The sequence below is a fragment of the Adiantum capillus-veneris genome, chromosome 26 (assembly GCF_014529385.1).
Source record: "Adiantum capillus-veneris isolate H3 chromosome 26, ASM1452938v2, whole genome shotgun sequence".
Taxonomy (NCBI): Eukaryota; Viridiplantae; Streptophyta; class Polypodiopsida; order Polypodiales; family Pteridaceae; genus Adiantum; species Adiantum capillus-veneris.
Genome location: NC_140956.1, coordinates 59,879,616 through 59,951,704, shown reverse-complemented (window position 1 = coordinate 59,951,704; position 72,089 = coordinate 59,879,616). Strand labels below are relative to the sequence as shown.

The following is a 72,089-nucleotide window of genomic DNA, read 5'->3' as shown; positions in this document are numbered from 1 at the left end:
GTGAGAAGAGGAGGGAAAGGCAAGGAAAAGGGGGGGGGGGGGGGGGGGGGGGGGGGGGGGGGGCGGGCGGAGAAGAAGAGCTTGGAGAGGAGAGCTCTCATGCTCTCAGAAATCAAATCTAGGAAGGGATTCAAGGGTTACAATCAAACTCAGTAGCTCTACTTAGACCTCTCACCGTCATGCTCGAAGGATGATAGCCATCTTTATCTCTCTCTTATTTGGGTAATAACACTGGATTGAGAAGGATAAAGAAGGGCTCGACCAAATCTTGCTCATGAAGAACGGCGTGAGAAGTAAAAAGAAGGATAAGCAGTTTGGGCCAAGCAAGTGTTTAAGGAAAAACTCTCTCTCTCTCGTGCTCCCACTCAGAATCTCATCATGGATAGCTCTCCCTCAGCCTTGGCAAAGCAAGAGAGCTGCAAGTCACTCATTGAAAGACAAAAAGGGCAGGAGAAGGATGATGTAGGGAAAAAGGTATTTTTCTCTTGGGAATCTTGGGGATTCAAGAGCAGAAGAATCATACAGGGTGGGATTTATGCTTGGCAAGCATATTGCTTCCATCGGGTTGGGGATTTCTAGTTAGGGGTTTCAGATCGAGGTGCATACCGATGATGGATTATGCGATCGAGTTGTATCAAGGTTATCAAAGAATAAATGTGGAAGCTTTTGCTATTTGCAAGCATCAAAATCTGAGTCATGTTCTTATTTTCTATTGCTATTATCTATAAATTTGACTTTAAGCCTCAGTTTTCTCTCGTAATCAATCACTAATCTTCAATATACACTATTATTAACACTAAAATCACCCTTAATTGCACTCATTTCACTTGGTTTGAGCCTATGCGGATTTCCCTCTACAGCCAGAACCCCGGCGCTTTCCTGGTCGACCCTAGAGAGCCACGCACTCTTACAACGCTTTTGGTAAAAAATGCCTAATTGACTTGCAAAGTCCACAATTCAAGTCCAAATTTTAAATTTGAAAAGACCAATCATCTCCTTGCGACTAGCTCTAGCTATGGTGTAAGTTTGGTCTCAATCTGTGACAAAAGAACATGGATCGCTATCCATGTACCTTTGTGTCAAAATGTAATGAAACTTGGTACAAAGCTTCCCCTTGGTATACTGATCCTAGCTAGGTTTTTGGTCTTAAAGTGCTTTTGTCTCCTTTTGACCCACTTTTTGGACTTTTTTGGTCACCTTGCTTTTGGAAGTATTGTTTACAATGTCCTCTGCTACAAGCTGGTATGGTCTCTGTCCAAAAAATCAAAAAGACACATGGATCGCGAGCCATGTTCCATCATATCTGGACTCTAAACTTGGCCTGCTAGAAAATTAAGGTGCCAATAGTCTACTCCCAATACTTTTTTTGATTCGAACAACTTTTTGCCAGTCAAAAGTAATATTTGTGTCTGTTTTGTAGTTTTTGCTTAGTTTCTGAAGTTTTGCTATTTTTACCAACTTTTTTATAATTTTTTTGCGATTGTGTCTTTTGGGAAAGTTGTTTCAAATGGTATCAGCTACCTACTTCTCAATTCTTAGCCCCAAATGATGAAAAGTTACATGGAACGTGGTCCATGTTTAACAACATTTTGGTATGAAATTTGATCAATTGTTTGTTTATACCCTGTAGAGTCAATTCCCAACCTTTTTTGAATTTGGATCACTAAAAGTTAGAAAGTTTTGGTCAATCTCTTAAGCTTTTTCAAGTTTTATCCAATTTTTTTATTTTGATTGTGTTTTTGGTGTCAATTGCACTTCAAAGTTGTGGATCATGTTGCTTAGAAGAACTCTAAACCCAGTGGTATTAGTTTTTGGTCGAACTATCACAGAGTACATGGATCGTGATCCATGTTCCTTCACCAACACAATGAAATTTTCCAGTTTACTTCTTGTGGGTTTGGTAATCCAGTTTTGCACCATTTTTTTGGGTTTTGATCAGCTTTCAAGCTCTAACCATCAAGTTTTTGGGTTTTGGTCAGCTTTCAAGCTCAAACCATCAAATTTTTCAGTTTTCAAAGTTATGGTCTCTTTTGCCAAAATATGGTTTTCGAAAGTTTTTGTGCTAGCTTTCAAGCCAATTTTGATGATAGTAGTTGCTAGTTACCCTACTCCTAGGTACTGAAATGAATCTATGAACAAAAATCTATGAAAGTGAAATGAATTGTAGAACCATACTTTCAAAGCGTCGAGAAAAATGTAGAATGAAATACCTTTTGTATCTCACCCACGACTCTCTTTGCCTATCAAGAGTACACCTAGCAAGTCCTCGACTTCTAGCCTCTACAAAGCACTAAATCACATGTTTAGTTGCTTCACTGCTAAGGTGAAAACAAAATGGGTAACAAAATCTTTGAAAAAAAAGGGTACGAATACGACTAGGTCACACATCACCTAGGGATCATTTCCCCGGCAACAACGCCAATGTTAGCAAGTCATCGCGATCGAACGTCTACAACATAGTTGTCTGGCGCTAATATAATGTCAATACTCAGAGAAGCGAATTGGATGGGGCACGTAGACTCTTTGAGGGTGTCAACCTCAAGAAGTAAACATATGGAACTAAGCTATCATCATCACTAGCAAAGCTATCACTCTCTAATCTGAAAAATCTGCCTAAGTCTTGTCTCATCACACTTGGTCATCATGTCATTTCATCGACCAAACGAACTCGAAATGCAACGAAACTTTGGGAGAGGTTATAATAGGCTTAAGGACACTATTCTACAAATTCTAGCGGTCATCCATGACAAGGTATCAAATACTCGATCCATCATTATCTAGTACCTGAAAACTACAAACTATCCACAAAGGTCGCCCTATGGTCTAGGATCACTCTCCTATGATCAAAACGCCAAAAAGCAACCATTTTTTCACTCAAAATTATAGATTTAGCTCACAGATAGGTAGTCACAAACCACAAAAAAACTGAGAATATTTTAACTTAAACGAAAGAGCAAGAGACAAGGAACACAATACACTTTTTGGAATTGAATTCTGATTACCAGAGAACGAGAAAAACTGGCTACATTGTGTTGCTAAGCTGCTCCTCTTAATCGCACGTACAGAACTCTTCAAAAATTTTAGATAAGGTTACAATGGTATGTTCAAACTAGAGATTTTGAACTTAATACCTAGGGCTTCTCATTTGGCCAGTGGCCAACTTACAAGGCTTTTGGGTTTAGGACAAAAGAACTACAACTCAGAGTGTACAAAATGCGGCTCAACAATCATGACTTCTCTTTTATACAAAGCTTTTCAAAAAAATAATATGAGTACATCAAAAATTGTGGGCATAGAGGAGGTGTGGTCAATGAGGAGGATGCCCATTAAGTGTTTCCGCCAAACAATAAGTTGGGTAGTCTAGCAGAGAGGGAGAGAGACACAAATCAAAAGATAAGTAACTAATCCTGCTTACGCATCTTAAACAAGAAGCTTCTAGGATTAAGAGAATTCATCTCCTTCGTTGTGCCACAATAGATTATTGAATAAATAGTGATAAGAACAGAGAAGAGAAGAAGAACCGGCTCGAGAAGAACTTTTCGATAAGCTTAAGCACTCTCCATGGCTCTCTGCAGGCTCTTCACACACACACTCACACACTTGGTCACAGCATCTGACCATGATAGCTAGTTCTAACTCAACCTAGTGGTAATGCTACCCAAACTATGTATATAGCTCTTGCTTTACCCAACACACTTCTTGCAGTTAAATAATTATTTTGCTGCATGATTACAAGTAGCCTACTCTTAGCATAAGGTTCTCCACCTTAAGTTTGAAATTACTAAATTGAGATCCTTGTTGTTGGCTCACTATGTTGTCTTGGTGAGCATGGTTGAATGAGTACCTCTTATAAGCTCCTCCTGGCATAAACCAATGCAAGGTTTTTTATTCAATATTTGTTGCCACACTTATAATTACCTCATAAGGTGATTTTAATTAGGTCCTTGATGCCGATTATTACTTATATTGCTATCTTGGCTAGCTTGGTTTAATATGGACCAAAAACTTTTTTATGGGCTCAATGGGAGCAATCCCTTAAAAAATCTTTTAACCCATAAAGGAAATAAAAGTTTAGGTTTCCCTCCCTTATGGCATAAAGGCATTACACTGTGGTTAAAAAAAACTTTGTTGAGATGGGACTCTCCCCCTGCATTCATGATGCTTCACGGTCTCGCTCAATAGTGGGTGGCTTGGCATGGATTTTTTGCCTCCATCCCTTGATATGATTCTTAGCAGAAAAACTAGCTTCAAGTTCAAGGCTAGGCTGTTGCGGCACATCCATAGAGAAGGTCCTATGCTAGGAGCTTGCAGGGTGTGGCCTTACCTGGCATACTCTTTTGGGTGTCGACCGCCGCTGACATGTTGACACATACCCATCCTCTACCCCTATATTAGGGTGAGGGGATCTTCTCCCTTCACTTAGACTTGGGTTTCTTTCTGTCGTTTGCCTTTTACCATACAGGATAAGCTAATATGCTTTAGGTTTTCAGCTTTGAGTTTTTTACATTGTTCCTTGCAACATTATAGACAACTTGCTAATGTCGACTTGGTTGTATTGAGTTTAAAAAAAAAGTGGGAAGAGAGTAAGATGATAATGGTATTGTACTTGGCTTTTTCCTGGCACTTTGGAGATTATTATGGGAATACTTATGCTCACAAGTTCTATATTTTACTCAAAATCTTAGTTTTTTTATAATCTATTGCTTTGTTGGGTGATTATGACAAGTTTTTCTTGCCTTAGATTATTAAAAGATATATTTTCTGTCCCTTGATGAATACAAAGAAAAAAATACAGGTTCTTATCTGAGTTTGGAAATTACAGGTTCTAATTGGGTTATGTAACATACATTTTGTAGATAATACCTTGGTTATCTAGCTCTCTACTGAGGTGGGGGTGCTTGTTTGCTTTGATTTACCTACAGCTTTTCTGCTAATTACTGGTTGGCTTTTTTTGGTCTTGGATATTTGGCTTAGTCCTGAATTTTTTTTCTACAACGGCTAACTCACACTGGTTTGTATTCTGGTCACAAAAATCCTCAGGTCAAATCTGACCTACAGCCTGTTGCTTGGATGGCTGGCTTAGATCTGGTTTTTATTAACCATATTCATACATATTCCACTACATCTAGTTCTTGGTGGTGATGTTGCCATAAAATATATATACACATTCTGGCTTTGTTACCGATCTGGTTTTGATACTGATTTGGTTTTGATACTTGGTACTGATCTAGTTTTTTTTAGTGCTTTACTACCTGGTTTTGGTGCACTTAGGAGTTGAATTTTTACTTGAAATTTTTGAGAAAATCTCTTTTATGATCTAGGCAGGTCTTCTCACTTGGTCTCTATGGTTTAGCAAAAATAAAATATTAAATAACTAAAATTTAACTTCAACACAAAACAGGTTGGAATTTTCCTAGCTAAATATGCATGATTCTGGATAGTTGTACTTTTGGCCTGCTCACTGAGCTTGAAACTTGAAAATGTACTATTCATAAACTTTGGTTGTTATCTCAATAATACCTTATTGATGGATCATTCTGGCACTGATTAAGAGGTGACTTGAGTGTATTTTTACCATAAAAAACTAGCTCCGATTTTTGTGGCTCTGACTGATCCCTCCCTAGGTAGATAATCCAACTGCTATTTTGATACCAAAGAAAATCTCTTAATGGTACTTAATGTGTGCCGATAGGTGAATAGGCCTGTTGCAAATTAGAAGATTACTCGTTAAACTCAATTTCAAACGTGTTTCCATGGGAGTGGCAATAGGTTTGCAATCCTCAAGTCCAAACTTACATAGCAATGTCTCTATGTAACTTTTCTGACACAAGGCAATACCACCATCACATTGCTTAAAATGTATACCCAAGGAATGATGCAACAGCCCCAAATCTTTCATCTTGAAAGTAGCATTCAAATCAGCCTTTAATTCAGCAATATGTCTCTCCTTTGGTCCAATGATCAGCAAATCATCTACATAAAGAACCACAATGAGAAGTACATCACCCTCACGCTTTACATACAATGTGCTTTCTGTTGGACTGTTACGAAAGCCTCGTTTGACCAAACGAGTGTCAGGTTTCTCATACCAAGCACGAGGAGATTTCTTCAACCCATACAAAGCCTTCTTACATCTGCACACTTTATCCTCTTGTCCTTTTATGACAAAACCGCGAGGCTGCGTTACATAGACTTCCTCAAATATGTCACCATTCAAGAAAGCAGTAACAATGTCTGATTGATGTACATCCCAACCAAAATGAGCTGCCAATGCACATAGAAAACGCACAATAGTCATACGACAAGTGGGAGAAAAAGTCTCTTCATAATCTATGCCTTTTGCTGTGCATAACCTTTTGCAACAAGTCAAGCCTTATGGCGATCAATCTCACCATTCGGCTTGCGTTTCAACTTGTAAACCCACTTCATACCAATGGCCTTTTTGCCAAGAGGCAAATCACATAAAGTCCATGTGTCATTTTCTATAAGTGCATCATATTCTGATTGCAATGGCAGCCACCCAATTTTTTGAATTCTGTGCTTCATCAAAAGACAGAGGCTCCTCAACATCATGTAAGCTAGACACAGCCAAAGCATAACAATCTAATGCATAAGATGCATGGCGAGAGCCTAAATGAGTACGGCTAGACAAAGGTGCATCCAATTTACTGTCACGCAAAGTATGCACCAGCCATTTTGGCATACCTCTAGCCTGCTCATTTTCAGCCCTTTCCTCATCAAGTACATCATGTACATCTGCATCAGTAATAGGCTGATCTATAACATTTTCAGAAACCCCCATAGGCTGTATATTTGCCTCGTTGGAACTTACATTTGTATTTCCACCACTGAAAAGAGGCAACAAAGTGTCATAAATGTCCTATGAGCTTACATTATTGTCTCTAGTACATGACAGCAAGGGCTGAACAGAATCTTCCACAAACACTACATCTCGTGAAACCAGAATACGTTTTGTTTGTGGATTATACAACGTGTAACCTTTGCTTTCAGCACTATAACCAACAAAAATACATTTGACAATCTTATCATTCAATTTTCTACATTGTGTTTGTGGCACTAAAGCATATGCCAAACAGCCAAAAACACGCATGTGCTCAATAGAAGGCTTTCTATCATGCCATGCTTCATATGGAGTAATAGACTGCAAAGCTTTCGTAGGACACATGTTAAGTACATAAGTGGCACACATGATGGCGTCAAGCCAAAAAGAATGCGGCAAAGCTTGACTTTTGACCATACATCATGCCATTTCTGTCAGTGACTTGTTTTTCCTCTCAGCAACACCATTTTGTTGAGGTGTATAAGGCATTGTACATTGGTGTTTTATCCCACGATTAGCCAAAAATGCATTAAATTCATGAAACATATACTCCCTCCCTCGATCGGAACGGAGGGTGCCCATAGTACATTTCGAGACATTTTCAGCCATAGCCAGAAATTGTTTGAAGCACATAAAAACTTCGGACTTCGCTTTAAGCGGAAATACCCATGCATGCTTGGAGTAATCATCAATGAAAGTCACGAAGTACAAGTAATTGCCCAAGGACGGAGTTTGCATGGGCCCACAAACATCACTATGCACAAGCTGCAACCTACATGTGGCCCAAACTGAACCATCCTTTGGAAACTTAGAACACTGCATCTTACCCAAAATACAGCCTTCACAAACATGTTTGACAGGTGTTTCAAGAGGCGGCAAAGAAGCAACCATATTAGATTTCTGCAAACGCGGCAAACTGGCAAAATTCAGATGATCTAAACGTGCATGCCAAAGTTTTGCATCTGAAATAGCCCTTGAATCTGCAAGAGCATTTGTAAAAAATTTTCCACACTTGTCATACAAAGTGAGCTTATACAGCCCACGGCACAAGAGGTCAGATGCAACAATTTCATCACCAAAATTGAGATCATGAACTGTACATCTCTCATCCACAAATTTGACTACAAGTCCAAGTCTAGCAAGTGCGGATACAGACAAGAGATTCTTCTTGATCCCAGGTACATAAAGTGCATCAACAAGTGTGAAAGAACTGCCATTTGCAGCAATAAGCACAATCTTTCCAACTCCCTGAATCGGAGAAGAGGCATTGTTGGCACAAGTGATTGAATTCCCATGAGGGACAGACTCAAGAGAGGTAAACAATTCACGATGTGAGGTAATGTGCTTTGTAGCATCACTGTTGAAATACCACACATGTGAATCTGCAGCAACTGACAAGCATGCATCATGGACAACAGGATTGTAAGTGCACTCTGCGCTAAAAGCCCATTCTGCATCAACATCAACATTACAGTCTCCTTTTACAGAAGACTCAACAATGGCTACATTTGTAGTGGAACCAGCATTTGCAATGGAACCACCCTCTTTCTTCTTAACCTCTTTGGCCTTCAACTTAGGACACGACTTGATCAAGTGATCATTAGCTTTACATGGCAACGCATCTTCTTTTTGCCCTTATCACCAGAATTGCCATACGAAGTGCTGCCAGCAGAGGCATTAGGAACAGAAGTTTTGCCACTCGCAGCAAAACCATAAGAAGTGGTTGCATTGCTGTTACCACCCTCTTTTTGAGAAGCAATAATAGCATGTTCAACAGCACGCTGCCTAGTCCTGTTTTTTCTAGAAAGTGACTCTTGCAACAGCAATGTGCATAATGCATCAAACTTGACAACTTCTGGATTTCCTTGGGTCATAAGTCTCCAAGTACTAGCAAAAGTCTGGTAAGAATCTGGAAAGGCATCAAGAACAGTCTGCACAAGGAAACTGTCTGAAATGACTTCACCTGCAGAAATAAGTTGCTCATTGATATCCTTGACACTAGCAAGGAAAGTGTCCATATCATCTTCCTCATGCATAATCTTCAACTCCAGCTCTTTACGTAGCAAAGCAATTTTAGCCTCATTGCGACTTGCATAAAGACCAGCCAAAATATCCCAAGCCTGTTTTACAGATTTTGCTGAACGGATGTGAGGAACAATGGTGCGCTTCACAGACAACGCAATCAATGCATGAGCCTGCGCATCCTTAACATCCCAACGAGCTTGTTCTGACGTAGGCAAAACAACTCTAACAACAGCAATCCTTGCAACAAGACCTGCAACATCCTCAACATCGCAAACATCCTCAGAACCAGGACGTACATCAATGCCCTGCACAATATTCCAGACGCCCTTTGACACAAGAACGTGTTGCATCAGATAAGCCCACATAGGGTAATTGTCCCCATCCAACCTGTCCTCAACAGCAAACGTCTTGAACACATTTGTGTTGTTGTTGTCAGCCATGGTAAATGTTGCACCTGATGTGAAAATTGTCCGAAAATAGGAGAAACAAAGCGGGAACAACACGTGCTATATAGCACAAACCGTAGAAGATTGTAAGGCACCTGTTATGAAGAAAACGTCACTGACAAAAATTCTACATAAAATGACAAAATTGCATGTGCAGACCTGCTTGTAGTGGAAACAAAGGCCAAGATGAGCCCGAATCAAAAATCTGAGCAGACCAAGCTCTACGAGCCTTCGTCGACCTGCAAACGCTCGCCAAACCTCACTGTAATCGGAGAAAGTGAGCAGGCATGTGCTGGAGCAGCTGGAGACTAAGCCCAGGAGGACGCAACCTGCTCTGATACCAATTGTTGGAATTAGGGTTGCAGAGAGACACACACAGCTTGGAGAAGACGAAGGAAGCTCAAGGCACACAATAGAGAGCGTATTACTTAGTGTGCAATGGAAAGATAGATAGCCCTAGAGTGATGGTGTATATACAATGCTCGGGGGAAAAAATGCCCCGACGGTCCTAGTGTGTTCACACACATCACTACCACATGTATATGGTAACAACACTCCCAAAGAAAGAGAGGGCGTCCTGAAAAGATGAGACTTTTGCTTTTTTTAGTCAGTGCCTTACCCACCAACTCACACTTGAGAAATCATTTAATAATCACATGACTATCGTGTGAATGCAGTAGAAGAGGTTATTAAATTTCATTTTTTTGTCACATTTTCACATGTAGAAAAGTACCATAAAGTGGAGTTGAGAAAAAAAATTACAAATTAAATACGAAAAGGGTGTATTTTATCTCACAAAAATTCACAAATATAGAGTTGATCTCCTCTATCCCATGTGGATCTTAAGTGGTAATCTTACCACATATAATGAGTGCACTGAGTAGATTAAATTCGTCAAAATGTAAATTTGATGACATCATTTATCTAGATATGCTTATTAGAGACGAATATCCGTATGGTTTGTGATAGTGGGCTTGCTTGGTGTTAGTTCCTTGAAAATGGCTACGTTATTCTGTAACTCACTCATCTTGTCTTTGTGTAGGTAGCAAAGTAACTTTATGACGTGTGACAACGAAAACTAGAATACCATTAATTTCGTCCCAAGATTCTTTTGAAATCTCAAAATCTGAAACAAAAAATGGTCCTCCTGTCGCCATCATCCCCTTTCCTGAGCGTTCATTGGTGTGGCCATCCCTGCCCTTTGATGCGCGCACCCACCCCCCTTTTGCCTTCCTTCATGCACGCAACCCTTCCTCCCTCACGATCTTTGTCTTGCAAACCTGGTTGGCCTGCCCCCTCTCTCTTCATCTATGCACCCCTTGGCCTCGCATCTCACCCCATCATGGTTTTGCTGAGAGCAACCCTTCCACTGCGTCATCCAATAGAGCGAAATATCTCTCTCCCCTTTTCCCACATTGCACAGCCTTGCCTGCGCAACGGTGCACAATGCCTCCCTCAGGGTGCTGCCTGGATTGCCTCACACACACACACACACAGAGAGAGAGAGAGAGAGAGAGAGCATCCCCCTCTGCTCGTACCCTGCTGCAATGGCGACGACCCATACTTACAGATCCTCCCCCAATTGCAACCCTCAGTTCTCGCTCATTGCAACCACAATCAGAGCGCACAAAATATATCTCCTTTCTCTCTCTCTCGACTTGCAAAGCTTAAAAACTAGAGTGCTTCGTTAGCCACAGAGTCCGAGGGTAAGAGAAAACAAGAAGACAAAAAAAGAAGGGGGGGGGGGGGGCGGGGGAGAGAGAGAGAGAGAGAGATATGTATATTTTTTATTACCTCGACATAGGTCTCTAGCTATCATGGGCAAGCATAGTCATGATGAGATTGTTAGGTAGGGGCTCTTACAAAAGGATGTCGTGCTTGGCAATGCTTTGGTTTACATGTATGCCAAGTGTGGTGTACTTTTTAAGCCCATGTAGACATTCTTTGCATTTGTTGGAAACATTGTAAATCTTTCTGGCACTTCTCTTATTGCACATATCATGCAATTAGTGAATTCCAAGAGGCGACATCCCGAGCAGAGCACTTTTTGTGCTTTGTCAAGCGCTCCACATTTGGCATACATATCGATCAAGGTAGTACCAAGCACGACATATCGGCATCTTGCGTACATCCACATGCCTTCAAGATGCACGCTTATGTGACTGTATTTGGAGAGAGGCACTCGCTTCGCATTTGCTGAAAACAGACTAGAGCTTTCTGGCCTTGCCATAGGGGGAAACCTTGCAATCAGTGCATTCCAAGAGTCCACACTCCAGACAAGAAGCTCCTCAAGCAAATATTGCGTAGAGCCACATGCCTTCAAGATGTAAGCATAGCTTGCAAGACAAAAGTATATGTGGCTGAATTTGGAGAGTAGACGTGCTTTGCTTCCCGCAATCGATGCATTCCAAGAGGTGACGTTCTGGACAGAGCACTTTTTGTGCTTTCTCAAGCGCTCGACATTTGGCTTACATATCGAGCAAGGTAGTGCTAATCACAACATATTGGCATATTGCGTACAGCCAAATGCCTTCAAGATGCATGCTTATGTGATTGCATCTGGAGAGAGGCCGTCCCTTTGCATTTGTTGAAAACAAACTAAAGCTTTTTGGTCGTGCCATAGGAACAAATCTTGCAATCAGTGCATTCCAAGAGTCTACACTCCAGACAAGAAGCTCCTCGTGCAATTGCGTAGAGCCATGTGCCTTCAAGATGTAAGCATAGCCTGCAATACAAAATCATATATGGCTGAATTTGGAGAGATACACGTGCTTTGCATCCCGCAAGTAGTGCATTCTAAGAGGCGACATTCCGCACAAAGCACTTTTTGTGCTTTCTCAAGCGCTCGACATTTGGCATACGTATTGACCAAGGTAGTGCCAAGCACGACATATCTGCATCTTGCTTACAGTCACATGTCTTCAAGATGCACGCTTATGTGATTGCATCTAGAGAGAGGCCCTTGCTTCGCATTTGGTAAAAATAGACTAGAGCTTTCTTGCCCTGCTATAGGGGGAAATCTTTCAATCAGTGCATTCCAACAATCCACACTCTGAACAGGAAGCTCCTTGAGCAATTGTGTGGAGCCATGTGCCTTCAAGATGTAAGCATAGCCTGCAAGACATAGGTGGCATACATAGGTGGTTGCATTTGTTGGAAATAGACTAGAGCTTTCTCTTGTGGCAAATCATGCAATCAGTGCATTCCAAGAGTCGATAGTCTGGATAGGCAGCTGAAAACAACCTAAAGCTTTTTGGCCCTGCTCCTGTTGTGCATATCCCGCGACGAGTGCATTCCAAGAGTCCACACCCCGGACAGGACGCTCCTCGAGCACTCACGTAGAGCCACATGCCTTCAAGGTCTAAGCATAGCCTTCAACACGAAAGTATGGGTGATTGAATTGGGAGAGATGCACTTGCTTTGTATTCACTGAAAATAGCCTAGAGCTTTCTTGCCGTGCTCTTGTTACGCATATCCCACAATTAATGCATTCCAAGTGGCGACATTCCGCGCACAAGAAGTCCTCAAGCACTTTTTGTGCTATTGTATAGGAAAGAGAGGCAACATGTGTGTATAGGAAGGTGCAATCCAAGAAGAGGAGCAGCATAGAAAAGGAGATCACCATCCGAATGTGGAAAAGGCGTGAGTTTGCTGGAGTTGTCTCAATAACTCCACCCACTTCTGAGCAAGACAATGAAATGCCTTGATGAAGAGTAAAACGGTCACCATAGCCACAAAGGGCACATTGAATTCGTCTCTGAAGATGATCATGGCAAAGAGGATCTCCATAAGCTCGCGCCAAAATTGTTCATTGAGTCGCTCAACTTTAGCTTCCTTGAGGCGACCACGAAAGAGGAGATTCAAAGTCTGCCAAGCAGCACACATGAGGACGAGGGCCATGTTGGAGAGGAGAACAAGGCTAATCTCAGAGGTAGCATTCAAAAACTTCAAAGTGCCCGCTCAAGTAGCTGAACCTGGCAGTGCTCCTGCCATGGCGTCATTGTTGCCCAAAGAGCCAGTCATGGCATCTTGTTGCCTTTGCATCAAAGCAACATAATATGCCTTTGCATACTCTTCTTGCCAAAAAACACCCAAAATAAGATTTACATTCCCGGAGCTGTGTGAAAAAATGTTGTCTGGCCACCTGTAACTTCCTTTGCTTTGCTTCCTTGTCGTCCTCAAGCACTTTTGAATCTATACTTGCTGCAGTGGTTGTCAAGCCGTCTGCGAGTTTCTGGTCTTTAGACTTCGCTCAGGCTTAACATCACCGCGTTGCTCTGCAGTTAAGTTCATTCCATCTTGAATCATCCATGGGGGCAGTACTTTCATGAGGCCCCCAGCTACGTTCTCTTTGGTATCTTCCTCTTTGCTCCTGCCATGCATAGTTTTGTAGTTTTGATCAGTAATATTAAGGCTCGCTTCAGGCTGCCTGGAGCCTATGGGAGATGCTAAAGCGATTGAGTGCAAGAGACAACCTATGGAGACGAGCCGACGAGCTGCTCTGCAGCGAGCGTGCCTGCGTTTGAAAAAGCGAGGTTCGTTAAAAATAACGAGGGAGCCGTTAGAAAATGCCGGACACGTGGGTTAACGAGAGGGCAGCATTGCGATTTTGCCCTCTACGCTAACGAAGTAAAGATCTTTTTGTCTCCTCTTTCCACATGCCACCTTTGTTCCTGTCTTTTTTAAACTTAAAAATGAGATTCTCGTTAATCAACACCTCAAAGAGATTGACAGGACCTACTTATATTGGTACACTTTTAAAAAATTCCATTAGTCTAAAGATTCCCTTATTCTCTCCTCCCTCTTCATCTAACCATTGCCTTCGCCATACCTCCCTCCATCCTACCCACAGCGCCCATGCCTGCATTCTCAATCCCCCCCACTCCACGCATGCCTTGTCTTCTTACGCACATGCCTCCTTCTATCTGCACCTTGTCTTCTCTCTACTAACACCCAAGCAGCCTCTGTCTAAACTCCATGGGTTTTTTGCACAATAGTCTGCGTGAAGCCCTGGCCTTTACAAGTTCTTGAGCAACAAGGCCTTTGCCCTTACACACACACACACACACAAGCATGCACTCACGCAGAGATGCCTTTGCCATTGTAGGGCGCGGGGGGGGGGGGGGGGGGGGGAGAGAGAGAGAGAGAGAGAGAGAGAGAGAGAGAGAGAGAGAGAGAGCTCTCAGGTCCTGTGGGGACCTATGCACAAAGAGAGAGAGAGAGAGAGAGAGAGAAGAAGAAGAAGAAGAGGAAGAGGATTGAGAGTTCTCAGGTCCTGCGGGGACCTGCGTAGAGAGAGAGAGAGAGAGAGAGAGAGAGAGCGCTTCAGTCTTTGTTTCCGAGTCGCCCAGCATCTTTAGACGGTTCAGCATCTTTAGACGGTTCTCATTAATCTTTAATTTTTTCAAATGGGTACGACATACTACTACTGAGAAAATATTAAAAGTTGCTTGAAAAGGGGCACGAGGCTACTTCAAGCTAAAATGTCTGGTATTTGGCAAGATCCTCTATTAAGGTTAGTGAATGAAAGCAAAAAGAACTCAAAGAAACACAAGAAGATTTAAAAATTTTCTCATGTAGAAAAACGGAGTCTTTTCCAGTGTTTTTCATACAATGAATAACATCATGAGCTTCTATTGGAGAGGCACCGCATACCCAGCTAGGTACGATTGGGGGCAGGGGACCACCGCCCTCCCCACTGGGCCGACGGTCCCCTGCCCCCAATCGTACCTAGCTAGGTATGCAGTGCCTCCCTCACAGAAGCTCATGATGTTGAGGTAAGTCACAATGTGGGAATTATTGTGAGAATTTGTCCAAAATTTCTTGTGAAAGGAGGCAAGGGAGTTGGAGATGCTAGATGTCGCACTCTCTCTGATGACGAACAACACGAGGGTGTAGTGGGCAGAAACGACTCATAGTGAAAGCACTCATGCGAGCTCGATGGCGGATTGTCAGGTGAAAATGAACGCCTTTATAGGGACAAAGCACTCTGAGGGCATCTCTAAAGATGTTACCTAATAGAAATAGCACCTAACTACTAAGCTAGGTAGTATGTCCCATGTTAAAACCTCTTAGAAATGCAATTTTAAAGGCTTCTCATGCACAAATAATCGACAGGAGTCAATCGTAATTAGGTGCTATTTCTATTAGATAGCATCTTTACACATTCCCTCGTGCTTTGTCCCCTTGTATTTCATATCTAAAACTAACAATTCATCATCGAACTTACAATGAGTGCTTTCATTAGGTGTGTCCAGTCTCAAAAAAATAAAAATCCTTTCAAAACATATTAAGTGCATAAGTGAATGGTGAGTTTAGGAAATGAAAAGACAGATGAAGGTGAAAAGTCAAAAGACAAATGAAAGTGGAAAGACAAAACCTTTTGTGTCCATATAAATAGGTGTTTCTATGCTCTTCATTTTTCCTTTAACGTTTTCTTTTAAGTTCTCTTGTGTTTTCCTCTCTCTCTCTCTCTCTCTCTCTCTCTCTCTCTCAATCAATATGTTGTATTCATCTTTCTTAGATAATATTGTTGCAAATCTATGTGCTTCGTCATTGCCTGTCATTACGTGCTATAGATTAACACATCGTTTTTCTTGTTTTTGAGTGGAATCTTTGAATTATGGGTGGAATCTTTGAATTAGGAGCACCTTTTAATTTTTTGGCCTCCCTGTCAGGGACCCTTGTGCTCTATAAAAATTAACTTGTGGGTTCAAGTCTCTTCATATTTGAGACCTCTAGGTTCTCAAGGGGGAATTCACATGTTTTGTTGCACTTGAGAACATAAGTTGTTCTTCCTCCCGTGAGATAGTTACCGACGAGGATAAAACGGATCTCGATTATCAAAATGGAATAAAGCTTGGAAAATCTTGAACAATCCAACCAAAATAGATACAAGGATATTTTGGGAATTTCTGAAAGAGGCTGAAATTTGGTGGCCCACTCTATTCTCAATGCAAAAGAGTACATTAAGGAATGGGATATTTGTTATAGGAGCAGGCACAAACAACGAGAATTAAATGCCTTACATCTCCATAGCCAAAATAATATGTTGAACAATAGTCCACATGCACAATACACAGTTGGTTTTAAATTTCTTCGATTCAATCTTAATTTTATTCATCAGCTAATTAAGAAGCATGATTCTACATTGCAAATTTTACTTGGCTGATACTTTGGTTGCTCTAGAAGAATACCATGTGAATCCTTCTCCATATCATATAGCACAGAGTCATTATCTTGCTCTTTAAAGCTATGAGTAGGACCCCTAGTTATGTTTATATTGGTATAAATTAATTAAACATAAGCGAAAACAAATTGAAGGGTGAAAGAATTTTAGAAGATGGAAGAGAGAGAGAGAGAGAGAGAGAGAGAGAGAGAGAGAGAGAGAGAGAGAGAGAAGGTCAAAGGTCACCAATATTAACTATATAAGTAGATCTTCATTTTTATAAATAACTAGGCCTTCAAGGTGTTCATTCTTCATTACTTTCCTTTTTCTAGACTTCTACCTCGATCAAAACTTTAAATCTACGCGTGCACGACAAAGGAGAAGAGCGACATAAGCATTGAATGCAATCTCCCCCCATCATCGTTCTTCTGCATGTATTTCTAGATTTGTTGTACCCATTTTTCTAGTCAATCGATCAAAACTTCACCCAACATGAGATATAGATCATGGGAGCATCACTAATTACAACTAAAAAGAGATTAGAACTTTCCACCTTTGTTTCAAGACAATTATTTTCAAGTTTACATAATGATACAAGTAGCTAGGATAACATTTGATGCCCATTTATTGTTTTAGATGATGGTGTTTAGAATTCAATATTCCCATTGCAGTGATCCCCCTCCAATTTTGAGGTAATAACGCTCTCTGTGGTGTACAAAACAGTGCTCATGGTAAAGGTATCCTACAACAATCTATGGATGGCAACATAGCGAACAAGTCTTGTTGTAAGCTTTGTTAGCATGCTAAAATATGCCTTACAGAAGAAGTTAGGTGTATACTTTTTTATATGTGTAATCTCCACTTGCAATGGGTTCTTCAAGCATTCACTGAACCATGCGAGTTTCTCTTGTTTTAGAATGCCCATGTGATTCTTCACCTTATTTACCTTTCGTTCAAGTTTTATGTATAACATGGGACAGTGCATTTTGAAGCATCCGAATTTCTTTGGTAATTGCATGAACAATGTTATCAATCTGAGGAGTATTCTCTGCTCTTTCATGATTATCGACTCGTCCTACATCATGTGAAACCTAGTAAATCATCAAAATTGCTGGTCAACCGAAGCAAGCGTACTCACATGCATGATAAACATGTGTGCATTCACAAGCAATCTACGTATGTATGGCTATGTGTACATACAAATACAAACATACATGTATACGTATATATATACATGAGAGAGAGAATAAACCAAGCTCTTTCTTACCTTTTTGCTAGTTTGAATCCAATCTTTCAATGCAGGAAGCAATGTCATAAGCTTCCTTGGCTCTATTTGTGCAGCTTGCGCTTTTTGTAGACCCAATTGGAGCTCGTAGAGGTGAGCTTTCGCTTCTTTCTCCCTGAGGCGGCAATCAACAATGTCTTGCTCCTTCCTTGCAAGCTCACTACAAAACATGAAAAATGAAAACATAATGGTCACAACAATTTGATAAAAGAATCCACTTTCAATACTATTAAAATTTGAACTATTAGAGACCAAAGTTTCAGTTCCTCCCATTTGTTATTTTTCGACCTTCAAGCAGTACTCTATCTAAGTGATCTCTTTTCTCCAGAATTGCCTTGTATATGTATATGGCATTGCAGGTGATCAGAAGTGGAGGCGGACCGGAGTCAGGGTGTCCACTGGATTGGAGGGTAGTCCATGTCATCACTGCATCTTCCACTGTCTATTCTAACAACTCCACCTGGCATGTCTTCGCAAGTACATTTTGTGCGAATCGGATTGCAGGACACTCAGCACAGTTCAATAGAGTATGAGGCTTGATTGTGAAGTTGTAGATGTTGCTCGGAGTCATGGGGAAGAGCAAACAGTTCTATATGTAAGTTGTTCCATAGACCAGTTTCCACCTCTAGTAGACGCCAATTAATCTCTCTCTCTCTCTCTCTCTCTCTCTCTCTCTCTCTCTCTCTCTCTCTCTCTCTCTCTCTCTCTGTGTGGCAATGGCTTTTCCCATACTGGCTTTAGCCTCGTGCACGTGCATCCTTGTGTAGGGTCACTGACCTGCGAAAAATTACCTTTGGAGATAGTTGACTCTGCTCAGAGCATCATCTAAACTTCTGCGCTGCAGATCGAATTGCCTGCAAAAGAATGAGCTCACTATTATTGCAGCGTAGCAATGCAACCAAATTAAGGACAAAATAGTCTCCACTACTAGGACAAAAATAGTCTGCAGCAAAAATAGTCTCCACTACTAGGACAAATGACTTTTTAAGCTGAAGTAAATCTTTTTTAAACAAAAGAATTGGAAAAACCTGATATACTAGGGCATCAACATTCAAAACAGTTTGTTTTTATCAAACTTATGTAAAGAGGCAAAAGTTATCCCCATACTAGCCCTGAAGTAAACAACTTAGAGTTGTGGGAAAGGGAAGCGCAGAAACAGAAACAGAAGCGGAAACGCCAAAGTTTTTGAGGATTGAAACAGGGAAACGTCATATCGGCAAGGGTGTGCTACTATCAATGTTTCAACAAGGAGAGAGATCCTCTTCTACTTCAATACATGGATCACACAAGGCACCCCATTTACATGAAGGGGATACAACAGCCCTATTCGTTGTTGCCTGCATCTGATGGACTGCAAGGTTCGCTCAGGTGTGCGTCCTTTTACGTTGAAATGAACCTTACTCAGCTCAAGTAACCCGAAACTCCGTGTTTCATTTCTGAAACGTCTTGAAGCACCAAGTGGCAGCCGTTTCAAAAATCTTGAAACGTTTCGGAATGGGAAACGCGTTTTGGGAGGTCAATCTGGTGTTTGGTGTTTCCCACATCCCAAGGGGGCATTTCGGGGTGTTCCCCACAACTGTGAAATGACTATAAAGCTGAAATTTGGCATGCTTTATTTATCAAATTAACAATGCCCTGAAAAAAGAAGAAGCAATAATGCTTTCAATGGAGCAGCAAAGAGTAAGTGCGTCTACGCTTGAATTGTCTTGTTTGGTGGCAGAAATTTGAAGTGCCAACAGTCAGCCCATTGAGCCTGAACTTGTTGTCTTCTCTTTGGACAATTTCCCGAGGCCCCTCCCCCTCGCCTCTAATTGACACCCTCAGTTTTTAGAGGGGATCTACAGTTAAAAATCGGCGTCGCTTATCGGCGAAGATCACAATTGTTGATCCCAGATGTGAACTTGATGTAAACTGGATGTAAACTCGGACAAATGTGAACTAGTTGTGAACTTGCATGTAAACTAGATGTGAACTCTGCAAAGTCTGTGAACTATAGTATTGTGGTGTAAACTCGATGTGAACCCGAGGTAAACTCGATGTGAACTAAGATCGCAGCAGGCTAGATTTACGCAATATGCTGCTACCATTCTACATGCTTATCAAAACACGTGTAATATCGTAGTGGTAACGCATTGGTCTTGGGACGGGTTGGTTGTGAGGTCGAATCCTACCCAATTTATTTTTTCCTCTCAATGAATCAACGGTCCACGATCAACAATGATCTGGAACCGTAGATCCCCTCTAAAAATTGAGGGTGTCAAATAGAGACGTGGGCCCCTCCCCCCAAAATTCCCACACTTAGCGTGCAGTCAGACTGCACAAAGCCCCACCCATTCCATGCCTTTGTCCAGCTCTATCTCATTTCACATTAGAGAAGAGCAACACACTTTAAAGAGGAAGGACCTATTGAGCGAAGTTGACGCTCCCTGCTGCTGCCCGCACCCCCCTCGCCATCGCTATCCTTCCCCCTCGCGTCCCCGCCCCCCCCCCCCCGCCTCGGGCGCACTGCCATCCAGCCCACCCCAGCGTGCTGCTCCCTGCATGTAAACCCCTGCCCGCTCACAGTGTGCTGCCCTCTGCCCACCCTTCGCATTGCCCCCAAATCCCCCCCCCCCCCCCCGCCCGTCTGCTGCTCTCCCTTCTTCTCCATAAGAGGAGTTGGAGGACCCTTATCCGCCTTCCGACCCTCATCCTTTGCTTTCTTCCCGTCCTCATTCATCGACACAGCAGCAGACACTGATGGAGGATTCTGCTCCGCCACAAAGGGACTATTTGAGACCTCCGAGATGGCGTCAAAGGTCATTGCGATGAGCCCTCTGGCTATTCGAGCAGCCACAGCTCATTTTCGACAATGGCGCCATGGCTTCGATCTGGCTTCCGATGCTCTTGTCGAGGAGGTAGACCTCCACATTTCGGTCTGTTTCCCTGGCCTGAGAAGAGAGCACCTCCCGCTACTTTCCAAGATAGGTTCCGAGATTGGGATTGTCTTGGAGACAACGCGCACAGCAACTTCCGTTGCTGTCAAGGCAGCAGACATACCTTTAGTACGTGTTCTGGTTCGCGACACCCACACCTTGCGGAAGGCCATTTTACTACCTCGGGTGAGTGGCAGTTGGCTCCAGAATCAGTGCTTCATTCGTTGGCAGATGGGCCACCTTGCGAAGGCCTATCCACGGAGAAGGGCCAGACACTAGCCAGGCTCAGCACGCAGAGACACAAGGAGCACAAGCGGACACCTCCTCCCGGACAGGTGCCCAGGCAGAGGAGGGCTGGCAGCAGGTTCTTGGTCGACTTCGCTGGGACCACCATGCCAGTTGGCGCCCCTGGTGGTCGGCTTGCACGAGGCCAGCAGCAGTGGGTTCCCACAGGGAACGTTTCAACCCTCTACAGTTTGATGAGCCCACGGATACTCCTTCCACCTCAGCTTCGCCACTGACAGCCCCTCCCTCCTCCCTCTCCGCTTACCATCCCCCCATCCCTCCTGTTGGATGAGCCTGCAGATACTCCTTCCACCTCAGCTTCGCCACTGACAGCCCCTTCCTCCTCCCTCTACGCTTACCATCCCCACATCCCTCCCGCTACCGCCTCTCCCATCCCTCCCGCTAGTCCCCTCGCTCCGCCGTCTGCTCCCTCCCATACCCCAATAGCGACCCAGGGGATAGGTCCTTCTTTGGCAACTCGGAGGTCTCTTGACAGTGCATTTGCAACGAGCCACTTGGCACAAGAGGAGCATCCATACCTGTGGATGCCCCTATTGTTACACGCATCGCCTTTTGCGGCAGTCCCTCGTGGGCTAACCAGTTTTAACATTCGTCGGCGTTGGGACTTCTCCGACTACGACTTCACACGATTCCTCGACGACTCTTCTCCCAACCTTGAGGCGGCTTGCTTCAGAATCCATGTACTGTTTCTACCAGCTAGAGGGGCAGAGGCCCTAGACACGGCTGTTGCTTTCTCCTTTCGAATGTGTGGCAAGGATCAGACTGAGTGGACTATGGATACAATGATGGACTGGCTTCGAGTTCAAGCTCTCGAGTTCTCTCACCACACGGGAGACTTGGGGGTGACAGATTGGATACAAACTCTATGGTCGTTGGCCAAGTTCTCCGTGACACCACCAACGGTGACCAGATACAACAAGATGTAGGCACATTGTGTTACACTTTTTTGCCGACACGCAGAGTGCACCCTGCTATGTATATGTTTATGATTACTCCTAGACAGAGGATGCAGCACACAAATGCCGAGTGTGGACATGGGTCCGACAGACACTCCAAACACGATTTTGTCCAAGTCGCTCAGATGCAAATTACTCCCCATCCAAGCCTGCCTCGAAGATTGCGAGACTCGCTACGATGACAACATCGACCTACTCTCATTGACCTCATGAGGATAGTCTCATGGAATGTGTAGGGTTAGGTGGACCTTAGTTTGTACGCCAGAGAGGTAGACTCAAACAGGAGCCCCAAAGATGCCTTGTGGGTGGAGCGATTGATATGCTTATGCTCCAAGAGCATCACTTGTGTGAGAGCCGTGTAGGGCGCTGTGGACAGATGTGCGTGGTCGATGTGGGACTTTTTGGTCAGCTGCTTTTGGACCTGGTGGCATTCAGGGAGGTCTATGTATGACTAATGCCTACCAATGACAGGCATCCCAATGGACCCAAGAGGGCGACATAGTTACTGGAGAGTTTTTTGAGATGGTGGGTCTTCACCATGCACAGATCAATGTTCGCCAATTAAGGAGACACCATGGGACGGTTGCCACGGAGCCCGAGGACATACAGGCAGTAACTACTGCCTTCTACCGAGAGCTACTCTTAGCTGAGCCGTAAATCATAGTGCAGGGATGCATGTAGAGAGCAAATGTGGACATAGATACCTTGCCTCGTCACAGAGGAGATGCGACACATGCTTGAGAGGCCTCTCCTGCCAGAGGAGCTTCAGGAGGCTCTCTCACTTGTAGTTGCCCAGGAGAGGATGGTTTGACTCCCAGCTTTTTCTTGGAGTACTAGAAAGTGCTTGGACAGGACCTTTGCAATGCATACCAGAACATTTTGCACATTGGGGAGATTCCACACAGCATAAGCGAGGGTTCATCTTAGGATTTGGATCGTGCTAGCTATGGTGGATGAAAGAGAAACATGGTGCAAGTGTGTGAGTGTGTGTAAGCAAGCTTATCACTCAAGTGAATTAGGTTCCAAGATAGATTAGCTTGGACTCATAAACACAATCTTGAGTATTGACTTAGCTTAGCACAAGCTGACCATAGACAAGCATATAGTGCAAAATGAGTTGTTGTTTATTGATTCAAGAAATGAGCTTTAAGTAGCTCTACAACCTTGCTCCACACTATGTGGGATAAATCCACTCTCCTCTCCTTGACTCACACCTTAGGACAAAGCTCACACTTTACAATCCTCCCCTTGAGGTTTGGACTAAGACAAGATATTGAAGATGCACGATCCACACAGGCTAACAAAATCCACACAGGATGGTGATATCCACACAGGAAAGTAAAGTCCACAAAGGATGGTGATATCCACACAGGATGGTAAAATCCACACAAGAACAATCCACAAAGGATGGTGATGTCCACACAAGATGATAAGCTGGTATCCACACAGGAAAAAGTCCTCCCCTACAAGTAGAGAGTCTGCATCTTCAAAATGGGTCTTCCCAAACGCTACCTTCGTCTTCGTCCTTTTTCTCTTCTACTATGTGAGCTGATCCTCTGTCAGGTCTCTTGCCTTCGTTGCTTCTGGTGTTGCTTCTACTACTGCTGCTTTCTCCATTGCTACTGCCTCCACTTGAGTAGCACCGAGAAGGAGGGTGTCGCTTCCTACCACATTTGTTGCAAGATTTGTTTGTGTAGCAATCTTTCGCTACGTGTCCCATTCTTCCACATTCATAACACTTTCGTCCGTTTGTCGATGTTGATGGCGAATATCTTCCCCTTGAAGATGTTGCGATGAAAACTCCTCCAGATGGGGTAAGTGAACCTCTTTGCTTTCTTTCTTCTGCTTGGACTGAGTTGATGACATCTTGAAATGGTGGTGCTGGTTCTTTTTCTTCAAGAATTGTGACTAAGTGGTCATAAAAATTTGTAAAGCTGTCATTTAAGACTAACTTTGCTTCTTTTGGCTCAAGCTCCAAAGTTACTTTCTAGGACATGCCAAGCTTCATGTGCATGCTTACATTCATCTATGAAATGCACATAGTTATCATGCAAAGAAGTGATGATAATTCCCAATGCTTGTTCGTCTTTGGCCAAACTTTGTGCACTTGCTATGAGTGTAGATGCCCTAGTGTGCACTCCATCGGGTTCGGCTTGTTGCTCGAGGGCAGTGCTAATGACAGACCACAAACATTTTTTCATAAGATAGCCTCTTAATTTTGTTTGCCAAGTGTGAAATCCCTCCCCATTGAATTTATCTATTCCCTTGTCTCCCATTTGTGCCAATAGAGGGGTCTTAGCTTAGGAGACTCTCCTAGCTAGTGTCTGCCTCTTTACACGGTGCACAATTGATGATAAAAAATTTAATTTGCAAAATTGTGCTTGGTTGCAATAATTTTAAGGGTTCCTTGTAAGAGAGAGAGAGAGAGAGAGAGAGAGAGATCCCCCCCTTTTTGTGAAGCTCCTCTTCACCGTCACGTCGGTGAAGCCCCTCTTCACAAAAGTCACCTTTGGTCGGGGTTCTTTGATGCCTTTGAGGCTTTGAAAGCTTTAGGGTTTATTTGCTTTGGAAAAGCTCTTGAAGCTTGGCAGGGTCTTTGCTACAATTTGTAGGAAGCAAGACCTTGATCTTGGAGGCTTTGGTGTGCTTGTGAATGGCCTTGACAGCTTTTGGAAAGGATGTATTCGACGCTCATCAGCTGCGAGAAAGAGCCCTTAGCTTTTCTTCAATTCCTTTTGCTTGCTAGCTGCGGTAGCATACCCTAGGCTTAAGGATCTTGCTGCAGTTTGGTGGGAGCAGGGGCTATTAAGGGGCCGTGGGAAGAGCTCATTTTGTGGCTTGGAAGGCTTCAGCAGCGTGGGAAGGGCGGCTTACAAAAGGCTTGAAGTTCTTGCCTTGGAGTTTCGAGGCCGGGAGCAACGCGGGAAGCCGGGTTAGTGCCAATGGGCAAGGCGGGCACGTCGGGCAAGCCGGGCACCTACCGGGCAAGCGCGGGCAGGCGCGGGTAGCTCCACGAACGGGCAGCGGATCTGGGAAGGCGGGGGCAGTCCGGGCAATGATCAGCGCCGAAAAAAAAAAAGCTTCTCAACGTGTGAATGGTCTCCAGCGGACCCGCCAGCACTGCCAAAAGGATTTTGCAATGTCAATTTGACGTCCGCCCGACTTGCCAAGCTGGGTATGCCCAAATTTGAACCTCGGACCCACACGCCAAGAATGAACAACCTATATTGGGCTAGCCAACAAGCCCACGGGCTTCCTTGTGAAGAGGCCTCCGAAAAATAAATTGTTAAGCCGAGCTTGGCAGTCCCTTTCCCACACAAACTCACACACACACCTAAATATAGGCAAAGTTTGAGGATAGCTTTAATGGAGTTCTCGGACTCGGTTTGCAGAGCTTGAAAGCTCTATGCGAAGCTTGCAAGGAAGGCTTCAAGATGGGATGATTGAAGCTTGATAAGTGCAAGATCGGGAAGATTAATTGAAGGTGAAAATCACTAGAAAATTGACACAAAAGTGGCTTAGGAACGCAAAAAATTGGATGCTAATCTTCTCCCTAATCAAACCTATCTAGCCATGGAGGGTAGTGGCCTCTTGGGTGTGCCAAGGACATGCCCACACATAACTAGATTAAGGCCTAATTAGTGAGATGCAACTAATCATGAAGAATGTTAATGGGCCGTGATAATGAAGTGCAAATCGATCTAATGGAGATGCTAATGATTAACACACACTAATGCATAATGAAAATCCTAGCTAGCACACCATGGCTCTGATACCAAATGTTAGGATTTGGATCGTGCTAGCTATGGTGGATGAAAAAGAAACATGGTGCAAGTGTGTGAGTGTGTGTAAGCAAGCTTATCACTCAAGTGAATTAGGTTCCAAGATAGATTAGCTTGGACTCATAAACACAATCTTGAGTATTGACTTAGCTTAGCACAAGCTGACCATAGACAAGCATGTAGTGCAAAATGAGTTGTTGTTTATTGATTCAAGAAATGAGCTTTAAGTAGCTCTACAGCCTTGCTCCACACTGTGGGATAAATCCACTCTCCTCTCCTTGACTCACACCTTAGGACAAAGCTCACACTTTACTTGAGAGCATCATACATGAGAATTCCTAAACCCTAGAAGAAGCAGAACCAGAAGCAGCAGAAGAAAAAAGACAAAAGAAGCAGAAGCACCAGAAGAAGTTTTACAAACTTGCGAAGTCTTGCCGAGCGGCCTATTTTTAAAGACAAGTTCCCACCAACTTACGGAACCCCATCCGATGGGACCTAAGGGTCCTAAAGCCATTAAAATAAAGCGGGACCCAACACACTCAATTGCATAGAGAACTGCTGACGTGGTAGCATTGTACGGACTGCCGCAAATCGCACTGACATGCTGACATGGCAGCTATACGGACGCCGCAATTTACGTTGATGACATGGCAACCGTACGAGTTTCCGCAAAACGCGCTGGCAACTTTGGGCTGTAGCTTTTGAGTCCATATGATTTTAGGACTTGAAGCTTTTCATTGTAACTGCTTTTAGAGGCCAAGGGCTCATTCTCTAGCATGCTTCTGCATAAAGGTGCAAAGGATGGAGTACCGGCAATGTACTAAGTTCAAGCAATATAAAAAAATACCGAAAGGGACGTCATGGTTTGGGGTCAATGCTCTCTTGGGGTGGAACTCCACCACTCCCTGTCTCGAGTGTCGTGCACTCTCTCTCTCTCATTCAATTCAATTGTTATTTTAAGTACTTAAAGTTGTTCAGTCTGTTCTTTTCCGTTGGTATGTGGTGTCCGTCCCCGGTTATTATCCTTGAGTCCCCGGTTATAGTATCCTTGACAACATCTTCACCTTTTGAGAGGCAATCGCCCACCTAATTTTGCTCGCGGGAGGTCGAGTTTGTCACAAGGCGGGCACCACGTGCCAATAGAAAAGAACAGACTGAACAGACTTTTAGCACTTCAATAACAACTGAACTGAAAGAGAGAGACGACACGCGACACAGAGTGGCGGAATTCCACCCCAGAGAGTATTGGCTCCAAACCTTGGCGCCCCTTTCGGTATTTCTTTATATTGCATTATCAAAGTACAAGCCGGTACTCCAGACTCTGCACCTTCTCCAAGAAGCATGCCAGAGAATGAGCCCTAGCCTCATATTTAAAGGCCCTTGGCCTAAAAAGCAGTTTACATGAAAAGCTTTCAAACTCAAAAGCTTCTGGTCCAAAAAGCAGTTTACATGAAAAACTTTCAAACTCAAAAGCTTCTGGTCCAAAAAACAATGTCAAAAGCTGCCAACGTAAATCACGGAAATCCGTACAGCCTGCCACGTCATCATGCCAACGCAATTTTGGAAATCAGCCTACTGCCCTTAGGGTTAGGGTTAGGGTTTTTGCAGTTTTACGGTTAGGGTTTCCATAATTAGGGTTTGCACGTTTTAGGGTTAGGGTTTCCAAAATTAGGGTTTGCAAGTTTTAGGGTTAGGGTTTCCAAAATTAGGGTTTCCAGTATTAGGGTTTCAGCAATTAGGGCTTCTGGCAGAAATTAGGGTTAGGGTTTTCTACACTCGGGCAACCACGTCATCACTCTGTGACACTTCTTCTGTTGCTTGTTCTTCTTAGGGTTTAGGCCCCTCGGCCGATAGCTCTGTTCTTCAATAGGTCGACACGTCAGCAGTTTGTTACAGAGTATGCTTACATGCTCAGTACGATGTTGGGTGCTGTGAAGCTAAGGGGGACAGCAACGAAGGAGAATAACCATTGCAAGAGGGCATGCAGAGCAAGGAAGCGACAGAGAGAGAAGAGCAGCATATCGACAACAAAAAGAACCACGCTATATTGATATTGATTATTGAAAGCCTTACTATAAGTGACCAAACTAACAATAGCCACTACTTTTGAGCATGCAAACTCCACAATTACCGTAGCGCATCAGTTTGTTGATAGGGAGTGTTTCCCACAAGTTAGATGGCCATGAGTACCAAGGCTTGAAAACCCAACAATCTCCCCCTGAAGCCCAAACATAGTCACACGAAACGGCGTTTCAAGGAGGGGAAACGGGAATGGAGTTTCGGACCGACCGAAACGGCATTTCGGGATGTCATTTTTTTTAAGGTTCTTGAGCATGATTTGTTTTTTGTTCTTTAGCATGATCATTCACATTATGGACTACTATTTTGATTATGGGCCATACCTTATGTTTTTAGTGATTTAAGTGATATGTATTAGACATATTAGGACTCTCACCTTTGATCGTGTTTTATGACATTGATGTTTTGGATGTCATGGCTCTTGACATTTTGACATCTCACATGTTACAAACTTACATGTATCATGTGTGATTGTATCTTGGTTTGACTCGTCACACCATGAAGTACTAAGTTCTGGTTTGAAAACAGTCTATGAGGTGGTAAACTGTAAACTTGTAACTAGTAGGTTTACCGTTTCTGTGTTTGACCATTAAGTTTGAAACCTTTGAATTAGGTCTTCTCATTTTTCAATTATGAATACAACTATGGCCCCTCCTAGGCTACTTGTTTTATGAAATACATTGTTTACAAATTGAAAAGAAATGCCGTCTCTTAACCGTTTCTGCCTCGGGAGAAACTCCAAAACACCGGTTTTTCCGTTTCCGATTCTCCCGTTTCCGTTTCAGGTGGTGACTATGAGCCCAAACCACTAACAATGGGTTGAGAACAGACCATGGCACAGTTCAACCACCTAAAACATTGAGTAGAAGCACACCCCCCCCCCCCCCCCCCCCACCTTGACAACAACACGGGGTGTGTGTACTTCCCACGGACAACAATCAAAGTGGGGACAACAAGAACTCGACCAAACAGATGGAAGGTCTTACCACTTTTATCTTGTGGCAGTATCTATAACCCGTAAAATTTTGACAGGGCAATAATTGACAATTGACAACCTAAAACAAGGCTTTGACAAAACATAGCAAACCCAGAACAAATCTATGACATTGAACAGGTAAAAAACAATCTTGAACTTTGCATATGTTGATGATGGAAGGTCTTACCACTTTTATCTTGTGGCAGTATCTATAACCCGTAAAATTTTGACAAGGCAATAATTGACAATTGACAACCTAAAACAAGGCTTTGACAAAACATAGACAAACCCAGAACAAATCTATGACATTGAACGGGTAAAAAACAATCTTGAACTTTGCATATGTTCATGACCGGTTTCTTGAAACAAATATTCTCTGTACTTGTGGTTGTCGTTGTATTCAAGCATGTCGTAATTCTTGACATACATAAACGTGAAAATCGTCGGCATGCTTTGGAAGTGGGATAATCGAAGTTCATCTTGAAAGGTTGCAGCTTGAACCCTTGGAACATGCAATTGCATGCGATTTTCGAAAGTTTGAAACGAGCAAAGGCAATAACGGATTTACTAAACTGCTCTTTTCGCAAATTGAAGAAAAATTAACCCTTTTTATCACCACACTTGAAGCCGTTTAACCTCCAAAAGGTATCATTGCCACCAATATGCAGATGCAGCCATTTTGAAATGCCTTCTCGCCGGCCTTGACATTTTTGTTACCGTTTAGTAGCATTTTGATAAGTTTCTCGTTGACTAGCCTTGCTAACTTGCACGCTGTCACAAGACGGGCACCACGTGCCAATAGAAAAGAACAGACTGAACAGACCTTTAGCACTTCAATAAAAACAAAACTGAGAGAGAGAGAGAGACGACACGCGACACGGAGTGGCGGAATTCCACCCCAGAGAGTATTGGCCCCAAACCTTGGCGCCCCTTTCGGTATTTCTTTATAGTGCATCAACACAGTACAAGCCGGTACTCCAGACCTTCTCCAAGAAGCATGCCAGAGAATGAGCCCTAACCTCATATTTAAAGACCCTTGGCCTAAAAAGCAATTACAATGAAAAGCCTTCAAACTCAAAAGCATCTGGTCTAAAAGCAAAGCCAAAAAGCTACCAACGTAAATCACGGAAATCCGTACAGTTGCCACGTCATCAACCAACGCAAAACGCGGAAATCCGTACAGCTTGCCACGTCATCATGCCAACGCAATTTTCGAAAATCTGCAACGTCATCAGTTTTTGTGTGTGTGCAGGTCTTGCTTTATTTTAATCCTTTTGTCACTTGGGGCCCCATCGGACGGGGTCCCCATAAGTTGGGAGGACTTCTTTTGTTACTTATTCTTCTTAGGGTTTAGGCCCCTCGGCCGACATCTGCAAGTTGGCTCCATTCTTTAGGGCTTTGACACGTCAATAGTTTGTTACATCTCCCCTTCTTGAAAGAGAGTAATCGTCCGCAATTACAGCTAAAAAGGTCTAGGCCATGAGATATAGAGGGCTTTTACAACCAAACACCCCCCAGACCGCAGTCTGCGTCGTTTGGAGGTGCTGAGACTAACCATTGCTCAGACTTCTTAATACTCCCCCTGTAAATAACCATGCAGGTCCGGGCCATGAGTAACAACAACAATACTCCCCCCGTAAATAACCACAAGGGTCCGGGCCATGAGTAAAAACAACACTTTTCAATCATTCAATACTCCCCCCGAAAATAACCACCACAAGGGTCCGGGCCATGAGTATGAACAAGCATTCTCAAACATCTTTTTTCACTACTCTACCCGGGAGTAAAATCACCAATCATTGAAACCAGTATTAAAACCAGAGTCAAACAATTCAAATCGGCACCAAGACAGGTTCAAAACAAATACCATCCATTTCAAACAAAGCTTCAAACAATACTTTCTCAAACAAAGTTCAAAAGTATCTAACTATAGAACAACTAGAGAGTTCATTCAAGATTTTGTTCGGACAACCGAACTTTGAGGACGACTGGCTTGCCCTTCTGCATCACGGTGATGGTTCGGTTCCGAACTTGGAGAGTCGCATCGTTCTTGTCATGCCAAGGCATGCCTAATAGAACGTCACAATTGCCCAACTTCATAATGTGGAAATCTGCTTTTCCATGATAATCTTGGATAGTCACTGGAAGAGCACCAATGAGTGGTACCACTTTCTGAGTTTGCCCTGTGGCTAGTTCAGCTTCAATTTCTCCACCCTCTACATCATAATCAAAGTCCATCTGCTTCAAGAATTGTGGATGGATGAAGTTCTCTGTAGCTCTTGGGTCAAAGAAAATTAGGGCTTTCAAACCGTTGACTTTGCCATATGCTCGACACAATTCATTTGTACTTTCAAGGCGTATGCCACAGATGTCAGGTACTAATCCAATTGCCGGTTTAGCTCATTTGGCTGGAGATGGTCCTAGGTTTCTGTCAACCGTCGACGCGGGAGTCGGCTCCGCAAGTCTGTCAGTGCGTTGGGAACAACCAAAATAGTTATGTCCTCTTTGAAAGCATCTAAAACATCAGCCTTCTTGTAGTAAGGTGTCTCGTTGTTGAGGTGTCAAACGAGGCCTTTGTGGTTGACTTTCACGAGACTCTCGAGAATTTGTTGGTTGTTGCCGAGTGTTGTGGTTATTGGCCGGAGATTCTTCTGTGGTAAACTCTAGCTTTCCCTTCATCAGTTTGTAGCCGACCGCGGCATGGTCCATAAGTTCTTGCATGGTAGAGACTTGCTTGGATAGACAATATTCCTGCAATGGTGATGGTAGTCCAATGGTGTATCGCTCACACTAGGCCTCCAAGGGAACAGATCTAAAAAAAAGACACCGGAAGGTACACGTCGAGAAACCTTTGGTTATATTCGTCCATGGTTTCAGTGGCAAGCATTTTCAAGTTGCCCCACTTTGCCAAAATCCGGACTTCAAACATCGAAGTCATGTAACTACGTGCAAAAATTGTCTTGAAAGCTTGCCAGGTCCTTGGAGCATGTTGTTGTGTCGCGATTGAACTCCACCATTGCATAGCATTATCTTTAAGAAATCCCGCTGCTCGAGAAATCTTGGATTCTTCTGTTTAGTTCCCCAAAGCATAGATGTTGTCGAATTGCTGTAGGAACTGCAATGCTTTCTTGCGATCTTTCACCCCGGAAAAAGTGAAAAATTTGACTGTCATGCCATCATCTTTGAAATCTTTGGGTTGGTGACGCATATCCCGGGTATGGATAATAAGGGTATCCATATGGGCTCCAACCATTGTAGCCTGGTGGCGGTGGTGGTGGAGGTGGGGGCAATGGCGTGGCAAAGGCGATTGTGTCACAAAGTGATGACGTAGCTGCTCGAGAGGAAACCCTGACTGCTGCTGAAAACCCTGATTCTGAAAACCCTAACCCTAAAGTCCGCCAGAAACCCTAACCCTAACCCTAAAACCTACAAACCCTAAAAACTGCCAAAAACCCTAACCCTAACCCTAACCACTAGGACAGTAGGCTGAATCCCGAAAATGCGTTGATATCATAACGTGGGCAAATTCCGTAAATTGTGGCACATGCTGCGTGAGATTTCTTTTGTGGCAACTTGCTTTTCTCTACGCAAGTATGAGAAAGAGAGAGAGAAAGAGAAGTCTTTTGCTTTATTTGAAAACTCAAGAGAGTTTGAGAGAGAAGAGAGAGCCTTTGCTTTTAGTTAGGCTTTTGATTATGATACTGATTTGTTCTTGACTTCTTTTGAGTGCAGAAACTGATAGACGAAATGATTGCCGCATTTTGGTCTGATTGATCTCGAATAGACATGGTTGCAATAGGGGTTAGTCAATCGGACATCGATGAGGTCCCGATTGGATCTAGATGCGATTGCTAGCTACATTGCCGATAAATCATGGTCTAAGATCCGAATGAATGTTGGATGTCTAGTGATGTCCTGTGATGTCTTGTGATGTGACTGTCGATTGGTACATGTGCTAGATGTGTGTTCCTAGTACGTAGGAACTAACAGTCAGTGTCTGCTAAGACGGTTTATGGCCTCTGTCTGTTTTGCAGGCGTAATCGAGGGCGATTACAATGCTTTCAAGAGGGGAATATGTCACAAAGTGATGACGTGGCTGCTCGAGACGAAACCCTGACTGCTGCTGAAAACCCTGATTCTGGAAACCCTAACCCTAAAACCTGCAAACCCTAAAATCTGCCAAAAACCCTAACCCTAAAATCTGCAAACCATAAAAACTGCCAAAAACCCTAACCCTAACCCTAGGGCAGCAGGTTGAATCCCGGAAGATGATGTGGCTGCTCGAGAGGAAACCCTGACTGCTGCTGAAAACCCTGATTCTGGAAACCCTAACCCTAAAACCTGCAAACCCTAAAATCTGCCAAAAACCCTAACCCTAAAATCTGCAAACCCTAAAAACTGCCAAAAACCCTAACCCTAACCCTAGGGCAGCAGGTTGAATCCCGGAAATGCGCTGATATGATAACGTGGGCAAATTCCGTAAATTACGGCGCATGCTGCGTGAGATTGCTTGAAGCCGTTTAACCTCCAAAAGGTATCATTGCCACCAATATGCAGATGCAGCCATTTTGAAATGCCTTCTCGCCGGCCTTGACATTTTTGTTACCGTTTAGTAGCATTTTGATAAGTTTCTCGTTGACTAGCCTTGCTAACTTGCACGCTGTCACAAGACGGGCACCACGTGCCAATAGAAAAGAACAGACTGAACAGACCTTTAGCACTTCAATAAAAACAAAACTGAGAGAGAGAGAGAGACGACACGCGACACGGAGTGGCGGAATTCCACCCCAGAGAGTATTGGCCCCAAACCTTGGCGCCCCTTTCGGTATTTCTTTATAGTGCATCAACACAGTACAAGCCGGTACTCCAGACCTTCTCCAAGAAGCATGCCAGAGAATGAGCCCTAACCTCATATTTAAAGACCCTTGGCCTAAAAAGCAATTACAATGAAAAGCCTTCAAACTCAAAAGCATCTGGTCTAAAAGCAAAGCCAAAAAGCTACCAACGTAAATCACGGAAATCCGTACAGTTGCCACGTCATCAACCAACGCAAAACGCGGAAATCCGTACAGCTTGCCACGTCATCATGCCAACGCAATTTTCGAAAATCTGCAACGTCATCAGTTTTTGTGTGTGTGCAGGTCTTGCTTTATTTTAATCCTTTTGTCACTTGGGGCCCCATCGGACGGGGTCCCCATAAGTTGGGAGGACTTCTTTTGTTACTTATTCTTCTTAGGGTTTAGGCCCCTCGGCCGACATCTGCAAGTTGGCTCCATTCTTTAGGGCTTTGACACGTCAATAGTTTGTTACATCTCCCCTTCTTGAAAGAGAGTAATCGTCCGCAATTACAGCTAAAAAGGTCTAGGCCATGAGATATAGAGGGCTTTTACAACCAAACACCCCCCAGACCGCAGTCTGCGTCGTTTGGAGGTGCTGAGACTAACCATTGCTCAGACTTCTTAATACTCCCCCTGTAAATAACCATGCAGGTCCGGGCCATGAGTAACAACAACAATACTCCCCCCGTAAATAACCACAAGGGTCCGGGCCATGAGTAAAAACAACACTTTTCAATCATTCAATACTCCCCCCGAAAATAACCACCACAAGGGTCCGGGCCATGAGTATGAACAAGCATTCTCAAACATCTTTTTTCACTACTCTACCCGGGAGTAAAATCACCAATCATTGAAACCAGTATTAAAACCAGAGTCAAACAATTCAAATCGGCACCAAGACAGGTTCAAAACAAATACCATCCATTTCAAACAAAGCTTCAAACAATACTTTCTCAAACAAAGTTCAAAAGTATCTAACTATAGAACAACTAGAGAGTTCATTCAAGATTTTGTTCGGACAACCGAACTTTGAGGACGACTGGCTTGCCCTTCTGCATCACGGTGATGGTTCGGTTCCGAACTTGGAGAGTCGCATCGTTCTTGTCATGCCAAGGCATGCCTAATAGAACGTCACAATTGCCCAACTTCATAATGTGGAAATCTGCTTTTCCATGATAATCTTGGATAGTCACTGGAAGAGCACCAATGAGTGGTACCACTTTCTGAGTTTGCCCTGTGGCTAGTTCAGCTTCAATTTCTCCACCCTCTACATCATAATCAAAGTCCATCTGCTTCAAGAATTGTGGATGGATGAAGTTCTCTGTAGCTCTTGGGTCAAAGAAAATTAGGGCTTTCAAACCGTTGACTTTGCCATATGCTCGACACAATTCATTTGTACTTTCAAGGCGTATGCCACAGATGTCAGGTACTAATCCAATTGCCGGTTTAGCTCATTTGGCTGGAGATGGTCCTAGGTTTCTGTCAACCGTCGACGCGGGAGTCGGCTCCGCAAGTCTGTCAGTGCGTTGGGAACAACCAAAATAGTTATGTCCTCTTTGAAAGCATCTAAAACATCAGCCTTCTTGTAGTAAGGTGTCTCGTTGTTGAGGTGTCAAACGAGGCCTTTGTGGTTGACTTTCACGAGACTCTCGAGAATTTGTTGGTTGTTGCCGAGTGTTGTGGTTATTGGCCGGAGATTCTTCTGTGGTAAACTCTAGCTTTCCCTTCATCAGTTTGTAGCCGACCGCGGCATGGTCCATAAGTTCTTGCATGGTAGAGACTTGCTTGGATAGACAATATTCCTGCAATGGTGATGGTAGTCCAATGGTGTATCGCTCACACTAGGCCTCCAAGGGAACAGATCTAAAAAAAAGACACCGGAAGGTACACGTCGAGAAACCTTTGGTTATATTCGTCCATGGTTTCAGTGGCAAGCATTTTCAAGTTGCCCCACTTTGCCAAAATCCGGACTTCAAACATCGAAGTCATGTAACTACGTGCAAAAATTGTCTTGAAAGCTTGCCAGGTCCTTGGAGCATGTTGTTGTGTCGCGATTGAACTCCACCATTGCATAGCATTATCTTTAAGAAATCCCGCTGCTCGAGAAATCTTGGATTCTTCTGTTTAGTTCCCCAAAGCATAGATGTTGTCGAATTGCTGTAGGAACTGCAATGCTTTCTTGCGATCTTTCACCCCGGAAAAAGTGAAAAATTTGACTGTCATGCCATCATCTTTGAAATCTTTGGGTTGGTGACGCATATCCCGGGTATGGATAATAAGGGTATCCATATGGGCTCCAACCATTGTAGCCTGGTGGCGGTGGTGGTGGAGGTGGGGGCAATGGCGTGGCAAAGGCGATTGTGTCACAAAGTGATGACGTAGCTGCTCGAGAGGAAACCCTGACTGCTGCTGAAAACCCTGATTCTGAAAACCCTAACCCTAAAGTCCGCCAGAAACCCTAACCCTAACCCTAAAACCTACAAACCCTAAAAACTGCCAAAAACCCTAACCCTAACCCTAACCACTAGGACAGTAGGCTGAATCCCGAAAATGCGTTGATATCATAACGTGGGCAAATTCCGTAAATTGTGGCACATGCTGCGTGAGATTTCTTTTGTGGCAACTTGCTTTTCTCTACGCAAGTATGAGAAAGAGAGAGAGAAAGAGAAGTCTTTTGCTTTATTTGAAAACTCAAGAGAGTTTGAGAGAGAAGAGAGAGCCTTTGCTTTTAGTTAGGCTTTTGATTATGATACTGATTTGTTCTTGACTTCTTTTGAGTGCAGAAACTGATAGACGAAATGATTGCCGCATTTTGGTCTGATTGATCTCGAATAGACATGGTTGCAATAGGGGTTAGTCAATCGGACATCGATGAGGTCCCGATTGGATCTAGATGCGATTGCTAGCTACATTGCCGATAAATCATGGTCTAAGATCCGAATGAATGTTGGATGTCTAGTGATGTCCTGTGATGTCTTGTGATGTGACTGTCGATTGGTACATGTGCTAGATGTGTGTTCCTAGTACGTAGGAACTAACAGTCAGTGTCTGCTAAGACGGTTTATGGCCTCTGTCTGTTTTGCAGGCGTAATCGAGGGCGATTACAATGCTTTCAAGAGGGGAATATGTCACAAAGTGATGACGTGGCTGCTCGAGACGAAACCCTGACTGCTGCTGAAAACCCTGATTCTGGAAACCCTAACCCTAAAACCTGCAAACCCTAAAATCTGCCAAAAACCCTAACCCTAAAATCTGCAAACCATAAAAACTGCCAAAAACCCTAACCCTAACCCTAGGGCAGCAGGTTGAATCCCGGAAGATGATGTGGCTGCTCGAGAGGAAACCCTGACTGCTGCTGAAAACCCTGATTCTGGAAACCCTAACCCTAAAACCTGCAAACCCTAAAATCTGCCAAAAACCCTAACCCTAAAATCTGCAAACCCTAAAAACTGCCAAAAACCCTAACCCTAACCCTAGGGCAGCAGGTTGAATCCCGGAAATGCGCTGATATGATAACGTGGGCAAATTCCGTAAATTACGGCGCATGCTGCGTGAGATTGCTTGAAGCCGTTTAACCTCCAAAAGGTATCATTGCCACCAATATGCAGATGCAGCCATTTTGAAATGCCTTCTCGCCGGCCTTGACATTTTTGTTACCGTTTAGTAGCATTTTGATAAGTTTCTCGTTGACTAGCCTTGCTAACTTGCACGCTGTCACAAGACGGGCACCACGTGCCAATAGAAAAGAACAGACTGAACAGACCTTTAGCACTTCAATAAAAACAAAACTGAGAGAGAGAGAGAGACGACACGCGACACGGAGTGGCGGAATTCCACCCCAGAGAGTATTGGCCCCAAACCTTGGCGCCCCTTTCGGTATTTCTTTATAGTGCATCAACACAGTACAAGCCGGTACTCCAGACCTTCTCCAAGAAGCATGCCAGAGAATGAGCCCTAACCTCATATTTAAAGACCCTTGGCCTAAAAAGCAATTACAATGAAAAGCCTTCAAACTCAAAAGCATCTGGTCTAAAAGCAAAGCCAAAAAGCTACCAACGTAAATCACGGAAATCCGTACAGTTGCCACGTCATCAACCAACGCAAAACGCGGAAATCCGTACAGCTTGCCACGTCATCATGCCAACGCAATTTTCGAAAATCTGCAACGTCATCAGTTTTTGTGTGTGTGCAGGTCTTGCTTTATTTTAATCCTTTTGTCACTTGGGGCCCCATCGGACGGGGTCCCCATAAGTTGGGAGGACTTCTTTTGTTACTTATTCTTCTTAGGGTTTAGGCCCCTCGGCCGACATCTGCAAGTTGGCTCCATTCTTTAGGGCTTTGACACGTCAATAGTTTGTTACATCTCCCCTTCTTGAAAGAGAGTAATCGTCCGCAATTACAGCTAAAAAGGTCTAGGCCATGAGATATAGAGGGCTTTTACAACCAAACACCCCCCAGACCGCAGTCTGCGTCGTTTGGAGGTGCTGAGACTAACCATTGCTCAGACTTCTTAATACTCCCCCTGTAAATAACCATGCAGGTCCGGGCCATGAGTAACAACAACAATACTCCCCCCGTAAATAACCACAAGGGTCCGGGCCATGAGTAAAAACAACACTTTTCAATCATTCAATACTCCCCCCGAAAATAACCACCACAAGGGTCCGGGCCATGAGTATGAACAAGCATTCTCAAACATCTTTTTTCACTACTCTACCCGGGAGTAAAATCACCAATCATTGAAACCAGTATTAAAACCAGAGTCAAACAATTCAAATCGGCACCAAGACAGGTTCAAAACAAATACCATCCATTTCAAACAAAGCTTCAAACAATACTTTCTCAAACAAAGTTCAAAAGTATCTAACTATAGAACAACTAGAGAGTTCATTCAAGATTTTGTTCGGACAACCGAACTTTGAGGACGACTGGCTTGCCCTTCTGCATCACGGTGATGGTTCGGTTCCGAACTTGGAGAGTCGCATCGTTCTTGTCATGCCAAGGCATGCCTAATAGAACGTCACAATTGCCCAACTTCATAATGTGGAAATCTGCTTTTCCATGATAATCTTGGATAGTCACTGGAAGAGCACCAATGAGTGGTACCACTTTCTGAGTTTGCCCTGTGGCTAGTTCAGCTTCAATTTCTCCACCCTCTACATCATAATCAAAGTCCATCTGCTTCAAGAATTGTGGATGGATGAAGTTCTCTGTAGCTCTTGGGTCAAAGAAAATTAGGGCTTTCAAACCGTTGACTTTGCCATATGCTCGACACAATTCATTTGTACTTTCAAGGCGTATGCCACAGATGTCAGGTACTAATCCAATTGCCGGTTTAGCTCATTTGGCTGGAGATGGTCCTAGGTTTCTGTCAACCGTCGACGCGGGAGTCGGCTCCGCAAGTCTGTCAGTGCGTTGGGAACAACCAAAATAGTTATGTCCTCTTTGAAAGCATCTAAAACATCAGCCTTCTTGTAGTAAGGTGTCTCGTTGTTGAGGTGTCAAACGAGGCCTTTGTGGTTGACTTTCACGAGACTCTCGAGAATTTGTTGGTTGTTGCCGAGTGTTGTGGTTATTGGCCGGAGATTCTTCTGTGGTAAACTCTAGCTTTCCCTTCATCAGTTTGTAGCCGACCGCGGCATGGTCCATAAGTTCTTGCATGGTAGAGACTTGCTTGGATAGACAATATTCCTGCAATGGTGATGGTAGTCCAATGGTGTATCGCTCACACTAGGCCTCCAAGGGAACAGATCTAAAAAAAAGACACCGGAAGGTACACGTCGAGAAACCTTTGGTTATATTCGTCCATGGTTTCAGTGGCAAGCATTTTCAAGTTGCCCCACTTTGCCAAAATCCGGACTTCAAACATCGAAGTCATGTAACTACGTGCAAAAATTGTCTTGAAAGCTTGCCAGGTCCTTGGAGCATGTTGTTGTGTCGCGATTGAACTCCACCATTGCATAGCATTATCTTTAAGAAATCCCGCTGCTCGAGAAATCTTGGATTCTTCTGTTTAGTTCCCCAAAGCATAGATGTTGTCGAATTGCTGTAGGAACTGCAATGCTTTCTTGCGATCTTTCACCCCGGAAAAAGTGAAAAATTTGACTGTCATGCCATCATCTTTGAAATCTTTGGGTTGGTGACGCATATCCCGGGTATGGATAATAAGGGTATCCATATGGGCTCCAACCATTGTAGCCTGGTGGCGGTGGTGGTGGAGGTGGGGGCAATGGCGTGGCAAAGGCGATTGTGTCACAAAGTGATGACGTAGCTGCTCGAGAGGAAACCCTGACTGCTGCTGAAAACCCTGATTCTGAAAACCCTAACCCTAAAGTCCGCCAGAAACCCTAACCCTAACCCTAAAACCTACAAACCCTAAAAACTGCCAAAAACCCTAACCCTAACCCTAACCACTAGGACAGTAGGCTGAATCCCGAAAATGCGTTGATATCATAACGTGGGCAAATTCCGTAAATTGTGGCACATGCTGCGTGAGATTTCTTTTGTGGCAACTTGCTTTTCTCTACGCAAGTATGAGAAAGAGAGAGAGAAAGAGAAGTCTTTTGCTTTATTTGAAAACTCAAGAGAGTTTGAGAGAGAAGAGAGAGCCTTTGCTTTTAGTTAGGCTTTTGATTATGATACTGATTTGTTCTTGACTTCTTTTGAGTGCAGAAACTGATAGACGAAATGATTGCCGCATTTTGGTCTGATTGATCTCGAATAGACATGGTTGCAATAGGGGTTAGTCAATCGGACATCGATGAGGTCCCGATTGGATCTAGATGCGATTGCTAGCTACATTGCCGATAAATCATGGTCTAAGATCCGAATGAATGTTGGATGTCTAGTGATGTCCTGTGATGTCTTGTGATGTGACTGTCGATTGGTACATGTGCTAGATGTGTGTTCCTAGTACGTAGGAACTAACAGTCAGTGTCTGCTAAGACGGTTTATGGCCTCTGTCTGTTTTGCAGGCGTAATCGAGGGCGATTACAATGCTTTCAAGAGGGGAATATGTCACAAAGTGATGACGTGGCTGCTCGAGACGAAACCCTGACTGCTGCTGAAAACCCTGATTCTGGAAACCCTAACCCTAAAACCTGCAAACCCTAAAATCTGCCAAAAACCCTAACCCTAAAATCTGCAAACCATAAAAACTGCCAAAAACCCTAACCCTAACCCTAGGGCAGCAGGTTGAATCCCGGAAGATGATGTGGCTGCTCGAGAGGAAACCCTGACTGCTGCTGAAAACCCTGATTCTGGAAACCCTAACCCTAAAACCTGCAAACCCTAAAATCTGCCAAAAACCCTAACCCTAAAATCTGCAAACCCTAAAAACTGCCAAAAACCCTAACCCTAACCCTAGGGCAGCAGGTTGAATCCCGGAAATGCGCTGATATGATAACGTGGGCAAATTCCGTAAATTACGGCGCATGCTGCGTGAGATTGCTTGAAGCCGTTTAACCTCCAAAAGGTATCATTGCCACCAATATGCAGATGCAGCCATTTTGAAATGCCTTCTCGCCGGCCTTGACATTTTTGTTACCGTTTAGTAGCATTTTGATAAGTTTCTCGTTGACTAGCCTTGCTAACTTGCACGCTGTCACAAGACGGGCACCACGTGCCAATAGAAAAGAACAGACTGAACAGACCTTTAGCACTTCAATAAAAACAAAACTGAGAGAGAGAGAGAGACGACACGCGACACGGAGTGGCGGAATTCCACCCCAGAGAGTATTGGCCCCAAACCTTGGCGCCCCTTTCGGTATTTCTTTATAGTGCATCAACACAGTACAAGCCGGTACTCCAGACCTTCTCCAAGAAGCATGCCAGAGAATGAGCCCTAACCTCATATTTAAAGACCCTTGGCCTAAAAAGCAATTACAATGAAAAGCCTTCAAACTCAAAAGCATCTGGTCTAAAAGCAAAGCCAAAAAGCTACCAACGTAAATCACGGAAATCCGTACAGTTGCCACGTCATCAACCAACGCAAAACGCGGAAATCCGTACAGCTTGCCACGTCATCATGCCAACGCAATTTTCGAAAATCTGCAACGTCATCAGTTTTTGTGTGTGTGCAGGTCTTGCTTTATTTTAATCCTTTTGTCACTTGGGGCCCCATCGGACGGGGTCCCCATAAGTTGGGAGGACTTCTTTTGTTACTTATTCTTCTTAGGGTTTAGGCCCCTCGGCCGACATCTGCAAGTTGGCTCCATTCTTTAGGGCTTTGACACGTCAATAGTTTGTTACATCTCCCCTTCTTGAAAGAGAGTAATCGTCCGCAATTACAGCTAAAAAGGTCTAGGCCATGAGATATAGAGGGCTTTTACAACCAAACACCCCCCAGACCGCAGTCTGCGTCGTTTGGAGGTGCTGAGACTAACCATTGCTCAGACTTCTTAATACTCCCCCTGTAAATAACCATGCAGGTCCGGGCCATGAGTAACAACAACAATACTCCCCCCGTAAATAACCACAAGGGTCCGGGCCATGAGTAAAAACAACACTTTTCAATCATTCAATACTCCCCCCGAAAATAACCACCACAAGGGTCCGGGCCATGAGTATGAACAAGCATTCTCAAACATCTTTTTTCACTACTCTACCCGGGAGTAAAATCACCAATCATTGAAACCAGTATTAAAACCAGAGTCAAACAATTCAAATCGGCACCAAGACAGGTTCAAAACAAATACCATCCATTTCAAACAAAGCTTCAAACAATACTTTCTCAAACAAAGTTCAAAAGTATCTAACTATAGAACAACTAGAGAGTTCATTCAAGATTTTGTTCGGACAACCGAACTTTGAGGACGACTGGCTTGCCCTTCTGCATCACGGTGATGGTTCGGTTCCGAACTTGGAGAGTCGCATCGTTCTTGTCATGCCAAGGCATGCCTAATAGAACGTCACAATTGCCCAACTTCATAATGTGGAAATCTGCTTTTCCATGATAATCTTGGATAGTCACTGGAAGAGCACCAATGAGTGGTACCACTTTCTGAGTTTGCCCTGTGGCTAGTTCAGCTTCAATTTCTCCACCCTCTACATCATAATCAAAGTCCATCTGCTTCAAGAATTGTGGATGGATGAAGTTCTCTGTAGCTCTTGGGTCAAAGAAAATTAGGGCTTTCAAACCGTTGACTTTGCCATATGCTCGACACAATTCATTTGTACTTTCAAGGCGTATGCCACAGATGTCAGGTACTAATCCAATTGCCGGTTTAGCTCATTTGGCTGGAGATGGTCCTAGGTTTCTGTCAACCGTCGACGCGGGAGTCGGCTCCGCAAGTCTGTCAGTGCGTTGGGAACAACCAAAATAGTTATGTCCTCTTTGAAAGCATCTAAAACATCAGCCTTCTTGTAGTAAGGTGTCTCGTTGTTGAGGTGTCAAACGAGGCCTTTGTGGTTGACTTTCACGAGACTCTCGAGAATTTGTTGGTTGTTGCCGAGTGTTGTGGTTATTGGCCGGAGATTCTTCTGTGGTAAACTCTAGCTTTCCCTTCATCAGTTTGTAGCCGACCGCGGCATGGTCCATAAGTTCTTGCATGGTAGAGACTTGCTTGGATAGACAATATTCCTGCAATGGTGATGGTAGTCCAATGGTGTATCGCTCACACTAGGCCTCCAAGGGAACAGATCTAAAAAAAAGACACCGGAAGGTACACGTCGAGAAACCTTTGGTTATATTCGTCCATGGTTTCAGTGGCAAGCATTTTCAAGTTGCCCCACTTTGCCAAAATCCGGACTTCAAACATCGAAGTCATGTAACTACGTGCAAAAATTGTCTTGAAAGCTTGCCAGGTCCTTGGAGCATGTTGTTGTGTCGCGATTGAACTCCACCATTGCATAGCATTATCTTTAAGAAATCCCGCTGCTCGAGAAATCTTGGATTCTTCTGTTTAGTTCCCCAAAGCATAGATGTTGTCGAATTGCTGTAGGAACTGCAATGCTTTCTTGCGATCTTTCACCCCGGAAAAAGTGAAAAATTTGACTGTCATGCCATCATCTTTGAAATCTTTGGGTTGGTGACGCATATCCCGGGTATGGATAATAAGGGTATCCATATGGGCTCCAACCATTGTAGCCTGGTGGCGGTGGTGGTGGAGGTGGGGGCAATGGCGTGGCAAAGGCGATTGTGTCACAAAGTGATGACGTAGCTGCTCGAGAGGAAACCCTGACTGCTGCTGAAAACCCTGATTCTGAAAACCCTAACCCTAAAGTCCGCCAGAAACCCTAACCCTAACCCTAAAACCTACAAACCCTAAAAACTGCCAAAAACCCTAACCCTAACCCTAACCACTAGGACAGTAGGCTGAATCCCGAAAATGCGTTGATATCATAACGTGGGCAAATTCCGTAAATTGTGGCACATGCTGCGTGAGATTTCTTTTGTGGCAACTTGCTTTTCTCTACGCAAGTATGAGAAAGAGAGAGAGAAAGAGAAGTCTTTTGCTTTATTTGAAAACTCAAGAGAGTTTGAGAGAGAAGAGAGAGCCTTTGCTTTTAGTTAGGCTTTTGATTATGATACTGATTTGTTCTTGACTTCTTTTGAGTGCAGAAACTGATAGACGAAATGATTGCCGCATTTTGGTCTGATTGATCTCGAATAGACATGGTTGCAATAGGGGTTAGTCAATCGGACATCGATGAGGTCCCGATTGGATCTAGATGCGATTGCTAGCTACATTGCCGATAAATCATGGTCTAAGATCCGAATGAATGTTGGATGTCTAGTGATGTCCTGTGATGTCTTGTGATGTGACTGTCGATTGGTACATGTGCTAGATGTGTGTTCCTAGTACGTAGGAACTAACAGTCAGTGTCTGCTAAGACGGTTTATGGCCTCTGTCTGTTTTGCAGGCGTAATCGAGGGCGATTACAATGCTTTCAAGAGGGGAATATGTCACAAAGTGATGACGTGGCTGCTCGAGACGAAACCCTGACTGCTGCTGAAAACCCTGATTCTGGAAACCCTAACCCTAAAACCTGCAAACCCTAAAATCTGCCAAAAACCCTAACCCTAAAATCTGCAAACCATAAAAACTGCCAAAAACCCTAACCCTAACCCTAGGGCAGCAGGTTGAATCCCGGAAGATGATGTGGCTGCTCGAGAGGAAACCCTGACTGCTGCTGAAAACCCTGATTCTGGAAACCCTAACCCTAAAACCTGCAAACCCTAAAATCTGCCAAAAACCCTAACCCTAAAATCTGCAAACCCTAAAAACTGCCAAAAACCCTAACCCTAACCCTAGGGCAGCAGGTTGAATCCCGGAAATGCGCTGATATGATAACGTGGGCAAATTCCGTAAATTACGGCGCATGCTGCGTGAGATTGCTTTTGTGGCAACTTGCTTTTCTCTACGCAAGTATGACAAAGAGAGAGACAAAGAGAAGTCTTTTGCTTTATTTGAAAACTCAAGAGAGTTTGAGAGAAGAGAGAGCCTTTGCTTTTAGTTAGGCTTTTGATTTGAAGCTTTTGGGGCTCTGCTTTTGGCAACCCTTGTAATCATTAAATAAGTGGTTTGGGCTCCCACTCTGCGGAGCATCTGGATGCAGAGTCTGAGAGTGAAACCCTAACCGCTCTCTTGTACTTTGAAGATTGATTAATACATAAAGAAATACCGAAAGGGGCGCCAATGTTTGGGGCCAATATCTCTAGGCACGGAACTCCACCGGGCCAGTGCAAATCTATTATGATCTGTGAATTGTTTTGTAGTGGTAATTTGGTGTTGTCGTGATTGATTCTTGACTTGGAGTGTCCAAGTCTGTTAGGTTGGCACTGGATCAAGATCCAATGGCTGCACCATATTCTTGAAGACTCCCTCGATTGGAACAGACGGCTGAGAACATTGTCGGTTGCAACCTCTCGTACTTTCTGGTGTCGGAGGAGGAGGTACCACCTGGGGCATCAGAGGGGGTAACATGTAGTTCAAAAATTGTTGAAAACTTTGCAGCATCAGAAGATTCTGCTGAGAATGCCGCGAAAGAATGTCGTGGAGTTCGTTGAGCAGGAACTGCAAATATTCGGCTGAATCCATGAATTCCAAGTATTGGGTTCTTAATTGGCTTATGCCCTGTAAGACACTACGGTGAAGACGGGAGCGCGGCCGATGCGCGATGAAGTAAGGGTGGGAGTGGCTAATAAGTCCGGGGTCGGAGGCAGAAGATACTTCAAACAGAATTCCAATAGCTCTGTCTGCTCTTTTGTAGGACCGGTATGCTTTCAGAAAAGCACACGCCTGATGCTCTGATACCATTGTCACAAGACGGGCACCACGTGCCAATAGAAAAGAACAGACTGAACAGATCTTGAGCACTTCAATAAAAATAAAACTCAGAGAGAGAGAGAGAGAGAGAGAGAGAGACGTCACGGAGTGGCGGAATTCCACCCCAGAGAGTATTGGCCCCAAACCTTGGCGCCCCTTTTGATATTTCTTTATAGAAAAATTTACCAAAATACCCCTGTAATTTGTGGAAATTCCCAAAATACCCCTCAAATTTCAAAAATTCCTATATACCCTTGCATCATTTTGGGATGGATTTGCCTCAATTTTTGCATAGTCTAATATTTATGGCAATGGAGATCTATCTTTTAGTGTCTCAGACAAAATTATTCACAAATGAGCTCCCAAATAGAGGCATCTGTGTTTAAAGATGATGAACAATTTCAGCAAAAGTGGCCTCAATACCATCTAAAATCCTAGCTCTATCATCTTCCATTGAAGAGAACCAATCTTCCTATGAAGAGTTGCAAAAAAATTTGTTTTTAGAGATGTTTGCGAGGTTAATTAGGGGTTATTTTGGGAATTTTGGAAAAATTGAAGGGCATTTTGGAAATTTTTGGCCAAATATGAGAGGTACATTGGGAATTTTTGAAATTAGAGGGGTCTTTTGGGAATTTCCACAAGGGTAATTTGGTAATTTTCCCTTCTTTATATTGCATCAACACAATACAAGCCGGTACTCCAGACTCTGCACCTTCTCCAGGAAGCATGCCAAAGAATGAGCCCTAACCTCATATTTAAAGGCCCTTGGCCTAAAAAGCAATTACAGTGAAAAGCCTTCAAACTCAAAAGCATTTGGTCCAAAAGCAAAGCCAAAAAGCTACCAACGTAAATCACGGAAATCCGTACAACTGCCACATCATCAGTCAGCGCAACACACGGAAATCCGTACACCCAACCATGTCATCATGCCAACACAATTTTCAAAAATCTGCCACGTCATCAGTTTTTGCGTGTGTGCAGGTCATGCTTTATTTTAATCCTTTTGTCACTTGGGGCCCCATCGAACGGGTCCCATAAGTTGGGAGGACTTCTTCTGTTACTTGTTCTTCTTAGGGTTTAAGCCCCTCGGCCGACATCCGCAAGTTGGCTCCATTCTTTAGAGCTTTGACACGTCAGCAGTTTGTTACACACGCCAACTTCACCGCTGCTGCAATCGTTGTCAATTGCTGGAGACAATGTTTTGAAAGGTGAAATTTATTGTGCCACCTTCCCTCTCGCTACGTTTTAGAACGCTCTGAGCAGCTTCGCCGCCCAATAGCCCTTTCAGCAGCGTTTTAGAATGCCTGCTACCTACAAGCGCTGCAACTAACGCAATCTTGAGATGCCGACCTAGCAACTCCCACTATCACATACGCTTGCCAACAAACGCGATGGCGTTTTGATATGCCACGCCTGCACTCTGATACCACTGTTGGGTGTTGCGAAGCTAAGGGGGATTGCGACGAAGGAGAATCACCATGGCTAGAGGGCATGCAGAGCAAGGAAGCGAAAGAGAGAGAGGAGCAATAAGATCGACAACAAAAAGAACTACGCTATATCGATATTGATTATTGAAAGTCTTACAGTGACCAAACAAACAATAGCCACTACTTTTTAGTACACGATCACCGGAGTGCATCAGTTTGTTGCTAGGGAGTGTTTCCCACAAGTTAGAAAGCCACAACTACCAGGGCTTGAAAACCCAACATACGATAGGGATGTTGGCCTCTTGCCCCCTTCCTGTTTCTTTTCTACACAAAGGCCATGAGCAGACTTTTGGCCTCACAGGGGGTTGGCTTGCGTGGCCTATAGTCACCCATTCGGGGGGAGGAGCTTCAGGACGCTGAGTTTACTGATAAGTCAAGCATGTTTTTGGAGAGTTGTGAGGCCAATCAACACACGTGTGAGCAGGCTATGGAGGTGTTTCGTTGTGCGTCGGGAGCATTGATCAACTGGCAAAAGACAATTACTTTTTGGGTTGGTGATGCTCCCACACCTGAGTGGATGCCTGGAGAGGGCATTCATTGGATCCGTCCAGGGACGCCCGTTCACTACTTTGACTGCCAGGTTGGCCTGGACTTGTCACCAGAGCAACAAACTACCCCCCTCCTAGACATCAAGAGGAAGCTTTTACATTGAAGCTCGGTGAGGCTCTCTCAAGCTGGCAAGGCTGTTGTGGCCAACCATGTGCTTTTGGCCACCATGTGGTACATCACATCTTGTTGGATTTTCTCGAGTTCTTGTATCAACCAGCTAGAGAGCCTGATCAGAAACTTTTTGTTGATAGGGAGAGACACCCGGTCGGCTTAGGCCAAAGTCTCTTGGAAGGTCATCACCTTACCTTGCTCTCAGGGGGAACTAGATATCATCGATCCAGCACAGCAGAGTAGAGCCCTCCTTGGGAAGCTCATTGGCAAGGAGCTTCTTTAAGGGGAGGAGCCCTAGAAAGAGCTCTTGTTACATAGGATCAGAGGCAAAGTTCCACAGACACGAGGCCCTTCGAGCCCCTCCACTCGTTGCATTTTCACAAAGATGCATAGGAGATGGGCGTTGAGCTTACTTCGGTCTTGGGAACAGCTGAGGGGGAAACTTGAGAAGCACCAACCCACATGCATTGAGCACTTGAGACAGTGTCTTACATGGAACCCTTTGGTCAGTACATAGTGAGGTCACCTTGCATGTTCTTTGAGGTTCAACGAGAGAATCACCTTCATAGAGTTGCTTATGAGAGTCGAGACACCTGAGGTAGCAGAGTGTTGCTTTCAACGGATTCTAGTTTTGGGGATCAGAGGGAGGATATGTGCGCTTGATCCCGACCCGACAGATCTTGAGACTGGACGTTGGAGGCTCTGGGCTTGAGAGAATCGCCCTCTATCACGAGTGCAGTGGGACCCTGAGGAGTGGTTTTGGTGGGACCCTTTCGCTTCAGCAAACCATCCAAGGAGCCCTTTTTTCTAGTACACAGCACAATTGGGGTGCCACGTTTTGGCTGCTCGGAGCGAGGCTTGCCTTGTTGCAACAAGTCACTCCTGACAGACTTTTGGAATTTCTTATGGAACAGCACACAGCCAAGGAGAGTCACCATGTTTCAGTGGCTTGTCGCTCATCGAGCTACCATAGTGGGAAGTTGGTTGGTCTATAGTGGCCATCCGGTAGGTTGTGCCGCGTGTGACCACCCACTTGAGTCACAGAGGCATTGTCTATGGAACTGCCACATGGCGCAGCAGGTTTGGCTTCGGGTTCTTCGACCGATGCAAGCCCTGTTGTCAGCATGTAAGTACACTTGGGGTGTTGCCGCTTGGTCCACCCTCGCGGGCCCAGCACTTTGGTTTGAGTTGTCCCCAGCTAGCAAGATGATTGTGACGCAAGAGGGCCGGCCCACACTCTCGCCGATCCACACACTTCAAGGTCAGTTGAAGAGGCTACATACCATCTCTGACCGCATGCAAGAGCGCCACGAGGCATTTCTACGACTAACACCACGGTCCATGGGGCTCCTAGATGGCACTACCGGTCACCTATGTGGTTGTAAGGTGCAGCGGAATGAATGTTGTATTTTCTCAAGATTAGTGACCTTTATTGCTCAAGGTTCCTTTTAGTTCTTAGGGAAAGAGAGAACTTTCCGTCTCTATGGAGAGTGCTATGATCACGAACAAAGTGAGTGGATATTGTGCGTGCAAGTGAATGAGACTGAGAGAAGGAGAGAGAAGAGATACGACACCGAGAGGTTGTAAAACCCTCCTCCGAAGGCCCCACTCTAGTCGGCGATAGTGGTCTATTCTTTGATTGCACAAAAGTGTACAATGCGTATGCAATGGACTGATGCAATGGGACTATGCCAATGACGACGACGGCGATGACGACGACGACTCGATGGCTGAAATCTGTAGGCTTCTAATCGCTGAATTCGGGGACTGTTTCGGTGGCTGAAAATGACTGTTTTGGCTGCGTTTTCTTGGGCTAAACTTGGGGGATTATCTGCAACTGCATGGGGCCGATCTGCTACTGTTCTAACTGCTGAAAACCTGCGTTTTCCAATGGCTGAAATCTGCGTTTTTTATCATGCTGAAAAACGCTGGGAAAGCTGAGATCATGGTGGCGTTAGTAATGTCAAAAACACTTATGGTAGTGCTGAGGAGTATGCTGGCGATGGCAGGAATCTGCAACCGCTATGGTGCTGGTGATCGATGGCGAAGGCCTGCTGCTGTAGGAAACGCCAGGGATGAGGGGGAGAAGCAAAACGCTAGAGGGTCATGACGGGGGGGAGGTACTGCTGAGAAGTTGCCTATTGAGCGGGGAAGCTCCTACTGCCTCTTCTGTCAGAAAGTGTGTGAAACCGGCCTGTTCAATCCAAAAAGGGCGGTAGACTTTACTTCAAACCTTGATTTAGCTTTCACCCATTATTAGTCGTCTATTTTACCTGTACTTTCAAGACACAACAAAGGGGAGAGGGATACAGGCTGCTAGATTGCACCTGTATGAGTAGATGGACACCAGATTGGCCCCTAACTTAGGCGCCCCTTTCGGTATTTCTTTATTATTCAAAAGAGGGAATATTCAAAAGAGGGAATACACGCTGTGGTTCCTACAAGCTGCCCCGCACAAACTCGGCTGAATTTCCACTGTTCCAGCCCGATTTCGGCAACATAACTGTACTAGAACCCTTCACAGTCAGTATTCCCACGCATTGACTGACTTTCCCGACGCATACGGGCACTTTGCAAAACCTGTCGAGAATCTGCAGCACGCTGAATTCTCTGTTTTCAGCCCTGAAAATGCGCCAGATCACCTGTTCATTGGTCCCCTTGCGTCCCCGAACCTCCTGGGGGTATTAGGGTCCGTTTAGGGCCAAAACCCTAAACCTGCAAAAATACACAGCAGGCTGTAATTTACTGTTTCGGGCTCCGTTTCGCGTGCCGGTCGCATCCGTAGCAAGTCCTCGAGCTCCCGCACCTGTAGGGCTACTTGCCCTTTGAATCGGACGAGATTTCTGGCATGAAACCTCTCCGAATTCACCTGTACCTGCGGGGGGATTAGCCGCTAGCTAATCCAGTACCTGTGCAAGAGGCTCTTGCCTCGGCAATCGCGCATGAACCCACACAACTGTACATTGGTCAAATGAAGAGCCCACTAGAGGGGCATAACATACTGCCAAAGGGGAGAGAGAGGGCAGTGCGTAGCGTGCAGGGCATCACTCCTGGCACCGCACTGTTCATAAGAGGGAAAGCAAGCACTCCATAGCTCTTAACCTGTGACCGAGACTTGCAAAATGAGCCTCCCAGCTATAAATCACGTTTTTGCCTTCTCTATAAGTAGTAAACTGGCCTCAGAGTGCCAAGTGTCACTCATTTGTGCATTTTCCCGCTTTAGACCCTCAGGTCTAAAAATATCTCACCTGCAGCCTCTGTTGACTTGGCCACAGAGTAACAAAATGATCCCCATGTCAAACTGCACGTAATGACGCGAAGACATTTTCAGGTCCCAAAATAGCAGTTCCCTAAATTTTAGGAGATGCTGCCATTGTATCTTTCTAGGTCATCCGACCCTCTTTGTACACTGCGGCCACATCCAGAACTGAAATGTAGCCTCTGTAGCAAAGGATTCCACTTTGGCTAGTCAATGACCCCACTTGGCTAACCATAGTCCTTGTCCAATCTTAGTGCTCTCTTGCCCTCAGGCCTGGACTCCCTCTGGACAGTTCCACACTAGCTATGCAATGCAGGGCAGTTAGATTTCCCGAGGGGTGTTTCCAAAAAGTGAAAGTAAATAGATAATAAGAAAGAAATCAACAAAAAGGATAGATAGTAGTCACACGCTGGTGACATACCCCCCTCTTGAAATCTCAAACGTCCTCGTTTGCATCTATGTCGTAAATGCTTACTGTCAACACTGATGTATTCAACACCTGTCGACACATATACGACACATACATGCTCATTGTCAACCCTAGTGTATTCAACACCTCGTCGACTCATGTATTGCCTGCGTGTGAACCCTGTCCCAATGACATAGTGGTAGCTTCGCACTCTGCCATTGCTTTGAGTCACTAACTTTCCAATGACAAAATGGTAGCTGCACATTTTGCCACTGTCTTATAGTACACGTTGGATCCCGTAACACTTTCGAGCATACCCAAACCGACAGTTTAAGAATGCAGTTACACATGTACTCTTCAATAGAAGGAATCATTGTATCCTTGACAAACTGACAAGAAATACTCACTTCTATAGCACTAACCAAACTTTTGGACATTCCATAAGAGCAATTGCCAAACTGACAATCTGTACAGCTCTAACATTCATGTAACAGGTATTTGATTTGAGCTCACTTTAAATACCATGTACATCATTTGTTTCAGAAGCCATTGTCACACTGACAATCCATGTAGCTTTGAAACTCAAGGGGTCAAGGTAGGTTGCAAATCGAAGGCTTCCAGGTAAAGTGATAACACAGTTGGTGACTCTGCAAGTTCACCTTCTTCCATCCACTTAGCATCCATTGGTGGATAGTTTCTGAACTTTACCAAGTAACGCCTAGCAACCTTGCCTTTCACTTTCCTTTCTTTGTGTGCCAAAATCTGTTCAGGGACCAAGATCTCGTCAAGTTCCTCGACTTCCGGCTGATCTTCAGCTGGCATATCTTCTGGCACATCACCCACATAGGGTCTGAGAAGACTCACATGAAACGCATTGTGAATCTTCCAACTGTCAGGCAATTTCAGCCTATATGCAATATCACTGATTATGTCGCACACTTGAAAAGGCCCATAGTAACGCATGCTGAGCTTTGGAAACAGTCTTTCCTTGCCCTTCATCTTCTTTAACCTTGCCTTTTCAAAGCGTAAAAGCACCCAATCACCCAAGTGAATATACCACTTCACGACAGTGACGATCAGCTGCTTTCTTTTGCTTTGCCTGAGTCTTTTCTAAGGCCACTTTGACCTTCTTGTACATTTCATCCATGTCCTGAACATACTTATCTGCTTCAAATATCTTGTCCTTTGTATGCAGTATGGGAGGAACTTTCTTGCCACCTTCAACTATCTCAAAGGGTGCCTTGCCAGTTGATGAATGCACTGTATTATTGTATGCATACCCCACCAATGGCAAATACTGCTCCCACTTTCCTTTATGCTCTGACACATAGCACTTCAGCAGATCTAGGACAGTAGAATTTGCCTCTTCTGACTGCCCGTCTGTTTGAGGATGAAATGACGAAGAGAATTTGAGCGTGGTGCCCATATTCTCAAACAAGCCTCTCCAGAACAAACTTGTCATGCGTGGATCACGGTCGCTAACAATCGACTGTGGCATGCCATGATACTTGAAAATATTGCTCATAAACAAGCGTGCCATCTGATCTGGCTTTATCTTCTTCCTGACAGGAATAAAATGAGCCTGTTTGCTGAATCTGCAAATAATGGTCCAAATACCATCGTTTCCTGTCTGCGTTCTCGGAAGATCAAAGATAAAATCCATAGCAATACTTTCCCATGGTTTATCTGGAATAGGTAGTGGTTGCAATAACCCTGGTGCCTTTTGCCTGTCAAACTTGACCTTTTGGCATATTAGGCATTCTCGCACAAAGGCATCCACATCTCTTCTCAATGTAAGCCAATAGAAGAATGTCTCAACCGCTTTAACTGTAGCATCGATACCATGATGCCCTGCATACGGTGGGCCATGACTCTCTTCCATAACTTTGCGTCGCAATGGCTTTGTGACACACAATCTGCCATGCATCATCATGAACCCGTCTTTAAGAAGATAGTGTTCATGACGTTGTCCATCCATTAGTTGCTCGAAGACCCTTGCAAAATCTTCATCATTTTCATACTGTTCTCTCATATCATCAAGTTCATGATGATAAGGAATTGACACAGCTGAAATTTGTGGCTTCCTTGACAAGGCATCAGCCACAACGTTCTTCTTGCCTTCCACATGCACAATCTGAAAATGGAACATGGACAAGATATTTGCCCATCGCATATGCTTCTCAGATAACTTTGTTTGTGTCAAGAAGTATCGCAAGGTTTGATGGTCCGTTTGGACAACGAAATCTGCACCTAGCAGGTAGTGTTTCCAACTTAAGAGCGCATGAATCACAGCCAGTAACTCTTTCTCATAGACCTGCATGGTCATCTCTGGCCCTTGCAAAATTCTGCTCTCATAGGCTACTACCCTGCCATCTTGCATTAGCACTGCACCAATGCTACTACCGCAGGCATCACACTCCACCACAAATGACTTCCTAAGATCTGGCAACACAATGACTGGATCTGAAGTCATCTTTTCCTTTAAGAGATTAAAAGCTGAAATCTCTTTCTGTGTCCATCTAAAGGTGACTGCCTTCTTTTGAAGAGCATGTAAAGGTGAAGCAATCTCAGCGAAATTTCGGATAAACCGTCTGTAATAGGAGCATAGTCCCAAAAAGCTTCGGACATCATGCACCGTCTTCAAATTTGGCCATGACTTGATCGCTTCAACTTTTGCAGGATCCATTATGACACCATCCTTTGAGACAATGTGTCCCAGAAAGTGAATCTCTTCCAGAAAAAACTCACTTTTCTTTGCATTGATGAGCAACCTATGACTGCGTAGCTCTTTGAACACAATGGCCAAGTGATGCCTATGCTCCTCTTCATTCTTTGAGTAGACTATCATGTCATCAAAGAATGTACCAACAAACTGCTGGTGTGGACGGAAAATTCTGTCCATCATCCTATTGAACGTAGCAGGAGCATTTGTGAGACCAAAGGGCATCACTAAAAATTCATAAAGGCCAAACATTGTTCTAAAAGCAGTCTTGTGCACATCCTCTGATCTAATGCGGATCTGATGGTACCCACTCTTTAGATCTATCCTGCTAAACATAGCTGTTGCTCCTAATTTGTCCATAATATCATCAATTCTAGGTATAGGAAACCTATTCTTGATGGTATTCTTGTTCAGTGCACGGTAGTCGATGCACATACGCCATGAGCCATCCTTTTTCTGCACCAACAACACTGGAGAACAGAATGGAGATGAACTGGTCTGAATCAGCCCCTTTTCTAACAACTCCTGTACTTGGCCCATTATCTCTTTCTGCTGAGCCGCACTAACCCTGTACGGAGGCTTATTTGGTGGGCTACTGCATGGCACCAAATCTATCGCGTGGTCCTCGGGTCTCTCTGGCGGTAATTGAGACGGTAATGAATCGAAAAAACAGTCACTATACTGTTGTAAAAACATTGACCTTTCTTTATCTAGCACAGATAAATTTGATTCATCACAATCTGACACTTCACGTGCAAAAACCAAGTACGCAGAAAGATGCTTTTTCATTACAAAAGTAATAGCAGAAGCTGATACAGTAGGAATAGACTCCCCTTTAAGCTTTACATCCAGAATATGAGTCTTTCCCCTGCTCTGTACAGTGATCTTTTTGTTGTAGGCATCCATGATTCCCTGTACACGAAACAACCAAGGAATACCTAACAACACATCACATCCGTCCAGTGGCATGATGTAAAATTCTTCAGCATCTACATAGGACTGGATATGTAGACGCAACTTTCCAATGATGGGTGTCACAGCCTCTGTATGGCCAGGACATGCCAAACCTGCCTCTGCTGTATACCCCATCTCTTCAGGTCTGATTCCCAACTTTGAAGCCAATTCTGGGGAAATAAAGTTGGCTTTGGCACCTGGATCAAAGAAGATAAGCACTGTTTGATCCCTGACCTTTCCCCATGCTCTGCAAAGCTCACTTGCATCTTAATTTGGCTTGTCGTCCACCATATCTGGCACTAGACCAGCCATGGGCTTCTTTCCTTTCTTGTCTTCCTTGTCATCAGAATCAGCTGGCCTTTTCTTTGTAGGACAATTGTAAGCAATGTGGCCAGGCTGCTCACATATAAAGCATTTGTTTTCTGTCCTCAGGACCTTCTTTTGCTCTTCTGACTTGCGAGGAAAACGTCTTTTCCATTTCTTTGCTGGTCCTTTTTTTGATTCAGCCGTAGCTTTGTCTTTCCCTGCGTTGGCTGACCCCTGAGTCCCTTTAGGAGCCTCATTGGGAACGTGCTTCTTGGCTGAATTTTTCTTGCCTGATCCTGCCTTGACGCCAGTGTTAAATTCACAATCTTCTCCCTTGAGCAAACCATGCCAGTGTTTGCTACCTCGATGAGCTGCGTCAAAGTAGTGACTTTTGTCTTCGTGCAGTATTTTCTCAATCCTTTGGGTAGGCCACAACAGTATTTTTCAATATGTTCTGTCAATGGCACAAACCTATAGGAAGTTACTGGAAGTAGAGCTTTCCAAAACTTCCGATTGTAATCATCCAGATTTCTGCAAGTGGCAGCATTTAGCTGGTGCCATTCTGTCATGACATCTGCTTCAAAGTCATCAGATAGCCATGCTGCTGCAAAAATCTGCTTGAAGTAAATCCATGTGGACGGAGCTTGCCCTTGAAGCAATAAAGTTGTCCACCATTGTCCCGCATTCCCTGTCAAGAAAGTGGCTGCCTTGCGGACCTTTGAGGCCTCTGTAAAATTTCCCCCTGCATAGGCCTTGTCAAACTGCTGGAGGAATGAAAGAGCCTTCTTCCTGTCATCAAACCCTGTAAAGGTCGTGAAAGTCACACCTTTGCCACCTTCTTTGTACGGAGTTGGCCTCTCCAGCGGCGTTAAATTGTCATATGGAAGTGACTGAAACATGGGAACACTATTAGGGTTCATCTGTGTTCCTTGGCCGCTATTAACTTGACCTGGAAATGCCATATTTGGCTGCTGATTTGTAATTCCAGCCATACCAAAATTTGCCTGTGGCATCCCAAATTGGCCCTGAGTGCTCTGAAACCCTGGTTGCATACCCGTGACACCATACATGGGGTTAGGCATCATCGTTTGAGCACCCCCAAACACTGTTCCTAGCGTGTAAAACTGATTTCCAGGTGCATGACCAGCCATGCTCTGGAATACCGATCCACCTCCAAAATAGCCAGGGTGTACTGAAGGTGGTGGGAAGACCTGTTGCATAGCCTGTAGGTTGCTTCCCTGCCCATTAGAACCAGCTATAGGCTGCTGAAAGGTGGCGGGCTGAACTGGTACAGCCTGAAAGACTGGCATCTCAGCCACCTGTTCTTGCACCTTAGGCATAGGTTGTGGAGACTGCATGTTCTCCGTCAAGTGTACAGGTGTTTCCATTGACTGTGCGGTATGAATCACCTGTGCTCGAGCCTTAACAGGCTTTTGAATATGATCCAGTGACCCAACTTGCTGAGACGGAACAGGAGGTTGCAGAAAGGCTAAAAACCTCGGGTTCTGCATTACTTGTGTGAACATAGCCACAGCAGTAGCCAACTGGGTCCTGAATATATCGTCATCTGTCTGTGGTGGTCTTGAGGACTCACCCACTTCATGTGTCTGTTGACCCTGTGAAGAGGAAACCTCTTCAGTCACATCATCTGGTCTGTCAGCCATAATTGCAATTCCCTGTGTCTCGTCTATGATCCCCTGTGTCTTCAAGCCCAAAACTGACCAAGGCTCACTTCTATGGGAAAAAGTGATTTAATCCCGTCGATGGAACCATGAAACCGGCCTGTTCAATCCAAAAAGGGCGGTAGACTTTACTTCAAACCTTGATTTAGCTTTCACCCATTATTAGTCGTCTATTTTACCTGTACTTTCAAGACACAACAAAGGGGAGAGGGATACAGGCTGCTAGATTGCACCTGTATGAGTAGACGGACACTAGATTGGCCCCTAACTTAGGCGCCCCTTTCGGTATTTCTTTATTGTTCAAAAGAGGGAATAAACGCTGTGGTTCCTACAAGCTGCCCCGCACAAACTCGGCTGAATTTCCACTGTTCCAGCCCGATTTCGGCAACATAACTGTACTAGAACCCTTCACAGTCAGTATTCCCACGCATTGACTGACTTTCCCGACGCATACGGGCACTTTGCAAAACCTGTCGAGAATCTGCAGCACGCTGAATTCTCTGTTTTCAGCCCTGAAAATGCGCCAGATCACCTGTTCATTGGTCCCCTTGCGTCCCCGAACCTCCTGGGGGTATTAGGGTCCGTTTAGGGCCAAAACCCTAAACCTGCAAAAATACACAGCAGGCTGTAATTTACTGTTTCGGGCTCCGTTTCGCGTGCCGGTCGCATCCGTAGCAAGTCCTCGAGCTCCCGCACCTGTAGGGCTACTTGCCCTTTGAATGGGACGAGATTTCTGGCATGAAACCTCTCCGAATTCACCTGTACCTGCGGGGGGATTAGCCGCTAGCTAATCCAGTACCTGTGCAAGAGGCTCTTGCCTCGGCAATCGCACATGAACCCACACAACTGTACATTGGTCAAATGAAGAGCCCACTAGAGGGGCATAACATACTACCAAAGGGGAGAGAGAGGGCAGTGCGTAGCGTGCAGGGCATCACTCCTGGCACCGCACTGTGCATAAGAGGGAAAGCAAGCACTCCATAGCTCTTAACCTGTGATCGAGACTTGCAAAATGAGCCTCCCAGCTATAAATCACGTTTTTGCCTTCTCTATAAGTAGTAAATTGGCCTCAGAGTGCCAAGTGTCACTCATTTGTGCATTTTCCCGCTTTAGACCCTCGGGTCTAAAAATATCTCACCTGCAGCCTCTGTTGACTTGGCCACAGAGTAACAAAATGATCCCCATGTCAAACTGCACGTAATGACGCGAAGACATTTTCAGGTCCCAAAATAGCAGTTCCCTAAATTTTTGGAGATGCTGCCATTGTATCTTTCTAGGTCATCCGACCCTCTTTGTACACTGCGGCCACATCCAGAACTGAAATGTAGCCTCTGTAGCAAAGGATTCCACTTTGGCTAGTCAATGACCCCACTTGGCTAACCATAGTCCTTGTCCAACCTTAGTGCTCTCTTGCCCTCAGGCCTGGACTCCCTCTGGACAGTTCCACACTAGCTATGCAATGCAGGGCAGTTAGATTTCCCGAGGGGTGTTTCCAAAAAGTGAAAGTAAATAGATAATAAGAAAGAAATCAACAAAAAGGATAGATAGTAGTCACACGCTGGTGACAGTGTGAACTTTGGTTTGTTTATATATTAACTTAGCAAAATTGCCCTACCTACTTTTGTAGGAAAGTCACTTAAAAATAATAAGTGAAAATAACCAATAAATAGGAAAATAGGCTAAATGCACTGGAAAATTCCCCTAACTGATGCTAATGGATTCTCATGGGAATTCCGATGATCGTGCTGTGTGCAACCGGAGGATATGCATCTATGCTAAGTGACTGGGCATGCACGGTCTACGAATAGACTCACAAAAGTGTCAGATCACTGCTGATCTAACTTGATCAGACTGACTGAACCCTGCTGTGGTGTAGCTTGTCCACGGACACCTAGGGTTGGGATGTGTCACGTGACATCCCCTCCTTTTCAAAGTGAGGTACTGGTACCGAAGTGTATGACATCGAGGGAGGTCACCAACAGCATCCGGAATCCTAGAAGGGACTCTTCGCCGGCCCACTCTGCTGTGTGGGTCGAGCGGTACTTGAACTTCATAAAGGTCTGCAACGCTTGCTTCTTTGGGCCGCGTCGAAAGCCACTCAAAGTCTTCAGTGGCTTCTTCGATGCTTCAACTTCGTCGAGAGACCTGCTTCTTTCGTCTTCAAGAATCTCCATGGCTGAAAATTCCTAAAACCATCTCCAACACAAAACCATGAACATACCTATTCCATGTAAAGTGAAGGAAAAAAATATTGTCTTCTCTAAAGATTGTGTATGCAATGTAGATGAACGTAAAGACGGAGTGACAAACCGTTCATCCAACACATGCAAACAATGCGATCGAATCTTTTCTGTTTGATCGAAATCAATCAACTGTGGCAAATCACAATGGAAATGCCCATGCTTGGTGCTCATACTATCATGTTCTCTGTCGGAAACTATGTCATGCCAAGGAAGAGACATGGAATGCGACTTCCTTACATACAAACTTTTCAACTTTTCACGAAAAATCCGCATACATTCGTGCTCATCCATGAGAGAAACGTGCTCAACATACAATATGTCATGCCTAGGAAAAGGGATCACATAACGATGCTGACTAAAATACATGAAACCTTCACGAATGAAACATTCGAACAATGCGTGCGTATCAATCATGCGAACACACAATACTTCCTGTGAGGGTTCCTTGAACCAAGGCTCGAGAGCCAAGATCGGTTCTTCGGGATCTATCGAATCTTCTTGTGGGGGATCTGTGGATCTCGACTCGAAAGCCAAGATTGATTCTTTGTGATTGATCGAATCTACAAAGAGGTTAGCTTCGCTAGAAAAAGCAACAACTAACACATCATCCTTGTGAACAATCACATCATCTTCATGCAATTTATCATGCTTGTGAGAAATCACGTCTTGATCATGCAAATCATCATGCTTGTCATTGTCATCCAAATCATTATGCAAATCATTGGCATCCAAATCATCATGCTTATCATTGTGCTTCAAATCATCATGCAAGTCATTGTCAATCAAATCATCATCATGCTTCACACAATCATGCAAATCCTGTGTGTCATGCTTTGGAGAAGAAGAGACTGAGAGAGTCTTCTTTTCCCGAATCTGTTGCATCGGTGTCGGCACTTGAGAAAAAAGTCGCAACATCTCTTGCAGTCGTGCTTTGGTCTCGCGATAAAATTCTGCTTGTATTTCTCTGTTCTCTACTTGTCTGCGTTCCCTTTCTGCTTTTCTTTCTTTGAATTCACGATCTAATTTGGCTTGTCGTTCTTTGGCTTCCAAGCGCACGGTCCTTTGCTGCTTGTTCTTCAGCTTTGCTTGCGAGTTGTGCCAATGCAACTCGATTCGTTTCTTGTTGTTGTGTCATCATGTCCAACAGCGACTTGACCATCATCTCCATAGGAGTGAGTGCAACTCATGGTGTAGATGGCGAAGGGGGAGGGTCGAAAAAGTCTCCTGGTAGGGAAAAATCCTCCCCACCTCTCTCATGCTCATCACCTGTATGCGAAGTATCCATTCCGCTTCGGGTGACGACCATGCACTATAATCTTGGGTTCTGAAGTTCGCGAGGAACTTGGGTTCTTGAGGTCCTTGATTCGTGAGAATCTTGGGTTCTTGAGGTTCTTGAGTTTTGAGGGTCTTGGGTTCTTGAGGTTCTTGAGGTTTTCTTTCGCTTGCAAATCGCGTTGGAGAAGGATCTTCTCTTCAACCGAGTTCTACCCTTTTCTGCAGGCGCACCCCTTGGCGGCCTTGCGCTCACACCAAGGTTGCTTTTTCCCACCTCACGTCGATTGGCCGGTCGCTAAGTGCACGGTCCGCTCTCAATGAGTGAAAAGAGACACAAGGGGAGGCTGGACAAGCCCTTCTTTCTTGGGATTCCTGTCACTCTTCAACAAAACACGATTAGGAATCGCCACGCCCAAGTAAACTTGGGTTCGTGCGATCGCAACAAGCAAAAAAAATTCTTGTGGATCTTGTGGTTCTTTCCTTGAGTAATGCAGAACACTTCCAAAGCTCTGATACCAATGTAAGGTGCAACGGAATGAATGTTGTATTTTCTCAAGATTAGTGATCTTTATTGCTCAAGGTTCCTTTTAGTTCTTAGGGAACGAGAGAACTTTCCGTCTTTATGGAGAGTGCTATGATCACGAACAAAGTGAGTGGATATTGTGCGTGCAAGTGAATGAGACTGAGAGAAGGAGAGAGAAGAGATACGACACCGAGAGGTTGTAAAACCCTCCCCCGAAGGCCCCACTCTCGTCGGCGGGAGTGGTCTATTCTTTGATTGCACAAAGGTGTACAATGCGTATGCAATGGATTGATGCAATGGGACTATGCCGATGACGACGACGGCGATGACGACGACGACTCGATGGCTGAAATCTGTAGGCTTCTAATCGCTGAATTCGGGGACTGTTTCGGTGGCTGAAAATGACTGTTTTGGCTGCGTTTTCTTGGGCTAAACTTGGGGAATCATCTGCAACTGAATGGGGCTGATCTGCTACTGTTCTAACTGCTGAAAACCTGTGTTTTCCAATGGCTGAAATCTGCGTTTTTGATCATGCTGAAAAACGCTGGGAAAGCTGAGATCATGCTGGCGTTAGTGATGTCAAAAACACTAATGGTAGTGCTGAGGAGTATGCTGGCGATGGCAGGAATCTGCAACCGCTTTGGTGCTGGTGATCAATGGCGAAGGCCTACTGCTGTAGGAAACGCGAGGGATGAGGGGGAGAAGCAAAACGCTAGAGGGTCATGAGGGGGGGGGGAGGTACTACTGAGAAGTTGCCTGTTGAGCGGGAAGCTCCTGCTGCCTCTTCTGTCAGAAAGTGTGAACTTTGGTTTGCTTATATATTAACTTAGCAAAATTGCCCTACCTACTTTTGTAGGAAAGTCACTTAAAAATAATAAGTGAAAATAACCAATAAATAGAAAAATAGGCTAAATGCACTGGAAAATTCCCCTAACTGATGCTAATGGATTCTCATGGGAATTCCGATGATCATGCTGTGCGCAACCGGAGGATATGCATCTATGCTAAGTGACTAGGCATGCACAGTCTACGAATAGACTCACAAAAGTGCCAGATCACTGCTAATCTAACTTGATCGGACTGACTGAACCCTGCTGTGGTGTAGCTTGTCCACGGACACATAGGGTTGGGATGTGTCACGTGACAGTGGTCGTTTCCCCCTCCAATATCTTGAATTAGCCTTCATTGTACATATCTCAGTTTTTCATTGGGAGAGTCTCCCCTCATGCTGATGTACGCCCCCCCCCCCCCCCCCTTTTGTTGGGGCAGGTTGTAGCCCCATGGGTAGTTTTATTAACTAACAAAAGGATCTTTTTCTTGGAAAAAAAACAGAGCAAGACACTTTAAGAAAAAGCTGCAATCTGCCCCCCACCAAATGGGCAGGAAGCTCCTCGTTACCTCACTGGCTCCGTGGAGTCACATGTTCAAATCCACACCGACGCGATCGGTGCTGAAAAGTATGTAGGAGTCCCTCGTCTAGGAGGAGGGTGGGTTCCAAAAATTGTGCACCTCGTTTTATCGTAGCACCGCCTTGTGCAACCTCTTGTTCCAGGTACCTCTCTCTCTCTCTCTCTCTCTCTCTCTCTCTCTCTCTCTCTCTCTCTCTCTCTCTCTCTCTCTCTCTTCATCCCCGGTCCATTTATCGCCTCGCTTTCTTCTACACACTTCAGCAGATGCAGATGAGGGCTTTCTCCGTCACCACAAAAGACACTTGCAGCAGTGACCTTACCTGGCCCCGCCAAGCTTGTAAAGTTCTAGTGCAACTTTTCTGCCAAGATGTACTTAAGCATAGGAAGGGTAAAGCAAGGAACAAATCTCTTCTCTCAACAACGACTCATGTTTGGATAAGAGGCTTCATGAGTGGGAGCCATCAATACACATTGATGCAAAACCATATGTGACCAAAAGCAAAAGACAAAAGGCAAGGTAAACCTCTCTCTTTTTCGAAGATCAGAAAGTTCTCGGGCAGCTGCTCCTTTCTCCCGCTGAAGTCGCGACAGCTGTTTTTTCAGATAATCAACCCTCTGTGCATCCCTTTTATCTTTCAGGCTGTCTGAGTGTCCACTTTCCAGTTCCTGTAAATGAGGCACTTTGATATATCACATAACAGATAATAAGTTTTTTTCATAATTCCTCAAGTCTTCTTGCCTCTCTAGTTTTATCCTTTTCTGGTTCAATTTGTCGATCCTGTGACTTTGAATGCAATGCTTTCATTTTCATCTCAACGATCTGTAATGTAACCATTCAAGTCCACAAAAGTGTAATAAGCGACCCCCATGCCGACAAGCTAGGTGCTAACTTAAATATTGTGAAAGCCATACTAAGCATAATGCGAAAAATTTATGGGAAAATTACCAAAATACCCCTGAAACTTGGGAATTCCAAAAATATCTCTCAAATTTCAAAAAATTCCAAAATGCCCTTAATTATTTTCAGGATTCCCAAAAATACCCCTTGTTATTCTCGCAATCATCTCCAAAACTTTCTTTTTTGCAACTCTTCATAGGAAGATTAGTTCTCCCTCAACCGATGACACAAATGCCTCTACATGTGAGCTCATTGGTGAACATTTTTATATATAAGTCACTTAAAAATAGAGTCAGAAAGAATAAACTATGCAAAATTTGGAGCAATCATCCAGAATTGATACAATCTATTTTTGAGAATTTTCGCAAATTTCAGGGGTGTTAAGATATCCTTATAATTTCAAAGGTAATTTTGGTAATTTTTTAAAATTTATGGAGTAACCTTCACTTCATACTCCATTGCACATTCCAGCAAGGCTATCTGAAGTTCCTCAACTTTCTTCTTGTAATAATCAGCATCAGGGTTTCCAGTGCCCTAACAGATTATACTCAAGGTGTAAACCACAAATGTCGAAAACAATTTCCTTTTTAAATATGTGAAAGATCAAGAATATACCCCCAAGGCAGAAAAGCCATTGCTCATGGCAACGAGCTTCCTACCAAGCAAGTCCTTTATCTTCGTTCCACCTACAGAGAACAAGCAAAAGCAAGCACAAAACACCTTGTTTGAAACATGAAAACAACCCAAGCTGTTGCACTCTTTATTTTCCACTACAAGCCAGAATTATCGAACCCTTGCCTAGGTGGGCGTAACAAAAGCAATTTCTCTGCTATTTCATTGGGAGGGGTGGACCACAACTAACCCCTGAAGAAACACAAAGGTAAAGCTTAAGCTTATGGATACACCCCTTAGACATACACAGATGAACCAAGTCCCTCATTTCTGCAATTTCTCATTTGAAGTTGAATGTTGGCCCTTACAAAAAAGCCGAAACTTAAGAGTCACAGACATTCAAATGTAAACAAGAAAACCATCGAATCTCCTTCTAGACCGTGGTGATGCAGTACAGCTGTCTGTGCACTAATGTATCAATGCCAATACACAGGGAGTCAAAAGTCTTCCTATCCATCACTGTAGATCAGGCTGATACAACACCTCTCAATTCTCTCGAAGAAAAGTGCCTTTTTTGAGGAGAAAGACAGCAGTCAGGTTAAGAAAGTAGATCCTCAGAGACCCACCCCCATGAGCAACGCCCAAACAAAGTAGCACATGGCTAAAGGATTGATTTATATGCAGCATCTATGCATCAGTATTATGACTAGTGCAAACCTACATTCATTTGAAACAAATTACCATTGATCTCCACCGTTTCGCTCCAGATTTTGGATCCAAGTGCTTCAAGTTTGCAGGAAATCTTTTCCGACATTGTGCTATCCCTTTGCACTTTCCCATCATGAACAACAGCAGCACCATTAGACACAGTCTCATTTTCCTCCACTCTACAAGTTGAAAATCTTCTATGTGCATCTCCATTGTGCCACAAAAACTCATCATGTGCGACATGCCCATCACCTTCACCATCAACACAGGCAAATTGCTGGAAATCCTCAGGCTTTTGCTGGACATTTGCATAGTCCTTGCCATAGCTGAGGGTGTTGGGTAATGCAAGGGTGGGTGTCAAGTACCACAAAGCTGAGGTAGCACCCGCCGCGCTGTTCATTTGGTGATAATCTGTAGTGGCACTATCCCCATTTTGTATGCTAAGCAAACCGTTCTTGAGAATATCTCCTTTCATGATGTCCTGCATAAAGCCATCGGGGTCACCAATTGTGTCAACAATCAACCTTTGCTGGTTATGCGGGGGTGGACCTGGTTTAAAACCTTGATGATTATGATGATGTTGTTCATGGTGGTGAACAAAGCTGATTGTTGTCTCTTTGGTGCCAATGGAGAACTGGTCTGCGTCTTCAACAAACTCCATCGTAGCAGATTTAAGAGCATCCGAAGAGAGCAAGCTATTGGAGTCATCATGTCCATGCAGAAATTTGAAATCGGGGTCGGAATGCGGCACCTTATGTGGTTGATTTGTCCACGAAAGCACCATTTTCTCGAGCCCATCTGCAATCTGCTCAATGGCGCTGGGCTCCAGTTTGCTTCTCCACCCATCATCTGCTTTCTGCGTATCCTCGGCCTCCTTGAGGTCCTTTCGGGGATGGATGTGCGAGCTCTTGAAATTAGGTTTTCTTGCCTTGTTAAAGTTTGCACGACTGGAGCCGCCCTGGGGCTTGAAGTAGATGCGAGTCATGAGGGTAAGACGCCCGCAGGCCTTCGCGAAGAAGGAACAGCAGAACAAGCTCACATAAAATTTTAACTGTCCAACAGTTCATAACGGAAACTCTCTAGCCGCTACACATCAAAACAGCGTCCGCCATTTGCAAGCCAAGGGGCCCTTTACATACCTGCCGCTTGAATTTTAGGCTGGGCTCACGCGAAGGGTTATTCCATGGTGTTCGGGGACTGGACCAAAAGGTGTGGTGAAGTTCTGGTCCTACCAACAGTTTGGGCAAGGTCCCGCAGCCCCAAATGCCCAGAAGAAGGATTTTCCACACTACTTTTCAATGCCAAGCACGGGCGTGAGGTTTGAACCTAATCTCGTTTCATGCTAGCCAGTCTCTCTGATTTGTTGTGACAATTCTGCGCTACCACCTCATCTAAACGAGGAGAGTGGAGGCAAAAAAAATCAATGAGGATTGCTAGCACCCTCGCCTAAACCAAGCCTTATTTACAAAATCATCTTAGTCACAATGTGTAAGCCTATTGGTTGCATCTCTACGTTGTTGCATAATTGCCTCGAGTCAAGCCTATTGGGCAATGGTAATAACCATGGTGGGGGTTGAGGGCCGTCCAAACTTTGGTTGCCCCATTTTTGTGTTGCCAAAGGAAAGCTCTCACATGGCATCCAGCTCACCTCACACACCTAAGCACAGTATATGGCGAGCTAGTGTGTAGTCACTTTGAATTCCCACCCCACATAAATCCAAGTAGAGTTCATAAGAGGATTGCATACATTTGTAAGTTTGTGTTTGGCCTATATCCTCGTCTATGGAGCAACATGTGTTTTACTTGTTGGATTTTCTTGTTGCATTGGTGCAAATGGGGGATTCAAGGTGATTACACTTTGAGTGCCATATATGGAGCTCAAGTGTGTGAGATGAGTTGGGCGCCATGTAGGAGCTTTCCATTGGTAGTGCGAAAATGGGACCGCCACCACAAAGGCTTGAACCCATGCCAATTACACTACAAGTAGAGATGCAATCTATAGGGTGCTACTTATACATTGTGACTCGGTTGATTTTGAAAATAAAATTCAAACGATAGGCGCTCAATGTATAAAGACACCTGTTCATGCTGGCATGAAAATGGCGAGCACTATTTGATGGCGCTGCGAGAGCGCGTGCTTGCACAAGTGCATGGGTGTGGTGTGGTGCAGCAGGAGACACACATGATGTGGTGGAGCTATGGGTGAGACTTACTCTCACCACTTCTGTTCCAAAAAAATAGGGTTAGGGGTTAGTGATGAGCGCCCAGACCCAGACATGCGACATGAAACCCTTACAATCTCACACTTGAAGGCCAACATGGCCTAAGTGGACTATGTATGTACAAACATATATAAGCGTGAAGCATGATTGTAGCTTCACCCTACGCCCATCATCTGTATGCAATGTGCAAACCGCTCTGAAGATAGTCTCTTTGTCAGAGCATCCACTGGGTTCTCATCCTTGTGGACTTTGGCTAACTCAATGTGTTTGCTAGCCGTCACATGATACTTGACCTCGATGTGTTTCGATTTGGAAGGAAACATGGGGTTCTTTGCTAAAGCAATCGGCGAATTGCACTCTAACTATCACAATATAATATTGGAGTCTGGTGTTTACCAAGGTCTCCCACTAGACGAGATAAACACACAACTTCCTTGATGGCACTGGAAATTGCAACATACTCAGCCTCAGTGGTGGAAGACAAATTGCAATTTGGATACAGGATCTCCAAGAGACTACCGCTCCAGCAAATAAGAAAATGTAGTGAGCTGTGGATCTTTTAGTGTCCACACAACCCGCATAATCAGAATTAGTGCATCTAACTATGGGTGCATCACTTTCATCAAAACGTAAGCACTTGCTAGCTAAACCCTTGATGTATCTCAAGATATGCTTCACTGCTTCCCAATGCTCTCTGCCCAGGTTTACCATATACCTCCTTACCACTTCCACTGAAAATGCAATGTCTGGTCGCGTGCTAACCATGGCAAACATGAGATTGCCAACTGTCGAAGAATATGTCACCATCTCCATCTAGGCTTTTTCGCATCCAATTTGGGGAAATCATTCTTGCTAAGTTTTACATATGTAGCCATTGGGGTACTCAACGCTTTCCCCCCTTGCATACTAAAACATTGCAAGACCTTGTGAATATACTATTCATGTGATAGTTCAAGTATTCCACATTGATGACCTCTCGTCATAGCATACCAAGAAAGTGATGTGCATCACCCAAATCTTTTCACAAAAAATTGCTTGCTTAAGGCATCCTTGAGAAGTGCAATCTCATCTTTTGACTTCTCGGCTGTAAACATATCATCCACGTACAAGATTAGAATGATGAGGGAACCATCGTTCAACCTCCTTGTGTACAAGCAATGATCCTCTTGGCTCCGTACATAACCTTGGGATTGGATGTACTTATCAAACTTGATGAACCATTGCCTTGAGCCTTGCTTTAGTCCATACAAAGATTTATTGAATCTACACACTAGTTCTATCCTTGTTGGTTTCTCAGGCTTTATCTCAAAACCTTTTGGCTGCATCATATAGACATCTTCTTCGAGATCCATGAAGGAATGCTTGCTTTACATCCATCTGGGCTAATTCCATGTCCTCTATTGCTACTAGACCAAGCAGAAGACGTAGTGTAGTCATCTTGACCACTAGAGAAAATATCTCATCAAAATCTATGCCTTTCTTGTACTTGAATCCTTTAGGAACCAATCTAGCCTTATACTTAGGCTTAGGATCTGTTGTCATGTACTTCTTCTTGTACACCCATTTGCAAGGCAATGCTTATTTACCCTCAAGTAACTTTGTCAATTCCCAAGTCTTATTAGCTAACATCAAGTTGTACTCAGATTGCATAGCATGCTCCCTCTTCATGCTATCTTCCATCTGAATAGCTTCTTTATAACAAGTGGGCTCACCGCACTAAGTGTAACAAATAGTCAAATACTGGTTGAAAGTGCTTAGGTGCATGAAATATATGAGTAGATCTTCTGATGCCTAATTGTTGGATTTTGCTTTCTCTGGAGCAACATTTGTTTGTGTACTAGTGGAAGATACGTCACTATCACATCTAGCTTCTGCGTAACTCGTGGTGAGGCAACATCCTCAAACCTTACTTTGCGATATTGAATCTCTCACTCACTGTCTATGCATCTTAGACTCATTGAATATCACCTGTGAGTTGCGTATGACCTTCTTAGATTCCGGGTGCCAGAGATGATATCCATCTCTCCATCCACACCATATCCAACAAAGATGCACTTGTGTGATCTAGGATCTAGCTTTTTCCTAAGCTCTTTTGGCACATGTGAGAATGCCTCACACTCAAATACATGTAATTGATCGTAATTAGGTTGTTTGCTCATCCATATCTCCTATGGCGATCGGTTCATCAGGTAAACAGTTGTCATATCGCTTCCCCAAGACACTTGAGGTAAAGTGGCCATAAACAACATCAAAGTGACCCCTTCTTGGATAGTCCTATTCATCCTTTTTGCCACACCATTCTGAGCAGGTATGTAAGGTGAAGTGACCTGTCTTCTAATGCCTCATTTTCTGCAGAAGTTCTTGAACTCAAAGGATACTCGCCTCCATTGTCAGTTTGCCAAAATTTAAGCTTTCTACCTGACTGGTTTTCTACCATTGCTAAGAACTTTTGAAAGACATTCAAGACTTCACTTTTCTGCTTCAAAAGATAAACCCACACCTTCCTAGTAGAGTCATCTACGAATGTTAGGAAGTACAGTGCCCCCCCTAGAGACTCAAGAGGCATAGGTCCGCATAAATCGCTACTATGCACAAGATCTAGAGGGCTTCCTAACTCCTTGTTAAAGGCGTTGAGGTCAACCTAGTCTGTTTTCCATAAATGTAGAGCTCACATCAAGAAAAGTCAAAGTAATCTAACACAAGGATATAACTAGAACGTTGCAGTACCTTCATTCCTCTCTGACTCATATGTGCAGTTGGCTATGTCACAAATGTGTAGATGGAAGCTCGACTACATAGATAGAATTCTCTTTCATTGAAGAGACATTGAGTGAATACAATGAGGCAAACTTCTGGCCTTTAAGCATGCCCAAGTTTCCTTTCTTGATCGTCCAAGAACCATGTGGAAAAACAATAGTGTAACCCAAATCATCTAATTGCTCTCCATACATTAAAATCTTTGTCAATTTGGGTACATGTCTAACACACTATAGCATAAACTCAGTGCCATTACACATACAAATCTTTATGCCCCAATACCACATATATCAAGCTCATAAGAATTACCCAGCTTCATTATACCATGTGTAGCAGTATATGTGGAGAACCACTCCTTATGAGGAGTCATATGAAATCTAGTACCTGAGTCCACTATCCAATTATGGGCATAACATTCGTCAAGAGCTACCAATGCATCAAGACTCGCATTTCATGTCTTTGTCACATCAGGAATGCCAGCTAAAGACTTAACAACATTAAGTTCTTCTACCTTCACGGTCCTCTTAGGTGTGTCAAACTTTAGTTTTTATTTGCCCTTTTCATGTTGTAATGCATGGTAATCCTTCTTCAAGTGTCCCTTTTTATGGCGATGATTATATTCAATGTTCTTCATGTCTCTTCCACGACTCTTGCTATGACTATTTTGCAATCTTGAGAACGACCGCGACTACGACCATGTTGTCTTGTCTTCTCACGGTTGCCACTAACCATATATGCATCACCATGCCCAATCGCATCAAGAGACCGACGTCTAATTTCCTCAGAGAGAAATGGGCTAGTAACATCACTTAAACATTAGCTTCCCACCAGGTGTTTACTTATGGTTGTATTGAATGTTTCCTATGAAAAAAAAAGGATCCAATCAATAATCTAATAGGTGAACAAAAGCTAGGGTTCAATTTTGTAAGATCTTTTTTGACAACTGCTTTTTGATGAAAAGTAGGTTAGTTTCCTAACTGAAGTAGGTTAGGTGAAGCCGTGGTGCAATTTTACAAAAAACCCTTTTTTTAGTTTTTTGTGCTTTTTTTTAATACTTTTCATGCTTTTTGGTGTTTTAAAAAAGAAATGTGCTTTTTAATATTGTATAAACCCAAAAAACATTATTTTTTGTCACCATAAAAGTACAAAATAGATATACAGTGGGGGAACGGGATTGAACAACATTTTTACAGGGATTATTTCTATAAAAAGTGACACCGTAATATGCCAAGGCAGTATGGTGAGTGCACACATTCAAATGAGAGCTAACATTGCTGCAAAAGACCTTTTTGAAGGCACTTTTATCATCCCATGTTGCACATAAAGCATATCATAAATCTTTGGCATTGGTTTTTTTCATTATTGTGAAGTAAATGGATTCACCAAGGTGCAAGTGAATGGTCATATCACGCTCATTCAAATCTTCCCACTGATCATCAATGTATGCATTCTCTTTTCTATCACGTTGTTGGAGTGTGCATCTCTCCAGGGTCGGCCGAGAAAGCGTCGTTTTTCTGGCTGTAGACAGAGAAGCAGTCGAGGCATAAACCAAGCAAAACAAATGTACTTAGGACCGATTTGGTGTTAGTAAGAAGATATAGAGATGATTACAGAGCAAACCCGAAATGAAATCATGACTCGAATCACAAATACTAGTGAAAAATAAATGAAAACCAATTATCAACACTCGATTGATGCTAGCAACCAAAAGACGCTTCCAATAAATTGATATCTGAAACCCTTTTACAAATCGGTTGTTGTTATGGAATGGATTATGAGAAGTTGGACATTAACATTTATGGTCATGTGTGCATGATATACTAGCTGAGTCGTGGGCAGGTGGCTAATAGCAGAAAGCAGGACATTAAATAAACCAATGAGACTTAGGGTTTTTTAGTTAGCTCAATAAAGTCCTTGATCCCCAAAGTGGAATGTAAATAGCTTCATTTATGAGCTGTCCATTTTTGGAATTAATATAAATACATGCCTAGAGGAAGCCAGCTCACTCTAGGCATGGGGGGATGATTTTACCCAAATGCTCTCTCTCTCTCTCTCTCTCTCTCTCTCTCTCTCTCTC

General features: G+C 44.0%; 1 protein-coding gene across 5 annotated transcripts; it reads right to left on the bottom strand.

Annotated features, from left to right (window-relative positions):
- Positions 1-16,758: 16,758 nt before the first annotated feature.
- LOC147423533 (uncharacterized) lies at positions 16,759-66,157 on the bottom strand. 5 transcript variants are annotated; one of them, XM_086502028.1, is made up of 8 exons: positions 65,067-66,156; positions 64,329-64,399; positions 64,155-64,247; positions 63,555-63,635; positions 63,339-63,481; positions 18,557-18,619; positions 17,748-17,925; positions 16,777-17,555 (listed from the first exon to the last, which is right to left on the bottom strand). In XM_086502028.1, exons 1-8 carry the CDS (start codon positions 66,016-66,018, stop codon positions 17,223-17,225), a joined length of 1,914 nt encoding a protein of 637 aa, XP_086358154.1. In that variant the 5' UTR covers positions 66,019-66,156; the 3' UTR covers positions 16,777-17,222. The 5 variants fall into 5 exon arrangements, with proteins under 5 accessions (XP_086358156.1, XP_086358154.1, XP_086358155.1 ...); XM_086502031.1 differs by having other exon boundaries at positions 17,288-17,571; XM_086502029.1 differs by lacking the exon at positions 64,155-64,247 and having other exon boundaries at positions 16,783-17,555.
- Between the last annotated feature and the right edge of the window lie 5,932 nt (positions 66,158-72,089).

Coding starts and splice junctions, on each gene's coding strand:
- LOC147423533 (XM_086502028.1), bottom strand. CDS start 66,018: ATGACTCGCATCTACTTCAAGCCCCAGGGCGGCTCCAGTCGTGCAAAC. Junction 18,620..63,338: donor GATCTTCGAAAAAGAGAGAG/GTTTACCTTGCC, acceptor ATTCTTTTGCAG/GCAATTCGATCTGCAGCGCA. Junction 17,926..18,556: donor AGAGTCAACTATCTCCAAAG/GTAATTTTTCGC, acceptor CATGTTTTGTAG/TGAGCTTGCAAGGAAGGAGC.